This window comes from Cornus florida, unplaced genomic scaffold (genome assembly GCF_030987335.1).
Source record: "Cornus florida cultivar Cherokee Brave unplaced genomic scaffold, ASM3098733v1 CherokeeBrave_3.0.0_Hap2_Chr01, whole genome shotgun sequence".
NCBI lineage: Eukaryota > Viridiplantae > Streptophyta > Magnoliopsida > Cornales > Cornaceae > Cornus > Cornus florida.
Window position 1 is genome coordinate 41,837,271 of NW_026775571.1, and position 72,089 is coordinate 41,909,359.

General features: G+C 37.0%; 6 protein-coding genes across 6 annotated transcripts; 5 read left to right on the forward strand and 1 right to left on the reverse strand.

The window, feature by feature from the left end:
* Positions 1–6,582: 6,582 nt before the first annotated feature.
* On the forward strand, positions 6,583–7,804 carry LOC132294979 (non-specific lipid transfer protein GPI-anchored 20). Its single transcript, XM_059793072.1, has 4 exons — positions 6,583–6,961; positions 7,075–7,101; positions 7,176–7,229; positions 7,478–7,804. Exons 1-4 carry the CDS (start codon positions 6,619–6,621, stop codon positions 7,678–7,680), a joined length of 627 nt encoding a protein of 208 aa, XP_059649055.1. The 5' UTR covers positions 6,583–6,618; the 3' UTR covers positions 7,681–7,804.
* A 1,135-nt stretch (positions 7,805–8,939) lies between these two features.
* On the forward strand, positions 8,940–9,612 carry LOC132271221 (classical arabinogalactan protein 9-like). The gene is made up of 2 exons (XM_059772543.1): positions 8,940–9,177; positions 9,260–9,612. Exons 1-2 carry the CDS (start codon positions 8,940–8,942, stop codon positions 9,610–9,612), a joined length of 591 nt encoding a protein of 196 aa, XP_059628526.1.
* Positions 9,613–10,402: 790 nt separating this feature from the next.
* On the forward strand, positions 10,403–10,783 carry LOC132271228 (non-specific lipid transfer protein GPI-anchored 25). Its single transcript, XM_059772554.1, has one exon. The coding sequence runs from the start codon at positions 10,403–10,405 to the stop codon at positions 10,781–10,783; it is 381 nt and encodes a 126-aa protein (XP_059628537.1).
* A 15,197-nt stretch (positions 10,784–25,980) lies between these two features.
* On the forward strand, positions 25,981–28,473 carry LOC132295357 (uncharacterized). Its single transcript, XM_059793592.1, has 3 exons — positions 25,981–26,729; positions 26,914–27,063; positions 27,887–28,473. The coding sequence occupies exons 1-3, from the start codon at positions 26,070–26,072 to the stop codon at positions 28,178–28,180; spliced, it is 1,104 nt and encodes a 367-aa protein (XP_059649575.1). The 5' UTR covers positions 25,981–26,069; the 3' UTR covers positions 28,181–28,473.
* An 11,869-nt stretch (positions 28,474–40,342) lies between these two features.
* LOC132271240 (uncharacterized) lies at positions 40,343–41,014 on the forward strand. Its single transcript, XM_059772570.1, has one exon. The coding sequence runs from the start codon at positions 40,343–40,345 to the stop codon at positions 41,012–41,014; it is 672 nt and encodes a 223-aa protein (XP_059628553.1).
* A 2,039-nt stretch (positions 41,015–43,053) lies between these two features.
* Positions 43,054–56,293, reverse strand: LOC132271250 (uncharacterized). The gene is made up of 6 exons (XM_059772578.1): positions 56,275–56,293; positions 55,476–55,886; positions 47,235–47,800; positions 47,051–47,114; positions 43,827–44,440; positions 43,054–43,752 (listed from the first exon to the last, which is right to left on the reverse strand). The coding sequence occupies exons 1-6, from the start codon at positions 56,291–56,293 to the stop codon at positions 43,150–43,152; spliced, it is 2,277 nt and encodes a 758-aa protein (XP_059628561.1). The 3' UTR covers positions 43,054–43,149.
* Between the last annotated feature and the right edge of the window lie 15,796 nt (positions 56,294–72,089).

Here is a 72,089-nt window from a genome sequence, read left to right on the forward strand (position 1 = left end):
GACATAACATGTCATATGCTATATAGACTTAAATTCTAGGACATGGTTTATATGGATTCAACCTTACTTGTGCATGGAATGTGGTAACTTGCATTTGATTTTGTATAAGTTTTGAACTTATTGATTTTGGAAAGCTTGTGAGGACATAATTTATGTGATGGCTAGGGTTTGGCTCTAGTACATGGACAAGTATCCTTTAAGTCATAAGTGTGCACTAGGTGGTACCTTATGGGTCATAATTACCTGAAAATACTTGCTTGGTCTAGCGACCGCATGTCCTAGTCTTTCCACTATTTGATTTTGCGTTTAATTTCAAATTGTTAATCATGAATTACTTGTAACTTGAGAATTGATACTTGCTTTGGGTATTTGCATCTTGTTTAGTATACTTGAACTTGTATACTTGTTCCATAAGTTTAAATAGCATTTAGTATACTTGTGTTGTGTATTTGATATACGAGATTTCACATTAAATGTATACTTGTGTGAATATACTTAGACATTGCATGAGTTGTCTTAATATGGTTTAGTATACTTGGAAATGTATGCTTATATGTTGTATATCGTGTTTTAGCATCGTTTTGTATACCTGAATATGTATACTTGTATGCCGTTATTCGTTTCAATTGCACGAGTAGCTTAGGATGATCCCTAAGTCTCACTTATGACATAGACGTTAGGTAGCATGATCTTTGAATTGCTTCATGTAAATGTAATAACCTTATAAAATGCTAGGTCTATGCATACTCATTTCCTACGAGTAACTTTATATTGTTCACTCCGAAGTTACTGAGGATTTGTTTCAAGTATGAAGACTTGGTTCGTCATACTCATCATTCCTTGGATGACTTGTAGCTTTCAAGTTTCCATTTCATGCAAATGTTAGCATGAAATATCATTTTGTAACCTTATACGTCAAAACTTGTATTTTTTGATTCCATACATATAATGTGTACATGAGCACACTCTTTATAATATATTTGACATGTATAAGATGAGGCCATAGGCCAATGGTATCTAGTTTGTATCCTATGTAACTTTCAACTTTATGAAATATTATGAAAATATTGAAAAATAACAAGTCTTTGCTTCACTATGTTTGCATCGGGTGTGGGAATTCCATTTTTATTCTTTCATAGGGTCTCGTTAATCATGTATGAAGTGTGGCCAAGGGCCAAACGGTAATTTGAAATCATTTGTTAATTTTGGTTTTCAAATTTCCCATTTCTCATTCATTTTCGCCTTTTTGACCGTCGGGGGGTCGAATTTTGCATCGGCGGTATTTTTAAGCTGCGGACCATTGTACCATGTCCTATTAGGTAAGTTACGTTTGCGTGCATGATCTTTTTCAAGTTTAGAGTCATTTTTGACAAAATGAGTACTCTATGGATTTACTTTTGAGTTTTTAAACCTCTACTGATCTAGGGGCATTTTGGCCATTTCACAGTATTTTTTTTTTTTTTTCATTTTCCCACATTCCTGGGTAGAAAATTTGATTTCAGGAGGGGTTTCTTTTTCGTGTTTTTCTAAAAAAATTCGTTTGATAACCCGTTTCTGCTTTCAGATCAGGACAGTTACTGTAGTAACTTTTTGCCCTCTTGACCTCTTCTGATCTAGGGGTATTTTGGGGATTTCTCAGTGTGTTTTTTTCGTTTCCTTCCTCATTGTCAGGTAGAAAACTCAATTTTAGGGGGAGTTTCTTCTTCGTATTTTCCAAAAAAAATCGTTTCGGCCTTCGTTTCAAACCTCAATTCTGGAAAATCTGCTTTGGACCCTTGCTATCAGCATGTGCATGCCATTGGGCGCGGTATGTGGCACCGGTGGGCGCGCACATGGGCGCCGCACGCGCATGGGTCTGCCATGGCCTTCGTCGGGCCGCCGCGATGTCTCAACTTCAAACCATCGTTTCTCCCTCGTCCGGACTCCAAATTGAGTGAACTTTTTTTTGAACTTGACTAATTTTTTGCTCTCTTTCCAACGGTGTACTCGATTGCACCCGGATCTCCCTGGATAATTATCAGTTTACCATTTTAGCCTTAGGTGCTCGTTTTTCTTCGTCTTGCCGTTTCTCCTTCGTCCGGACTCCGAATCATGCGATTCTTGAATCCATCTTGATTAATTTTTTGTTGTCTTTCCAGCAGTGTGCTTGGTAGCACCCTAATCCATAGTTTCAGAAATGACTATTTTGCCCCTAAGGGCTTAATTGTTATTTTTTTTTTTTTATCTTAGCTTCCGTATTTGATTCTTTTGAGTTCTATGACCTCATGGAAGGTCATCAAAGTGTCTTAGAGGTGTGTTGTGCCTTGGGAAACCGTTGTTTTGTTTCTTGCTTCCGCATCTGGATCCGCTATCGGGTCAATCTTCGGTTTATCACAAGATGCACTGGCTTGAAAAACCAGGGTTGTCACAATATTACTCAAAATACGTATATAATTTATCTCTTATAAAGCTTGTTATTTTACTTAGTAGAGGATTATTTTGCTAGTGATTCCATTGAGATGTAATTGTGGTATCTATATATTATTCTTGCTAATTAAATTATTATAAGCTTGTGTAGCATTATGTTGTTGTTTAATTTAATGTTTAAGGCTTACAATACTAGCATGATTTGATTCCTTATATTGTTTTTAGAATATTAGTGTAAGCTTATTCATATTGTGGACTTGTTAATATTAAGTCATATTAGTCTTGAAGGCTTAGGACATGGAATGTGTGGTTTCCAACCTTAATTGTGCATGGAAGATGAATTATATGCATTGTATACATATGTATATGTTGTTGAAATTATTGTTGATTTTTGAATACTTGGGGCATTATTACTTTGACATAGCTAGAGTTTGGCTCTAATACGGGAGGTATGAGTTCTCCCCAATTATAGTGGCCACTTGGGTAGTTCCCGGCGGGTTAGTAGCCCGAAATAACTAGTTTTGTCTTGGTTGTGTTACATAACCGGATTTGATCTCCAAGATATTCCTATTATGTGATTTCATAATTCAATTCCAAGTTGACTATCATATGTAGTTGTAGCTTCTAGTTTTAGTTTTGGATATTCCATTTTGGCTTAGTATGCTCTTGTGTTGTGGATTATGATTAAAATGCTTCAAAGTTAGTTTTAGGATGATTCCTTAGCTTCACCTTGAGACTAGACACTAGGAGACATAATCCACATGTTATTATCTATATTACATTTGCAATACCATTGAAGCCTTAGGTTATCCGCATATGTATTTTCCTATGGAGTAATTTAAATTACTCACCCTAGTTGATCATTCTTTTTCATGCAAGGATGTACCCTTCTTGGATGCACATCATCCTGAGCTCGGGGTTTATACTCACATGAAAAGTGTTTAGCATGTTGTATACATCTTTTGGGATATTGATGGTTGTATGTAATATGTTATGTATTATATCTCTTTTGAAGGTGGAAATGGAATTGGGACTAGCTAGTAGACTTCTTGGTTGAGTCCCAAGGTCATTTGTACCTTAGTTCATCCTTTTGTGTAATTTGGAAGGCCATGTAATGAAGTCAAGGGCCACTTCTTTTTAAATGCATGTTAATGTACTTTTTGTATCAAATGTATAATTATGGTATCTTATAAGCCCCTCAATGTAAATGGCAAAATCGGGAGAAGTTCTCGAACCTAGAAATCGTTCCAACTTCCGAAAATTTCTAAAATTAATCTCGTCGCCTCTAATTGACTTAAAATAATTAAAATGTACTTTTAAAATTATTGGCTCAAGAACATGATCCAAACGGCCCTCGAGACCTGCGTGGCACGCAAAATGAGGCACAAAAAATAAATAAAATAAAATAATCCAAAAAAATCCTAGGATATTACAGGTCAGGCCCAAACATTATATGGGCTAAAATTTTGAAACCAAAACACCAAAATCAATATCAAACCACATGCCAAACGGGCCCTAAAACACTAGCTAATATCACATAGGTCCACGAAAAACATATTCAAAACTCAAAAGTAGATAAAATTTAGATTAATATTTTAAATTAAACACGTCACCTTAGATATCATTTTTCTTTATTTTTTTGACAAGTCATTCAAACTTTGAATTATCATGCTTGTTCATATTTAGCTTAATTATGATTGAAACATATTAACAAGTATAGGCTAGGTGTTACAAGGGGAGACTTCCCACATCGGATCCAGATGGAAAGTGAATGGGGTATAATTGGGTAGGTATGTAATACCTGTTGGGATTTATATTTCCTAGCATAACAAATTTCTATTTGGATTAAAGTGACATATGTTCTTAACATATCTAAAATATTTATGCTTTATACAATTGGTGAATTCAATATATTATATTTCGATTCATTATGGAATTGATAGTGTCCACTTGATTACAAGAGATATTTATATATGTATGTGATGTCGATCAATACATGAACACAAATAGTAATCATAAATAATTCATAGTCGGTAATTATGGATGGACTCATTATTAACTAAGACTTGAACTGGATCCGCGTTAGCTAGGTTGAGATATATTGCGAGAGGTATTGTATGAAATTACTTCCTATCACTGTCATGACATTTGACTCTTAAGCATGAGAGAAGTATAGACTCTTTTATTAATTAGTAATTATTTTGATTTGTTCGACAGAATCTTCGGAATCCATAGACTGGTATTTTGGGTAATTATATAATTAATAGTTAGAAGGTTATATTTTCAATATTTACATCATTATTATTTGTATTTATTATGGTTGATCACAAAGTAAATTCAAAGGCCTTCGTGTGTTTTTAGACAAAATGATTTTCTATATATTTATTTATTTAAATTATTATTTTTGCCAAACAAATGTTTTATTGTGATCAAGCCGGAAATAATCAAAGGTACCAAAATAAATATATTAATTTAGTAATCGGATTGGTGACTTTATTTATCCGATAACTAATTATGTATAGAGGGATCAAAGTGCAACATTGACTTAGAGGTTATTTATTACTTTATTAGAGTTCAATTAATTTCTTTTAGTAGAATAGAAATTAATTTATGAAATAATTGAATTGGTTCCATGGATCGGGCCAATTATTAATTTATTGTAGCCAAGAAAATAATAAGTTTAAAGGATTCTCACTCATAACCCAACTTGATATTGGAATCCCATTAGATTTGAGATATTACGTTAATTTTAGAGATTAAGAAAACTATATTGTCTTTAATTATTATTTTTATTTTGCCTATATATATATATATGGAGTCCATGTATATTTTAGATTATGCCTTAATTTGTGAAATAATTTTGGAAGACAAGAAATTATTTTCTCTCTCTAAGATTTTAGGGTTAGTATTCTCATCTAATGGAGGTTCCCACAAGCTTAGCTCTCCAAGGTCATTCATGGAAGTTATGGGTTATTCATAAAGGCAAGACCATTACCAAGAAGATGGAGATTTAAGGAGAAAGCATCTAGCAAATTAAGGGATCTACAATAAGTGAGAACATTTACGTTAGAGGAGAGATATAAGATTTACTCAAACCTTGATGTAAGTTTTCAATCTCTAATTGAATGGATCATCATATTCTTCATGCATAAAGCTTGTCTCTACACATGAATCAAGATTTTTATTTGAAAATCTCTCATAAAGTTTTAAAAACTTCCGATTCCCCATCAGTACCAACTTAAGCTTTTGCAAAACATGGGCAAACGCTTACCCGTTACAATTGATATCAGAGCTAAACCCAATCTTTGATCAGGTGTCACGTCAAATGCCCAGCTTGGAAGGCGTCCGGGTGTTTCACCCGGGTAGGAGGTGGCCCGATCACAACGAGGGCATTGCGAGTTTGGATGGGGGAGAATGTTACATGGGGAGACTTCCCACATCGAATTCGAAAGAAAAGTGAAATGAGTATAGATTGGTGAGTATGCAGCACTACTTAATAATTTAAATTTTTAAAAAATTAGAAAAACGTCCACCCATTACACTTAGTGACAACAAAGGTTCACCAACTCGTAACCCGAGATATGACTCAAGAATTGCGCGCACTTCAAATTGTGAATAAAATTATAATAGTGTCACAACGTGGAATGCACAATTAAGTGTCCTCTCACCGTTTTCTCTCTCTAAGTTGTTTCCTCCCTCTCTCTCTCTCTTTCTCTCTCTCTCTCTGACTTGTCTAATTCAATTCCCATATATTGAATTATTACTCTTGTAATCTCATATACAAGTAATCCTGGTAATTTTGGCTATAAATTTAGCCTCTTCTCATTAATTAATTACCCCTTATCAATTGTGTATATATAGAAGATGATCGAAGCAATCTGTGTACACCTACTAATATGTGTCTGCGTGTCTAAAGTGTCTGTTATTATATTTGATTGGAGCGTGACACAGATGGAGAAAATGGTCACAAGCAGCCAATTAACCCACCTAAACTCTCTTATCTTTCACAAAGTTAGTTAAGGTAGTTGAGCCCCATAACAACTCTAACCTATGTGTTGGTCCCATTAATTCAAACTCCCCATCTATAAATTCCCTCCTCCTCCTCGTCTCTCTCACCAACTTAAACACCAAATTTTCCATTCCCTTCATACCTTCACCTAAAAAAGAAAATACATCTACGTTCTACTCTCAAAGCCAGAAAGTACGTCAGACATGGAAGCTTTCATGCCTTCTTGTTCACGCCTAGTTCCGTGCTTGGTGATAGCTTTGATGGCTTCGATTATGCCAGTCTATGGCCAGACCACATCCCCTTGCACTACTTCCATGATTACCAGCTTCACTCCCTGCATGAATTTCGTCACGAATAGCAGTTCCAACGGAACTTCGCCAACACCTGACTGCTGCAATTCGCTCAAGGCCCTCACCAGCAATGGCACAGACTGTCTGTGCCTCATTGCGACCGGAAGTGTCCCCTTCCAAATACCCATCAACAGAACCCTAGCCATCTCCCTGCCACGAGCTTGTAACATGCCCGGTGTTCCTCTCCAGTGCAAAGGTCACCTCTTTTAACACATGCTTATATATATATAATTCTTCAAGTCTTACTCCAGATACGTGTCGGAACTCATCATTGATCATTTTTCTTTTTTTTTTTCTTTTTCAATGCAGCCTCTGCTGCCCCAATTCCAGCTCCAGGTACAATAAATTTTAAATTCTTTCAATTATAAATCAGCATTAAATAAATTTAACAAACTTTGCTTTATATATAGGTCCTATCGCGCTTGGGCCAAGTATATCTCCCGGAACATCTCAGAGTCCTACAGGTATGTATGTGTTTTTCTAGTAAATTATGGTGTGAAATTTGATTTGTCGCTTAAAAAACAATTTTCAAAAACTTAAAAAATAGAATCGGTTTTTTTTTTAATCAAGTTTTCATAAAAAAGTTTCCAAGTAGATTTTTATACAGTTTTTTAATTTTCAGTTCCCATGAAAACCGAAAATTGAACCCAGCAAAATCTTAGTGTTAGATGTTGCCAAAGCATTGTTATTAACACTTCATTTTGATTCGCAGCTTCTACTGTTCCTAAACCAGTGTCACCGGCTCTGGCACCGGAAGCAAATACAACTCCAGATGTCACTCCAACCGTGGGATCGGAAGCTCCAGCCACAAATACAGGGAGTAGGCCAGTTCTGACCCCATCAGCTGCTCACACTTTTTCACCATCTCTTCTGCTAGCTTTGTTAGGGGCTGTAACTTTGAAGCACTACTATTAGTTTTACTGTTTGTTTTTCCCTCTCCCTCCATCTCTCTCTGGTGTGAGGAATTACTATTGTTTTGTTTCGTATAAATTGATGAGTTCTTTTATTAAATGAAATTTGTAACATTCACGTAATAGACTAATAGTGGAATAAAATATTATTTTTTGTTGAATTATATTCCTATTTCATGGTTAGCGCTAATCCTCGGAATGTTTAGTATAACATTCAATAAGGAAGACAATGAATTAACATGGAAATTTCTCAGTTTCACGGTTGGGATTGTGGAATACAAAGCAATCTTCAGAATTATCAAGTTCGTGGACATTTTAATTAATATATGATCGAGTTCTATCGTAATGCATGCATGACGACTAAACAGGAGACTATAAAAACTAGTTTGGCAATTCAGGCTCTTTATTTTGGGGGCCTATATGGGCTCCCGGGGTTGGGATGTAAGAAAAATTAGCAACTTGACACGAGATTCTCGAACAAGAAAAATGATTCAATAATTTCTAAAAAATCGTTTGCGGTGAAAATCTCATGTACCACTCAATTTCAAGTGAAGAAAGCTCATGCTTCATTTGTGCTTGTTATCAGTCACCAAGAAAGCTATCTAGCTTCCAAGTTGGTTAAGAAAATGTTATTCTTGCTTTCCATCAGTTGAAAGAGTCTCCAACTCACGCCTTATTCTTTTTTTTTTTTTTCTTCCTAATTGGTACTTACACACACTTGTCTTTTCTGAGATTTGAACCCCTGACTTCCATTTGATCCTCGCACCTTATTCAAAATTACCAACTCAATTTGTATGAGTTAAAGAATCCTATATATGAACATTGTGACCAAACAAGTGTATGAATATTGCTACCTTAAGGATTTTTATTCATTATTTATTTATTTTTATTTATCCCGGCAAATTAGGGAAAGGGAGACTCGAACATGGGCACACCTTCTCAGAGAACTATGCGCTTTACCAACAAGACCGCTGGGTAATGCCCTTACCTTAAGGATTTAAGGACCCTAGCTATATTATTGAAAAAATATAACATGTGAGCACTTGATGAATGATGTGATTAGGTAATAAACATGCAAAACCACCACTTTGGACCAGTCATGCGTATGTGCGTGTGTGGTGTGTGTGTATATAACTTGGAGGGCTGAAGACATATGTCAATATACATATACTCTTATTATACATTTGAGTTGCAGTGATGGTCAAATTCACTTGGGTTTTGGCAATTCTACTGTGTTTTTTACCTTCACTAGTAAAAACCCAAATGCAAGATTGCTCCACCTCCATTCAGGGAATAGGGCTTGAACAGTGTTTGGATCAAGGTAATAGCAACTCCAACACCATTGACAATTGCTGCACAGCCCTCCAACACGCACTTGAAATTGGATTCAACTGCTTGTGCTTCCTACTAGCATCCACCACTCCTCTCCTCACCACACCACTTGTATTGCCCTTGTCCAAATACTGTTACGTAACGCTACCTCCATTAACTAAGTGTCGAGGTAATCCTGCATCCATCTTAGTCTTAATTAATTTCTCGCAATCTTTTATTTATATATATTTGTGTTTTATAATTATTTATAGGTCTTGTACGTCCGGTGCCACCACTAAAGCCACCGGCAAGTCCAATGCCAATGCCAATGCCAGTACTACTTCCACCAGATATTGTGAAGGATGATCAGCCGCAAACTTCTGCTCCGACTGGTTTGGTTGTGCCCACGCCACCACGAGAGGTCCAGATTCCGGTGAATTCCCCGACTCCATCACATGAAAATTCTACCATGGTTCCATGGCAGCCACATCTAAGCGCCAATTCTGTTCCTGATTTGAGCAGTGTGTTCACGAGTGGGAATGTGACATCACATGGAGGACACAACACTAAGATTTTGTTACATTTGAGCTTCTTCCTCGCAGGAATGTACTTTTTATGCTTGTAGTACTATTAATATTATAAGACAATAATTTTCTTCATTTTCCTAAATATGCACTACTTTCATTTTTTATCACTCAAAAAAATAAATAAATATAATTAATTATTTATTTATTTAAAGAAAGATGTAATCATAAAGGCTGCCCAGTGATGCTAGGGGTGGGTTGAACTCCTCGACATACATGGACTGACGGACTCAGAAAAGTATGTAAGGGCTGTCCAGTGAGCAACCAAAGTTTTTTTTTTTTTTTTTTTTAAATTTCAGTGGGACAAATTTAAAATTTTATGCATATATAATTCAAAAATAAAAAAAGACCTTTCGGTAACAGGTCCAGCTTATGTGGCATAGTCCTTTTTATCTTTTTTTAGTTAAAAGTGGCATAGTTCTTATCTAAACTCGGAACGAACTCGAGAGCGAAAGCGTGATAGTAGTAGAATTAAGTCATAAATAGTGAGAATTTGAGGAATAGCTCGCAGAACATGAGAGTAGGAGTGCACTCGAAACGTGAAAGCAACATTTATTAAGAAGGATTTTGTAACTTAAGTTCTTATTCAATTGTTGGGTTGCTTGAAAAAAATTAATAATAATAAAATTTCTGGGTTGCAATGTTAGACAAGAACACGGAGGGCATTATTGGAACACACTACAATACACACACTCTTTCCCGCCATTCGTTTCGTTACAGGGCCTTCAACTTCTTCATAACAGAACAGAAAAATCGTCCAGCTCATATTCTCTCTCCTCCCGAAGCAGCAACCAAACGCAGCTTTACAAAACCTTACTCAGCTAACCGTCCATGGCGCCGAACAATCTGACCCTCTTCTTCCCGGCAATGATCGCACTCCTCCTCACGCCGCCACTTCTTGCTGTGGCCTCTACCGCGCCGCCACCAGCGAAAGGCTGTTCTGACGAAATCGTATCATTTTCGCCATGCCTTCCCTACGTCTCCTCTTCCCCAAACAACAGTTCGTCCTCCCCTTCGATTCAGTGCTGCGATGTCTTCTCATCGGCTTTCGACACTGGCGACGCCGACTGCCTCTGTTACCTCAGCCGTCGGCCTCTGCTCCTCGGTTTCCCTGTGAACTCGACTAGACTCTTCTCTCTCTCTTCTCTCTGTCCTCCAAAGAATGCCGAATCTCAGACTCGTGGCTCCCTCCAATCCATCTGCTCAGGTTAGGTTTTGATCTTCGTATTTTAATTGAATTTCATAATTAATTTGTACCGATCTTCGAAGTGAGTGACGAAATTGAAGAGCGATATACACTCATTTATGTATCTATGTGTGTTTGCATCGATCGCTCGGCTCTGGATTTACATATTTTGATTCAATTCATGCTTTCAGAATTTAAATTTCATTCGAATTTGTTGTTAATTTTGAACATTTCGAATTTGGTGCGCATCTTCGTCTTCAAGTGAAATCAAAGAGCGGTACACACATATATACGGAGTATATATGTATGTGTTTGTGCCTGTTTGTTCGTGTGTGTGTATATATATATATATATATATATAGGTGTGTATGTATATATTTATGTGTGTGTTATTATGTGAAAAAATATCTTTATAGGTTTTGCCTTCCCCTGATTTAGGCGTAGGATAACAATCTAACAATTCATGCGCACGTTAGCTCTTCAGAGCTCTGTGCTGCAGATGAACTCGTGTCCACTCAACCTAAATGTCAAATTTGTATAGGATGAAGAAACCCCGAAGCTTAGAAGCATGAAGGTGTTTGAATTAGAGAGGTGTAAATAATTAATCTCAATTAACCATGATAATCACTAGCAGTACAAAAAAAAAAATAAAAAAACAATATTTAAACAAAATTACACACTCTGGTTGTAGCATGAACCTTTCATTAATTTGGAATTGTATATCTAATGTGGCTTTCTTATTAATAATTCAAGCACCTATGAACCATATTCACATATGCTTACAGATATGTGCATATTATAACATAGCCGTGCATAAGTGGAAGGTAAAAGAAAAAATATGACAACCCTGATCTTCCTTGTGAATGAATGTACTTAGTGTTGAAAATAAACTTGATTTTAGTATTTAGTATTTTCAAGTATTTTTGTATCCATGATGCATGTGTTAATTTAGCATGTTAGTGGATAGTAAATTGTCTTAGTGGGAGTTAAGGTTATGTAAAATAAAGAGTCATGAGAGTTAAACCTAACAAATACTATGTTAGTGGGAGTTATGCATATTGAAGATTATGTTAGTGGGAGATAGGAGAGTTATGGACATTTAAATGTAATGGTTACACATACATATGTGAGGCCTATATATTCATGTACTCTAGTCAAATAATAGATAAAAGTGAAATAAAAAGTATTTTCCTCCATTTCTATTCTCTTCCAAATAGTATAGTGTTGTGTGTGTAACTAGGCCACTATTTCCAACAAAGTAGTATCAGAGCCTAGACGATCCTGAAGGCCAGACGAAGTTGATCCTAGAAGGTTCAACATTTGAGAGAAACATGTTTCTCCTTGATGATGATGAAGGGGAGAAAATGTATTTTCTTAGTGAAAAGATAATGTTCTCTAATTACAAGAGAATGAGAATCATCATGACTTCATACCTCAAAGCATGCGATTTGTGGGATATTGTTGGAGAAGAGCCAAAGAATGGTATATCCAACAAGCTTCATGAAAAGAAAGAAGATAAGGCATTTGTAGTGTTGCAAAAGGCAATACATCAAGAAATTTGGGAGTATTTTGGAGAGTCCAAAACTCCAAGTTGTATTTGGAAGATGCTAGAGACCATCGTTTCCAATCATAGAGGTGAATCACTACCCATGGAGTATTGGGTACAATGCTTTGAGAATGATGAGTTTACGAAAGATGATTATGAAAGTCTTGAAGACAAAGTTGTGGAGAATGAAGAGGTGTATCGTGCAAAAGAAGTTGAAGATTTTGGAGATTCAAAAGTTGAAGGAGAATTTGAAATGGTGAATAAGGAAGAGGTAAGAAAAGGTGTTAAAGAAGAGATTGAAAAAGTGAAGGAGGATGAAGTGAAAATAGAAGATTTAGAAGAAGGAAGTGCTAAAGAAGAGGCAAAAGTTCAAGTTGGTGAATTAACATCTTCAGGTATGGTTATAAATTCCACCTTGAAAGAAGTTATATTTGACTTATTTGATGAAATTATTATTTCTTCATATTCATCAAATAATGCTTATTTTGTGGAGAATGATGAACTTCTCTTAAAGAAAGTTGTTCCAAAGAAGTATGAGATTGAAGTCCAGGATGATAAGAAATTCTCATATTATTTTTTAAAAAATAGTTTGGAGAATTTTATAATTGATACAGGTTAAGTGAATATGAAATTATTTTTTGACTCTAAAGAAGAAGTATATGTGAAGTTGAAGATTCATAAAAAATTTAAGAAGAAAAAAGATCAATGATGTGCTTGTATAAAGAGGATGATATATGATTATGTGAAGACATCAAACAAGCATTTGAAGAAGTTTCACAAGCCCTACACATCAATGGAAATGGCCAAGAAGATTGAAGCTATTGAAGGAGGTGGAATTGAAGATCGACTATCGAACTTTTGATCAAGCCCCCAAGATTAATAAGAAGGTTTTTCAAGTTACAAAATCAAGTTTAAAGGGGGGTGTTGAAAATAAACTTGATTTTAGTATTTAGTATTTTCAAGTATTTTTGTATCCATGATACATGTGTTAATTTAGCATGTTAGTGGATAGTAAATTGTCTTAGTGGGAGTTAAGGTTATGTAAAATAAAGAGTCATGAGAGTTAAACCTAACAAATACTATGTTAGTGGGAGTTATGCATATTGAAGATTATGTTAGTGGGAGATAGGAGAGTTATGGACATTTAAATGTAATGGTTACACATACATATGTGAGGCCTATATATTCATATACTCTAGTCAAATAATAGATAAAAGTGAAATAAAAAGTATTTTCCTCCATTTCTATTCTCTTCCAAATAGTATAGTGTGGTGTGTGTAACTAGGCCACTATTTCCAACACTTAGTCAAAAAAGTTGATGGCTCTAGCTTTTTTCAAGTGACTCCATTAAATTATATATAGTTTGGGATAAAAGATCTCAAGTTTTCATGTTATGCTTCACACATTCAATAAAATATATTCCCATTGAGAATAATCAGGATGCAAATTCAACCCCTTTTCTTTTCTTTCAATAATAACTAGATGCATGTTCTCCAGAAAGTTTATTTATACTTGTATGTGTTTGTGTGTGTGTTCATATCGTATGTATATGTATGTCTGTATGTATATATGTAGACAGATGTATGTATATATATATATATATATATATATATATGAATGTGTGTGTTATTGTGTGAAGTAATATATTTCTAGGTTTTGGCTTCCCCTAATTTAGGCGTAGGTTAACAATCTAATCAATTCATGCGCGAGTTAGCCCTTCACAGTGGTCTGTGCTGCAGATGAACTCGTGTCCACTCAACCTGATTAAGTGTCAAATTTGTATAGAATGAAGAAACCGCAAAGCTTTACAAGCATCAAAGGGTTTGAATTAGAGACTGTAAATAATTCATCTCAATTAACCATGATAATCCCTAGTTGTACAAAAAAATAAACACGAGTAAATTAAAACAATATTTAAACAAAATTACATACTCTGCTTGTAACATGAACCTGCCATTAGTTCTAAATTGTATGTCTTAACAACTCAAGCACTTATGAATCATATTCATATATATATACAGATAAGTGTATTTGTAAATAAAAAATAAATACAGATATATGCATATTAATATAACATAACTGTGCATAAGTGGACATGCAATTAGTGATGCCTTTTTTTTTAGTAGTATTTACATACATATGCTTGGTTGATAATTAAATAAAGATACAATAAGAAAGGTAAAAGAAAAAATATGACAACTCTGATCTTCCTTGTGAATGAATGTATTTTGAGACTCTAATACAAAAAATTTAGATTATTAGTTTGGCTTTGAGCATTCTTGATAAAAGTTGATGACTCTAGCTTTTTTCAAGTGATTCCATTAATTTATATATAGTTTGGCTTTGAGCATTCTTGGTACAAGTTCTCAAGTTTTCATGTTATGCTTCACACATTCATTAAAATTTATTCTAAATTGAGAATAATCCGATTGCAAATTCAACCTTTTTTTCTTTTCTTTCAATAATAATCAGATGCATATTTTCCGGAAAGTTTAATTATTACTTCATGTCTCATTCTATTTTTTTCAATTTATTGTGCATCAGGATCACTAAAGCTGCCTCCTCTCCTTAGCATAATTGGTATGTTAATTTTATTTTTATTTCTCTAATTCCCCAGAAATCATGGAATTACTCATGGTGTGAATTTATCTAGCAGGTCCCGGAATTCCAAGACATCATGATTCTGGTAATCTCAATTAGTAAATCACTTTTTCATTATATTTTCTACAACTTTTTCGTCCTCTACAGTTATTTATTGGATTACAAATTTGGGATAATTTTTTTTTATTTTTTTTATGCTTCATGTTTTTTTAATACATTTTGTCTCAGAATTACTCATCTTTGAAACTTCTACATTTAGAAACCAAATTTAGTTTGTAGACAAAATAATGCCTAGGTAAGCTATCTGGGGAGGTCTCCTGTAATTAGTACTGAAACTTGAGCTCATTTACCTTACCATATGATAAAAAAAAAATTAACCATGGAAATGATAGTCACACAATAATTTGGAAGAAACCTTGGATAACATACAGAATGTGAAACATCAGCAACTGTAATAACATGGTCTGAAACACTATATTTGTATCACTAAATTTGGGAATTCTTTTTTTTTTTTTTTCGTGTTTTTAATGTGTCAAGTTGTCTGAGAGATACTTTTTTTTTTCTAATTGGCACTCACACACATGTCTCCACCGAAATTCGAACCCCTTACCTCCCTTTGAAAAGCCTGAGACATGCTCATCTTTGCCACTTCCGCATTTAGAGACCAAATTTAGTTTATAGACAAAATAGTGCCAAGGTAAGCTAGCTTTGGAGGTCTCCTATGATAAAAATAACGATGGAAATGATATTGACATAGTAACTTTGGAAGAAACCTTGGATAACATACCGAATTGAAAAATCAGCAACTGTAATAACATGGTCTGAAACTACTACCATTTGTGACACTATTTTGCAGGTCGCGATAATTCCACGCCACCTTCTATGACCTCACCGCCACCACAATCTGCTGATACTTCTTCACCCACGAAACCAAGCTCGTCGCCAGCCCCTGCCTCGTCTTCTTCATCTGCAGCAAAACGGATTAACAACCGCTACAGCTGGATTTCACTCGGACTGATGGTTTTGCTTCTTCCCATCTTCACTTCACATTAGTGCTACACACCCATCACACATTTTCACCCATAATCGTACCTACTTTTGGCTTTGTCAGCACAAACTGCTCTATTGGCATGTAATAAGTGTAAATCAATGGAATCTGCATAGTCTAGGTCTCAATAAGAAGTTCATGTTCATGAATATAGTCATGCTCAAAGAAATTTCCTCCTAATATTTTGGATAGCATGTAATTTAGTGACAGGTTTGCTATTGCCAGGAAAGTTCACTCAAATTTCTGGTTCCTTTAATATTTGTAAGGTGAGATTTTCTGCAGCGAACTAACTGGCCATATATCACCTCATACAACTAGAAAAGGAAAACATTTTAGCTATGTTTGGATGTATGGAATTTGAGCTTTTGAATTGAAATCAGTGGAATTGGAGAAAAGTTTGTTTCAAAATCACGGAAAATTGAACTAAAATTTTCTCCAATTTCAATTCCAAAACTCCAATTCTTTGTAGCCGAATAAATAAAAAATAAAAAATAAATGAGAGTAGATTGGAAGAATGTGTGAAATTACAACTTTTGAAAATTGCAAGAAACAATGTGTGAAGGCATTTTAAGAATAATGACTTTGAAAAGTTTCTAGCACACACCCACCCCTAAAAATGATGGCTTGGAGTTCAAAACAAGAGTTTTTTAGGACACTGCAATAGTTATGGAGCTTGGAGTTTTAAAATTATGGCTATGAAGCCATCCTGCTCAAAGTTTTGAAAACGTGTAAGAAGTGAAAATGAGGTTGTAAAAACCATGAGATAGTGAAAACAAATTTGTTTCTATTTTATTTCATCAATGAATGCAAACGAGCAATAATAAAGTGGGTGTGCATAATATAAACCTAACAAGGGAAATTAGGGTTTTAAAGTGCAAAGGAACTCGTTCTCACTTCAATCACTACAAAGATGTAGTTTAGAAAAGTTTCCACATACAAGACTACATATTAAGGTGATGACAAGTGGTTCATGCACACAAAAAGATGAGGCTTATGCAAAGAAGGGGAAAAGAAGAGACATGCAAAATTAGGGTTAGAAAGTACTTCCTGACTGCCTTTTACCTTAAGAAGCATGGATATCAATTGTGGTCACAAATAGGATACAACATCAATACGTCGACATGTCAAATTATAAAAAATTAGAATACGAAAAAAAAAATTATAAATTTTCATTTATATATTTATTGAATGATATAATTGCAGAACTTCAATTAATTTATAAATTCTATATTGAAATTAAAAAAGTTAGAGAATAACGTTTTTCAAATAACAGAAATAATATGTTATATTATATATATATATATATATATATATATATATATATTATTATCCTAACTTATCATGATGGTTATGTTTTTATTTTTTAGAGGCTTTGATATATGTTCATAATATTATTTTCAAGACTATCATGTGTCTGTTTTATGTAAGACAAATAGTGTAGGATGTGTCAGTCAATTGTCCGAAACGCGTTGACCAATTGTCTAAGATATATCGACCAAGTGTTGTGTAAGCCAAGTATCCGAATTTTGTTTTTAAAAAAAGAAAGAAAAAAAAATCTTTTTAGATAATGAACATGGTTTTAAAGTGTCAGACACATGTCTAAGAGTGTCCATAGAGTGTCTGTGTCAGATATGGATACGGCACATCATAGAAGTGCCTATGCTTCTTAGCTTTTACCTCTTGTGATACCCTTAGATCTCCGGATGCGGGTTGGCCAGGCCCACACCCGATTACCCGAGGATATCAAATCAATTAGCAATTAACGAACACAGAATAAAAAATATAATTAACAAGAATGATTAAAAACGCTGAAAGAACTAAAACAATAAACCAAAAATTGAAACCTTAAAATAAAAATTTTCATTGATAAATAAAACTATTCTGATACAACTGATCCTCCACGAATACAAATCGTTCTCCAATTTATACAACTCGGGAATCCATCTAGTGGACCCCTAAAAATATCCCACTGAACTCAAAAGACTGGAAATAAAACTCAAGTCCACAACATGAAATAAAATCCTATGTCATCGGTGGAGTGAATAACTGTATCTGCTCAATACGATCCAGCTCTAGGCCTGGAACTGACAAACACCTGTAAAAATAAGAGTGGGTCAGGCTCACATGCAAATTCTTCTCTAACTGCAATCCAAACAGTGACCTGATACGCAGATACACCCTAGATATCTCAACAATATCTATATAGTCCGTAATAGATAAATATATATCCACACTACAGGACTCTCACTAAACTATGCTGAAGGTCTCAACCTGCAATACGCACCTGAGTGAGCATGACTACCTAAGCCTAACAGAGTATACCTCAACCAACATAGCTAGTTACGCATCCTACTGCATATACGCACCCTAACCAACGAGTCTGAGACTCAAGCTCATCTCGTGGTACCATAAAAATATATTTAAAATCCATTCATATCCATCCATAGGAAATCCCATAAATCGTTCGGCTTATTCAACCGCACAGACTTATATAAGAGATCCAATAAGTCGTTCAGCTTATTCAACTGCACAGACTTAAATAAGAGATCCAATAAGTCGTTTAACTTATTCAACTGCACAGACTTAAATATAAGGAGAATTATATTTTTATAATTCGTACCCTTATTCCAAAATAGGTAGGACTGAGTATTTTGAATCAGTCTGTCCCTAGTATGCCACTGTCTCATACCAGTGTATACAATCCACAAAATCCATATAATTGATTGAACAGTTAAAATTGTTCACCAATTAAAATCCATAAGGTAGGAATTAGCGTTTTGAGCTAAACCATACCTAGTATGTCACCGTCCCATACCGATGCATACAATCCTCCATATTCATGTAAATTACAACATATAAATAATAAGCAAGTAATTTACAGTCCAAAACCATTCCAAATAATTGCAGAAGAGTATTTAGTATTTCAAAAATTTAAATCCAAAACCATGTAAATTACAACCGATACATAACAGTTTAGCAATTTACAATCCAAAACCAAAATCCAAATAATTGCAGAAGAGTATTTAGTATTTCAGCAATTTAAATCCAAGAGTTAACCCATGTATTGTTTAACAGTTTATCAACTAGCATCCAGAGTATGAATAGATCAGTTTTAGTAAATCAACAACTCTATCATGCAATTTAAAAAGTTTTAAAATCATAATTTTGTCCAAGAATTTGCTAAACTTAATTCTAAATTACTTCTAGCAATTCAGTTCCTTTTATCCGTCAAAAGCAAGCTAGGTTGCATACTTGTATACTGTTTTATTGTTCTTGCACCGAGCCATAAACTATGCTATGAGTCCAATTTGTTAATTAAAAGACTCCCTCATGCATCTAAAATTTAATTTAGAATCATGTTATAGCACCCTAAATTGTCAAATTAAAATTAGACAATTTATTTCCTTCCAGCTGTTAACCGTAGGCAAAATTGTTAATTAGCGCACTTTTAATTCTATTAAAACAAAGGGGTATTTTATGCAATTCAAGACCTTGATTACATGTTAAAATAATGTTTTGAAAACCCCATTAAAGTTTTAAAACTGTTTAGAAACCCCAAGTGCCCAAAAAGTTACTTAAAAAGTCACAGTACGCATTAAATTGGGTAGAGCCTGCTCTTGGAAAATTAGAGCAGGCACTAATCAGCCTAGAGCCGGCTCAGAGGAGTTTAGAGCCTGCTCTTGTTGAGGTAGAGCCTGCTCTACTCTTTCTAGAGCTGGCTCTACTCATGGGAAAGCCGAATTCCTCCCCCTCTGAGAGCTTCAGTCCCTTTCTGCTTCATTTCAGTCCGTTTGCTCTCTCTGGACCATTCCTACCACTCTGTTGATTTCTAAAACTCATCTTAAGAGTCTTATAACACCCTAGTAACATTCCCATGATTCGTTTACAGAAGTTGAAATCAAATTAAAACTAAATTTGTTACCGAAACAAAACATGCTTTAGGAACAAAACTGAAACTATTTTGCAATATCAGTTCCATTCCAATCCCCTCTGTTCCTCCTCACTACTGAACTTAGGAGTCTTATCTAATCCCAGTAGCATCCCAATCATTCGTTTATAGTTGTTGAAAGAAAACACAGTAACTAAAATTCCAACAGAATTTACACACTTTAAGAAAACAAAACTAAAACAGACTTGCACGAATTGTAACAGATTTAATTTCAACAACAAACAGACCATCAATATAGCATATATTAACCATGTAAATTCTAGTTCTTGATTAATTAAACCCTATAGACTATCTAGCTGCACAGAACATAAGCTAAAGGGAAGGAGGAAGAAAAGAACTTGCCTTTCGGTTTCGGTTTGAAACCTTTCAACGTCGTCTTCTTCCTAAACTTTCCGGCGATCGTGACCGCCGTCAAGGATTCCTCTGCTCCGGTTCTAACCCTCAAACAGCCCTCAAGCTTCCTCCTTAGTCCGGCTTACAATCCTTGGCTCAAACCCTACCTTCCTCTCCTTCAGTTTTTCCCTTAAACTCTCTGTTTCACTCTCTGTATTTTCACTATTCGTGAATAAGGTTTGTGCTTACAACCCTAAGCAGACCCTTATTGTTTTATTTATAGGCTTAGGAAAAGATATTAACCCTAATTCTACTTTAATCGTAGAAACGGAAATCAACAATTCCTTACATCTCTAAGGCGGCTTAATTAAACAAGGCGACTTTATTCAAACGTGACGGTAAAGAGACAAAACCCTAATAATTTAACCTATTTAATTAAATAAAATAAAATAAAACCAATTAACCAATCAATTAAAACCACAATTAAATTACATAAAATAATTAACCAACAAAACAATTCAAAAACAACCCAAATGACAATTAAATCAATTAAAGACTAAACAATTAAATCAAATAAAGAACGATCAAATAATTTAATCAATTAAACCTAAACACATATCCACATAAACACATAAAACACTTAAAATAAATAGTAAAACACTAGAAGGCTGTTTTGAGTGATTAGGTTTGTCCTCCTTGCTAGGAGAGTGATTACGGTTGCTACATTGATGAAAATATTGTGTTTTGGGAGGCCTAAGGGCATTTTTATATAGAAAAACTACTCGTTGGGCACGAAATGGAAAATATGAAAAAATTGGAGGTGATTTCTGGAGTTGCCAGACGTGGAAGGACAAATATGAAAACTATAGGGTATCACACATGTGCTATGAAGCATGGACAAAGACACGATAAAAATACGCTATGGATAGAATACGACAAATCTATAAAAATAAAAAAATAAAAAAAAAAAAAAAAAAAAAAGGATACGGGCACGAGATAGGACAATTTTATATATATTACATTAATTAAAATACATTTTTTTTTTTTATCAATTTCCTATATTAATATTATGAATTTAAATGCAATAATTAACAGTCATATATAAAGAAGATAGGGCTAGTTTGGTGTGCAAGAATGAAATAGAGTGGGAATGGAATGAAACTGAGAATGGAACAGGAATGAGAATGGAATGGAATGAAGCTGGGTTTGGTTGTGTTGTGGTCTTGTATATATGTTCTACCATTGAGAAAGGAGGAGATGATGATGGCGACGAAGCAAGACGGTTGGATTATGGAGAAAAGTATAACAGATCTGATATTGGGGACGAAGATTGTAGCAATGTTAAAGGAGTTGAAGATGTGATCCAGACTTCCAAGGTCTCTGATCTCAACGGTGTTTCTGGATTGTCCGATCGCTTCCTGGCCTCCTTTGTCGTCGCCATGGTTCTAAGTCGTGGAAGGAACTCCAATGTCGATGGATTGGAAAAGAATAGAGATGGTTTTAGAAAATAGATGATGACCAAGTCCGATCGCTTCCTGGCCACCTTTGTCATTATCGTGGTTCTCAGTCGTGGAAGGAACTCCAATGTTAATGGGTTGAAAGAGAACAGAGATGGATTTAGAAAAGAGATGATGAACAGGTTTTTTGGTCATAATTTTTTTAATCCTATTCCATGCGGGAATGGAATGACCATTCCATTGATCAAGAGAATGAATGATTTTGGTGGAATGATCATTCACAGAGAATGGTGAAGAATGATGATTCCATCTTTAAAAGCCCACACCAAACACAAGAATGAAAAGAAAAGTATTTTATTCCCTCTCATTTGATTCCATTCACCCATACCAAACATGCCCTAGGTAAATAAAACACAAGATTTCATTTCACAACACATTAAATATCAAATAAACTTAAAGCCTTAAAATTAGGGGGAAAAAAAATAGCTGATTTGCATAATTTAAAAAAAAAAAAAAAAAAAAAAAAAAAAAAAAAAAAAAAAAAAGAAGAAGAAGAAGAAGAAGAAAACCTCTTTGAAAAGTATCATCGGCGTATCCCAACCGAATCCAAAAAGTATTCCAGCATATCCTTAGTGTTTCCCAACCGTATCTGAAAATTAAAAATTTATTTTAAAAAATTGAATACTTCTCCGGAGTATCGGATACGTGTCTGGATGTATCCTAAGCGTATCAAGACTGAAAACGTGGTCGATACCACCACGGCACTTTCGGAAAAGTATCCGTGCTTCCTTGCACATGTGCTATGCAGTGCCCACTAACGTCATCGCGATGACTTCACTCTTTGTGGGAAAAGTTCAAAATTAGGATTTGGAAGGGTCACAATGGTCCCCAAGTTGTGTCTAGATTGTTCCTTTGAAGGTGAAATGTGACTGCTTTGTCCCTACGCGGAGGGGCTTGCTAATTGACTACTTGGAGTGGGATTAAATCCCTTCGGGTACTCTTAAGATTTTTGGATGCTCCAGACGCAATAACGGATTTGTCAACAATTAGATCCTTGTAATTTTATTGGGGGGCAAAATGGGATGTTAACAAAACCGACATGATACTATCTCCGTCCCAAATCACGGTTCTCAAAACAGGACACTTAATTTGAAACAAAAAGAGTACATTCTTTTAGATAAAATGCCCAAATTCTATCACTAAATGCAAACAATATTCTTGATAATGTACTTGGGATGAAACATCACCGTTAAAAGAATGTAACATGTTAGTTTTGTTACAATAGTTGTAAGATAATAATAATACTATCCGGATCAAATGCCCCTTATTTATTTATTTATTTATTTATTTATTTTCATGTGAAAGAATTTTTGTCCAAAGCTCGTAAAAATTTAGGACATTAGGGTTGCCATCTCTAAATAGTTATTGAAACTGATCTCAAGGGTTTTATTATATGCATGTAACTAGAATGGTGGTAGATGTAATAATTCAAAACACAAGGGAGATAAGTGTAATTTATTCTGGTAATGGATAAGAATACATTCAAATGAAACATCTCAAATAAAATTCAAATCCATTCCAACTCAAATTTGTGATGGATTTTTATGTTTTTTTTGTCTTAGTTGGTACTACACACGCATGCCACCGCTAAGATTCGATTTGACCTTTCTTTGGCAAATAGGGGTTTGATATCGTTAAGCCACAAGCCTGTTAGTGTGATAGATCTTTTAACAGAGATCTATATTGGCTTTGAATTTGGATGCATAGTTAAAATCCTAACCCTTTAAAATATGAATAATTTCTAAAAAATTGGAATTATACATGTTTTATGTCAAAATGATAGAGTCAAAATCAACTTTTCCAATATAATGGAATTTTATAAATGTACGTCTTGATTACCAAATTGTCCTTCTTCTCTGTTCACGTACCATTTCTCTCTCTTTTATCTCTCTTTCAGGAAAACAATTATACCATTAACAGAGCTAAATGTCACGGGCCTAGAGATTTGGCACAGCGGCACGGCCCGTGCGGCACCAAGGCGTTGCTTCAGCTCGCGCAAGCGCCCTGGTCAGCCACCACGACCTGCCCTCCCGAAGATACATGCTGACTGATTTCGGCCTGCCATGGCCTCGTCAGGGGAACGGCACCAGCTCCCGACTAGTTTGCGCAGGGATGGCCAACTCCCTTCTTCATAGTCAAGTCCACAACTAGCGACAAGCACCTCGAACTGAACCGAGTCGACCTGCCTGAACTCTGAAGAGGTAGTATCCTGTGGTCCTGCACGCCCCTTCCTTGGAACCATTCCCAGTCAATAAATGTTCTTAGCCAACCAGCATGCGTGTCTTCTATGCTCATGCGTCGTTAGGAATCGGATCGTGACATTCTCCCCCACCCAAATCCTGCGACGCCCTCGTCGCAGTGCGGCGCTGACTCCGCTGCGTCCAACATTCCAAAGTCTCTCTCCTCCAAGTGGTATGCTCGCCTGCCCACCATCGCTTCCTTGTATAACCCCTGGCTGCACTCGCCCAATGATAGGGTTTCGGGCTAAAGGGACGCCCACTTCTTCGGGACGCAACCCCACGTTATGCCGCCTCCGCGACACCCCGAGCAAACAAGCGCCCTCCGACTGACTTGATACCCGCCCTTCACAACGGTTTGCACACCTCTTGAACTTGCAAGAACTTTGGTGCGCGCGGCCCTCCGGCCATCCGATGCGCGCGGCCCTCCGGCTTCAAAGGACGCGTCTTCATGGGGAGATGGAGGCTCTCCTCCAACAGCGTTGATTGCCCAGCGACGCTTTAGTGCACCGTCTTCATTCTCAAGACCCCCGGATCGACAAGGGGGCACACCTCTGTGCTTTTCCTCAAGTCCTGCTTTGATACCATTTGTCACGGGCCTAGAGATTTGGCGCAGCGGCACGGCCCGTGCGGCACCAAGGCGTTGCTTCAGCTCACGCAAGCGCCCTGGTCAGCCACCACGACCTGCCCTCCCGAGGATACATGCTGACTGGTTTCGGCCTACCATGGCCTTGTCAGGGGAACGGCTCCAGCTCCCGACCAGTTTGTGCAGGGATGGCCAACTCCCTTCTTCATAGTCAAGTCCACGACTAGCGACAAGCACCTCGAACTGAACCGAGTCGACCTGCCTGAACTCTGAAGAGGTAGCATCCTGTGGTCCTGCACGCCCCTTCCCTGGAACCATTCCCAGTCAATAAATGTTCTTAGCCAACCAGCATGCGTGTCTTCTATGCTCATGGCGTCGTTAGGAATCGGATCGTGACATAAAGGTAAGTACAGTCCCTCAAGAGTCCTCCTAGCTCCTGCGGATTGTCCTTTCTCATCATCGTCACTACTAGTTCAGAGCTTCATCAATTTCAGTTGCCCCTCCTAGATAGGATCCCAATGGGATCGAGAAGGTCCACAAGTGCGCCGACGACTGCTCCGGTGGTTGTGGGTGTATGTGTATATAAATTAGAAGGCGTAACTATATTGTGAGAGAGACTCTGATTCAATAAATATTTGTAAGTTATTGAAATAATATATTGGATACCAATCAAATGGAATTAATTGAATGTTTGCATTTATTACATATATGTGGATACAATTGGGTCTTTGAGGAAGGCAACATCAATCAAATTTTATTACTTATGCAAAATATATACACATGTATATATATGTGTGTGTGTGTACATGTATATATATGTGTGTGTGTACATGTTTTATATATTTATGGTCTTTAGTGGTGGTGGCTGGAGACTATGGTGGAGAGAAAAGAAAGAATCGTAAAGAGGGAAAACAGAGTGGAGAGAGCAACGGTAGAGAGATAGAAGATGAAGAGAGAGGGTGTTGTGGCGGTTGTTGGCAACGGTATTACTTTTGGAGAATATAATACTAGTTTATGTATATCTTGATAAAACAATGAACAGTTTCGAAATAAAAAGATAATGTACCATAAAAAAAAATTTCTTGGTCAAATTTTGATAAAAACTCCATCATTTAAAAAAGAGATATAATTGACTTCATCATTTTGGCACAAGTACTTCATAATTCCTTCAAAGTATATCTGCTATGAATTTCCGTGAAACCCACTCCATTTCAAGCCCAAAAAGGTGAGCGTGTACATGTTATACACGTTTGTTTTTACATCATGTATTTTTCACAAAAACAGAGGCTATTTCAGTCATTTTAAAAAATAGACCACCTGTGCTAGTTAGTAAATGCGAATCCTCCTCCATATGACTCCTTCCCATATGACCGTTATAATTCAAATTTCAAAACCATACCATCTTAACCCGTACTAAATTCTTCAACTTCAAGAAAGCGACCACCAAGCAGCCACACAGAGAGAGAGAATTGTCGGTCCAAAAATCCAAGAAACCATGAAAACAATAGTTGTATCAGCATCAACAACATCATCCTCTGTAAAATCAAGCACCACCATCAACACCAACATGGAAGACGATCAATCTGGAACCCCCCGAGACAGCTGTTACTTCCCGGGATGCCGAAAAGACGCCAATTGCAACTGCGACATCTGCTTGGCCAGCATCAACGCCACACTCGACCTCATGCCCAAGAGCATCCAGAGAAGCTCTCACACCAACCGCTCTGCTTCCAAACCCCCAGTTCCCCGGAGCCCCGTTTCGTTCAGTCCGTCCACTACTACGTCGACGCCGCCTGGACCGCCGGGTATCCACCGCCGGGCCATGGTGTCTCCGCCACTTAATTCCACGGCAAGAACGAGTTTTCACGAGAAGATGAAGAGAGAGAAGAGAGAGATGGGATTCGGGTCTTTGCTGATGAGATTGATTGTGGGGCTGAGCTTGATTTTGGCGGCCGAACATGGGTGTTCTTGGGTGGTTTCGGAGTTTTTGCAGCCCCAATTGTCGCCGGATATGGTGAGGAATGTGGGTGAGAAATCATGGGTTTTTCAAGATTTGAATCAAAGATTGGAATTCTTGAAGAAAGAACTACAGGGTGTGGTTGAAGGGGAGGTTTCAAGCTGTAGATCAATTGATTCTTTTTGGGAAATCAATAAGGTGCTTTTATTTAAACCCTTTTTTTTTTTTTTTTTTTTTTTGATAAGTAGTACTCTTATTTTAACCTGGATTGATTACTTGCTTTTAAATTTTTGTAGCCATCTTTTTTTTTTTTTTTTTCAGATTAATTATTAACAAATATATATATGTGTGTGTGTGTGTGTGTGTGTGTGTGGATTTGTAGGATGGTTTGCTCCTAAATTCGCAGTGTACATTATACAAATCTGCAGTGGAGGAGGTGAGCATTTGGGGATGGCCTCTGCAGACTGCAGGATTGCTCACAGCTGAATTCTCTTCAAGATCATTCACTATCTTAACAGGAAGAATTACAGAGGTAAAAACACTAAATTTGTGTCTTCTGATTAATCCAACTAGTTGATTAAGTTCAGCTAATCAATGGTGTTTTTTTTTTTTGAATAAAAAAATAAAATATATCATATTTAATATGGTTAAGCTCATTTCATGTACTGTCTTGCTTAAATTGATGGTTTTGATTTGACAGTGGTCTAAATTTGTGTTCCTGGTTAATCCAACGAGTTGATTAAGTTCAGCTGATCAATGGGTTTTTTTTTTTTTTTTTAATAAATTATATCATATGTAATATGGTTAAGCTCATTTCATGTACTGTCTTGCTTTAATTGATGGTTTTGATTTGATAGTGGTCTAAATTTGTGTGTTCTGCTTAATCCAACTAGTTGATCAAGTTCAGCTGATCATTGGTTTTTTTTTTTTTTAATAAAATATATCATATGTAATATGGTTAAGGTCATTTCATGTATTGTCTTGCTTAAATTGATGGTTTTGATTTGACAGTGGTCTAAATTTGTTTCTTTTGATTAATCCAACTAGTTGATTAAGTTCAGCTGATCAATGGTTTTTAAAAAATAAAATAAAATAAAATATATCATATTAAATATGGTGTTAAGCTCATTTCATGGACTGTCTTGCTTAATTGATGGTTTTGATTTGACAGTGGGCTAAATTTGTGTCTTCTGATTAATCCAACTAGTTGATTAAGTTCAGCTCATCAATGGTGTGTTCTTTTTTTTTTTTTTTTTTTTTTTTTTTTTTTTTTTTTAATAAAATATATCATGTGTGATATGGTTAAGCTCATTTCATGCACGGTCTTGCTTAAATTGCTGGTTTTGATTTGGCAGTGGTCTGAAGGGAAGGTCCGATATTCGGTCCGAAGGGGGAACAGTTCTTGGGCACAAGGAAGATGGAGTGCATCTGTTGTGCAGTTGAATCCTAACACATGGGTGCTCGAATATCGGCGCAGTTCGATAATGGAGAATTCAAGATTGGTTTCAGCAGCACTGGAGTTTGTCAAGTGCAGGTTGTCAAGAGAGTTCAAGAAATTAAAGCAGGAGTTCTGGCTCTTGTCTGCTTTTGGGGGAAGCAGCAGCCAGTACAGTGATTTTTCAGATGACACTATCAGAATCCCAACTTGAAGAACATCCCGTCCATGGATTGATGTTCAGTTTTTTCTTTCTTCACCTTCTCTTAGGAATATATGTAATTCTCATTCCTTGTGAGAAGTTTCTGATACTATTTTTTAACTGGTGCGTACTATAGTGTAGCTCTAAAGTTTCTGATACTAATGTTGGTTTTGAATTGTTAAGACTGAATTAATTGTACATGTTGATTTGAATTGATGTAGCAATTCATTGATGAGTTTTGTTGTGCTCTTGCTGTGGCTTTGTGCAGCTAAGCAAATTCTGAATCTGCCCCAACTAATAGAGTTACTAATAAGCAGCTTTTGTTTGTGCGCGCCTGTGTGTATGACTCGGACAATTGGCGAATTATAAGGTATTACCCAACATTATTCAGTGACCTAGTTGGTATAAAGCGTCCAACTCCCCCGAGTGGGTGTGCGAGCTCATGTTCGAGTCCACCTCCCCCTAATTTGACAGGAAAAACGAAAAAATTGGGGAATTCTAACTGTGATTGAATAAATTAAATACTCCTTACAAGAATAGATGCAATCAATCCCTGTGATGCTAGCTGAAACATAGTCTATTTGTTGTGTGCGTCTGTGTGTGTAGATGTCATTTTTGAGCTAGTCCTGCTGCTACATAATGGCTTAGTGTTTTTGGCTCTGTTTGATGGAAAAACTTGAGGGAATTACTTGCATAGTATTAATTAATGAAACATGTGTCTCCACAATCCACTGAGGAAAAATTGCACTAAAATAATAGTAAGTCCTGTTCGACTTTTCAATCTAGCATAGTACAGACAAGGCCATCACGCAATGTATTCTGTGATGTATGACAACTTTGGACTACTGGCACACGCCGTTTACATGAATGTTACAACATACAAGTAAATGCTTAAAAGGCATAATATGCCACTCAACTACAAAATTTGATACAAACAGCCAATGGATACAGATTAGTGAATGCGGATTCTTGTCACGGTTCATTTTCTAAACCGAAATGTTCCTTTAGAATATCTTTGGGAGTTTTTCCAAATCCCTTCGCCACTTTTTCCATATCCTTGAGTTTCACGACCTCACGTTTTATCTGATTCACCCTTTTCAGGACCACATCAAGTAAGGAATCCGGGTCAGCTGATGATGTGCGGCTGGAAAGTTCAGATCTCTCCTTTTCGAGCTGCTGATACAGATTTAGAAGATATTTTTTTTGGGCACAAAGCCTTTCCTCTGCAATTTTATATTCGGACTGCTGGGACTTTCTCAGTGCATGAAGAACGCAATCAACCTCATCCTCCAGTAGTAGAGATTCCATTTGATGGTCAAAATTTCCAGATAAAATCTGTGGAGAGCCATTTCTGAGATCTAGAGGTTCCTTGTAATCTGTGAATCTCTGTGCATCATTTCCATGAGGAGACACCCCACCTGTTATCAAATGAAATTACTAATGCAAAACCAAGGCTTTGAAAGAAATACTGTGTTTAAATGATGACCTGTGAGATTTATCCAAAGGTACCAAGACAAAAAGGAAATTAAAACAAAAATCATTAGTAAATACTGTAATAGTCTTTGGAAAGAGTTGGCTACCGTAGTGTGAAAGCCGTCAAAGTTTGGTGAGAGAAAAAAGAATGATATATGAGAGAGATTTAAAAGACCATGTTGAATGTATTACTTGAATTTCTTTTACATTATTTGGTCTGCATTCATGAATGGGATTCTTTGATGACTATAATTACTGAGTAACATGAAAATTTTTGAGACTCAAATCATTATAATTAATTATTTAGTTCACTTTTACTTACAAGGAACTAAGTTGAAGTTCTTCTAGTGCTTGAAAAGTGAATTAATTTTTTTGAGACTTTCTATATTGATAAACTAAAATACTTTGATTCATATTAGTTGTGAAGTCGTGTGTTGCGGTCAGAGAGGATTTATATTATTCAATGATTTGACAATAAAAAAAAATTATTTCTCTCCTTAATTCTCTTTATCTTTTTGTCTAATCTGTAACAAACAAGGGGAGAAGTGGTTTATTATATTGGATGTTATATTAAGGAGAGATGTGAGAGATATTAGATATGTTTTGAGCCTTATTATATTATAAAGCCTCGATGTTTGTGCTTAATACTTTATTTTTTAGCTTTATATATCAAGTTTTTATTTATTTTGATGGAAAGTACTATGATTTGGTATGTGTGTTCTGTTAGTTATGCAGATTTTAGAAGCTTAATATGAAGTAATCAAGACAAAGTGATTGGGTAGATTTTGAGTTGTTTTATTCCTTTCTATGTACAAGTAAGGCTGATTGCCAATTGGGTTTTCGGTTGAATCAGTCTTTTTTACGTATGTTCTGTTTTAAGTTTTGTTTGAATTGTCAAAGGAGGAGATTATAAGGTATATGATTCATGTTTTGGCAATTTCCTACTCAAAACTTTGGTTGTAATGTGTGGAAGTGTCTTTGAGTCATATGAGTACAACCATCGAAGACAAGGCAAAAAAAGAATTGGAAAGAACGTGGTGATAAAGCTGTATTCCCAATCACATATCTAGGGCACAAGTAAATCGACCTTAGAAAGACCTTACTTAACCTAAATTGATCATGAAAGGCTCTATATTTTGTTTTTAATGAGTTTTTGCAAAATGACTTTTCAAAAACAATGGATTTCAGCTCATCTAAAAATTGAATAATAACTGAAATACAGTAGGTGCCGTGTAACTTCCAGATAGCATCGACAAGATGGTCGATTGATCGATGATTTTTGTAGAAAATTGTTTTTAAATCCAGTATGCCTTGACCGATAGGCCAATTGATTGAAGCTCATCCAATGGTGCTCGATCAAAGTCTCAATAGATCAAACCCTTCAGACCTATATTTTTGGAAACACTGTCAAAACATAATTCTACAAGAATTAAACTTACTAAATCGTAGGGCTACCTATATTGACTATAAATATGGTCAGTCTAGGTAATGATTTGAAGCCTTTAATCATTTAAATAGAGAAAATCCTTAAGCGAAAAAAGAATTTTCAATGAATTGTCATCAAGTGTTTATCAATAGAGGCATGCATCATGTCTATGAAACAATTTAGATCAACCAATCAGAATGCTGAGCAGAAGAGTGTACAAACATTAGAGAAGCAGATTCGCAAGGAGCGCGAACAGAAAACCTAAAGACTTGACCGATCAAATCTCTGAGAAGAAGAATGTACAACCGTTAGAGAATCGGATTCGTGAGGAGCGCAAACAGAAGACTTGAATGAAAAGTTTGATGCCAGTCTGTGTCAAGAACTAACTATGGGCTCTAGGGTACGAGATCTGTTAACTAAGTTGTAACTTTTTCCTCCTGATTGGACTAAGTCCCATGGTTTTTCCCTGTTTAGGATTTTTCACATAAAAATATTGGCTCTGCTCTTATTTACTTTTTAAGGAGGCATGATTGTGAATGCATTGAATGAATTTGAAACCTAATGGATGTAAACAATAATTCAAATTAAAATCATCATAACTAACTAAGGCCCTATTTGGCAACCACTTCTGCTTCGTGCTTTTTTGCTTCAGACAGTGTATTGCAGCGTAGCAAAACACGGAAGCGTGTTTGGCAATGTTTGCTGCGATTTGAATACTACTGAAACGTTTCCTCAAAAGAGGCCAAAACCGGAAGCACCAAATAGGTGTTTCCAGTTGCTTCCATAGTGTAGCAAAAGCACTATAGCAATGAATTGTACCCAAATACAATAAAATAATAATTATAATTATAATAATAATAATATCTTAAAATACCAATTTTTTTTTTTTTTTTTTTTTTTGATTAGTAATAATTGAATAAAAGGCGTTCAAAAGGAGAACGCGTCCCTTATACAAAAGTGGAACCGAGATCTAAGGACCCAAAGAATCCAAAACAATCATTAAGTCATCAGAAGAAGAGCAAGAACTCCTCTACACGTAACTAAAAATAGAGCAAATAATATGAAGTTTCAGCGTCGTCATGGACGACTTCCCTTCGAACATTCTGTTATTCCTCTCCTTCCAAATGCACCACCACACGCAATGTGGAACTGTCCTCCAATAGTCGCGTACACTGCTTCTCACAAGACATCCCCTCCATGCATTAATCAGTCCCTTAGATGATCGGGGCATTACCCAGAGCATACCAAATAAGCCGAATATAAGGTTCCAGCCATTTTAAAATACATTTTTAATTAGCCATTTTATTTTTCAAACTTGCAACACTTTTTACCAAACATGTTTTCATATTTTTGCTTCCAAAATTCTTACAACAAATATAACATTACCAAACATGCTTCCGAATAGTATTGAACACACTCCAAAGAAGAAAAGTTATTTCTGCTTCGGGTCAAAACAAAAGCACGAAGCAAAAGGGTTGCCAAACAGGCCCTGAAATTTGAACAAGGATTAATGGTAATTCAAAAAGTTAGTTGCTTGCAAAATAATATCCATAAAACCTACACACTCCCCTCTAGGTCTTAGTCTGCTCACACAATATTAGAGCCTTGGGGTACTGATCTCTTGCACCAACAATTGGTATCAGAGCATATCGACTATAGAATCAATAGAAAGGAGCAACAAATTAAGGAAATCTTCCTATTAAAAATGGAAGATGGAGAACAACGAGTGAAAATGATTGGAGAGCCCTAATCATTGATTTACTAATAAACTCAACCTCAAAGTGCAGGCAAAATGTTAAAAGCACTAAGCCATCAAATACATCTTGTTAGATGAAGTGTTCTATCAGAAAAGCATGGCTGATTTGCTTTTGAAACGCATCAGGAAATTAGAAGCCGTGAAAGTGATGGTTCAGTTGAATGAAGAGTTTTGTGGAGCCCACCAAGCAGGGACCAAAATGAAATGATTAATTAGGCGGTACACTTATTCTTGGCCTGAAAATGTTGAAAGATTGCACGATTTACGCAAAAAGGGTGCCTAACTTATCAAAGATGCACGGACAGGTTCAAAGGGTCCCTGCCATAGAGTTATATTCAATTGATAAACCACAATCACATAGAGGATGGGTCATGGATCTAACTGGCAAACCTTTTCTCTAAGAAGCACAGATACTTCTATGGAGGTGCCAATGTCCGTGCCAGACACCATTCGGGACACTAACACAGGACTTGTCCGACACTTCATGGACATGTTCATAATTTGAAAATAATTTATATTATTTTAAACACTTGGCCGACACATCTAGGATACTTGATCATCACATTCCAGACAAACAATCAAAACATCACACTCTGTTCATTTTATATAAAACTGTTAGCATTTATGATACCACGATTTATGGTATAACTTACCATAATAGCCGAGATATGATAGGCCCAAATCATGGGATGTGATTTACCATATTATCTGTGAGATATGATAGCCACTAATCATGTATTTGACTTTATTTACGCATATGTCTAGGCATAGAATATGCAATGATTTGATTTTTGTTTCTTTTCTTGTAATATGAGCATGTGCTCATTTTATCTATAAATACTAGAACTGTGAATGGGTAATTCACCTCATTCAAGCCTTTACGCAATTCTCTCTTTTCTCTTCTTTTTATATTTCTACTTGGTATCAAAGCCAACACCTTTCCACACCTTTCAGCAGCCTTGCTACTTGTGCGACAGCTACTTGGGCTGTTTGTGACATCGTGTGACGTTGCCTACACATGTTTTTCTGTGTTGCTGTTTTATGATCGAAAACAGGTATTTTTAAGTTTTACAATTTCTTTTTCACTCTTCTAGGGTTGGGTAAATTGGGATAGTTGGTTTCCAACACCTAGAAGGGCTTGGGTAAAAAAAAAATTAGTTTACAAAGAGGTTCCGAATATTAAGAAGGAGGCTGTCTGGCTATATGTAAGCGGGCAGCGCTCCTTAAAAAAAGGTATGTATTTGGATTTTTTGGGAATGGTCTGAGGAGACATTGTTTATGATCTGAGGAAACCCTTTGATTTATTAACAGAATTTGTGGTGTTTTTGGAGTTCTTTTTATTGTCGTGTGACAGATTATGGCAGATTCAGGGTCCTCGACTGTTAATTCTCTTGGCTCACGTTCTGTGGGTGGTGGTGCCATTTTTCCCACCAACTCATCAGAAAATCCAGGACTTCAAATCACCACAGTGAAGTTGGATGGTTCCAACTATTTGATTTGAGCACAGTCTGCCAAGATGTTCGTTGGTGGCAAAGGCAAGATTGGCTATATTATTGGTTCTGAGAAAGAGCCAGCTGAGTCAGAGAAGGCATATCCACAGTGGTTTGCAGATAACGCTATAGTTATGTCTTGGCTAGTCAATTCGATGTAACCAAACATAGCTGTTGGCTATATGTTTATGAAGACTGCTAAGCAGATTTGGGATTCAGTTCAACGCACTTATTCTCAGAGACAGAATAATGCACGAATTTTCCAGCTGGGGCGAGATATCACCAGGATTTCTCAGGGTGACTTGACAGTTTCAGGTTACATCGCCAAGCTTCGTGCTATTTGGGAGGAGACGTCATATTATGATTCCTTCCACTCTTGGAAGGATCCAGATGATGCAGTTTTATATGCAGGAATTGTGGAGAAGAATCGAGTGTTTCAGTTTCTTGCCGGGTTGAACAACGAGTTTGAGTATGCTCGTGTTCATTTATTGGGCTTATCTTCATTCCCTACTCTTGAGGATGCATATTCCTATGTGTTGTCAGATGAGAGCCGCCGGACTCATCCATTAGGTGTTGCTTCTGTTGATCATTTTGCTATGGCAGTTCGGATTCCCAACCTTTCAAGAACTTTACCATCCCAGTCAGTTCAGAGCACTACCACCGGTCCTCCTCTGGGACGACAACGTGGACGGTGTGACCATTGCGGAAAAATTGGTCACATCAAATCTCGTTGTTATGCTCTACATGGACGTCCACCGCAACAGAAACAACAGTCTCGATCCTCTGCACATTTTGTTACACAACCAGTCTCGTTGTCAACTCCTGACAACCCTGCCTCTACATCTTCTGCCACAGTTACCTTGACTCAAGCTGATTTGGACAAGTTCAAGCAATTCTTCAACCAAATGGAGGCATCATCTCAGCCAACCTCCACTTATGCCCACTCAGGTACTATTGCGTCTGCACATAGCATATCTACATCTTCAACACCATGGATCATTGATTCTGGTGCTTCAGACAATATGACTGGTATGTCCTCACTTTTCCAATCTTATAGTATCTGCTCTGGCCAACGCAAGGTCCGCCTTGCGGATGACTCTCTATCTTCCATTGCTGGGAAGGGTCACATATCAGTTACTCCTTCATTAACTTTGTCAAATACACTTCATGTTCCAAAGTTGACTACAAATCTTATTTCTGTTAGTAGCGTTACCAAACAATAAAATTGTAGTGTAACGTTCTTTCCCTCTCATTGTATTTTTCAGGATCTGGTGTCGAAACGGACAATTGGCAGTGGGCGTGAAGTGGACGGTTTATACCTGTTGGATACTCCTTTGTCACCGCAAGCACATTCAGCTTCATTTTCTAATATTGTTTCATCTAATAAAGCCCAGCTTATGCGTAGGCACATGCGTTTAGGACATATTTCTTTTGGTTATTTGAAACATTTATTTCCTTCCTTATTTTGTAATGTGACAGTGTCAGATTTATCCTGTGAAACATGTCATATGGCTAAACATGTTCGTTCTAATTATCCTGCTAGTAGTAATAAATCTGCTTTAACACCTTTTGATCTTGTTCATTCAGATGTGTGGAGTCCTTGCCCAGTTACTTCTAGTCTTGGATTTCGATATTTCGTGTTGTTCATTGATGATCATAGTCGTGTTACTTGGGTTTATCTTATGAAAACCAAAAATGAGGTATACACCATTTTTAAAAATTTTATGACAATGGTTCAGACTCAATTTGGTCGTACCATTAAAAAATTCCGATCTGACCAGGGTACAGAGTACACTTATGGGGAGGTACAACGGTTATGTACAGAATTTGGGATTGCGCATCAGCTGGCTAATGTTAAAACTCCTCAACAGAATGGTCATTCTGAGAGAAAGAATTGCCACATCCTTAACTTAGCCAGAGCAATCTGCATTGGCATGAATGTTCCCCAGTCATTTTGGGGAGATGCAGTTCTTACCGCTGTTTACATCGTTAATAGGACTCCTTCTAGGATTCTTAACTTTGCAGCCCCACTCTCAATCTTACATCCCAATTCATCTCTATTTTTTATTCCTCCACGAGTCTTCGGGTGTGTGTGCTTTGTTCAGCAGTTGGAGCAAACTCGTACAAAGCTTGACCCCAAGGCTTTGAAGTGTGTGTTTTTGGGCTATTCTCACTCTCAAAAAGGTTATAGGTGTTACCATCCTCCCAGTCGTCGGCGGTTTATATCCATGGATGTTTCTTTCTTTGAGCATACACCATACTATAGTGGTTCAGTTGGTTCTCAGAGTGAATGGTTCCCATTGAATATAATGGATGATCACCTTCTTCCGTCTTCAACTCCTCTACCATTACCTGTTTCTTCTTCTATAATTCCTCCTTGTGATAACCCTCCAGCAGGGGAAATTGTTCCTTTTTCACAAGTTTATAATCGGAGACAACAGGTACAAGCTTCTACTCCCACGATCGACTGCCCTGTTCCTTCGGCACCAGCTCCGCCTTCTCAAGGTATTGTTTCGCTTGATGATCGCCCCATTGCTCTTCGAAAGGATAAACGTTCTTGTACTTACCCTATTTCTAATTTTGTTTCTGATTATGCTCTCTCACCCTCCTATCAAAGTTTTCTTGTTTCTGTTGCCTCGATTCCTGTTCCTTTCAGTGTTGCAGATGCGCTAGCACAACCTCAATGGCGTGATGCTATGACAAAAGAACTACAAGCACTTGAGAAAAATCAAACTTGGGACATGGTTCCGCTTCCTATTGGACGAAAGGCTGTGGGTTGTCTTTGGGTGTTTACAGTCAAGCATAATCCAGATGGGTCAGTTGCTCGTTACAAGGTCCGATTGGTTGCCAAGGGTTATGCTCAAACTTATGGCATAGATTATCAAGAGATTTTTGCCCCTATTGCCAAGATGAATACCATCCGTGTATTATTTTCCGTTGCTGCAATTCGATCTTGGCCTCTATTTCAGTTAGATGTCAAGAATGCCTTTCTTAATGGTGATTTGCAGGAGGAGGTGTACATGGTTCCTCCTCCGGGCTTTCGTTCTCCTGCTCATTCTGGTATGGTATGTCGTCTTCGTCGTTCTTTATATGGTCTCAAGCAATCTCCTCGAGCTTGGTCTGATCGCTTTGGCACTGCTATGCTCAAGTTTAGTTTCCATCAAAGTGCAGCTGATCATACCTTGTTTTTACATCATTCAGGCGGTAAGACAGTTGCTCTCATTGTGTATGTCGATGATATTATTCTTACCGGCGATGATACTACCAGAATTAATGAGGTTAAGAGCTATCTTGGCCGTCAGTTTGAGATTAAGGATCTTGGTCCCCTACGATACTTCTTGGGCATTGAGGTGGCTCGCTCCAAGACTGGCATTTTCATCTCTCAACGCAAGTATGTTCTTGACTTGCTTTCTGCTTCTGGTCAGCTTGGCGCTCGTCCTGCTGATACTCCGATTGAGCAGAATCATCGGTTGGCTGATTCTGAGGGGGAGTTGTTGTCAAATATTGGTCAGTATCAACGACTTGTGGGGAAGCTCATCTATTTATCCATGACTCGACCTGACATTGCTTATGCCGTGAGTGTCGTGAGTCAATTCATGTACTCTCCTCGTGCCCCACACCTTGATGCAGCTATTCAAATTCTTCGCTACTTAAAAGGGTATCCAGGCCGTGGTATTTTGTTTGCTAATCATGGCCACTTACGTGTTGAGGCTTGGACAAATGCTGATTATGCAGGATCAATTTCAGATAGTAGGTCTACTTTAGGTTATTGTACCACTATTGGTGGTAACTTGGTTACTTGGCGCAGTAAGAAGCAGGATGTTGTCTCTCGATCTAGTGCAGAGGCAGAGTATAGGGCTATGGCTCTTGGAGTAGGTGAGTTGCTTTGGCTGAAAACCTTGATGACAGACGTATGCCTTCCAGTGTCGCTTTCATTCTCACTCTACTGTGACAACAAGTCTGCCATTAGCATAGCAGCAAATCCCGTTCAGCATGACAGGACTAAGCCTATAGAGGTGGACCGTCACTTTATTCGAGAGAAGATCATCTCTGGTCAAATTTGCACTCCATTTGTCACAAGCTCTCAGCAGCTTGCAGACATTCTTACAAAGAGCGTCAGCAAGATTGTGTTTGAGAATGCATTGTCCAAGTTGGGCGTTTCAGATATCCACGCACCAACTTGAGGGGGAGTGTTAGCATTTATGATACCACAATTTATGGTATAACTTACCATAATAGCCGAGATATGATAGGCCCAAATCATGGGATGTGATTTACAATATTATCTGTGAGATATGATAGCCACTAATCATGTATTTGACTTTATTTACGCATATGTCTAGGCATAGAATATGCAATGATTTGATTTTTGTTTCCTTTCTTGTAATATGAGCATGTGCTCATTTTATCTATAAATACTAGAGCTGTGAATGGGTAATTCACCTCATTCAAGCCTTTACGCAATTCTCTCTTTTCTCTTCTTTTTATATTTCTACTAAAACAAACACATGACATCCTGGAAACAGACACTTGGCAGACAGATCTCGGATACTTGGTCATCACATTTCAGGCACTCAACCAAAACATCCCACACTAGTCGTCTTATATGAAACTGTTAGAATGTATAAAAGCATATTTGTTATTTCTTAGAAGGGCATGCTGGTCATTTTCCTTGTAATAAAAATTGTTATATAAAATAAGTGAGAGAAGGCCTACTAGGTGACTCTCCTAACAATATTTTCAGATCCGATACACTGTTTCTTCTTCTTTGTAAATCCTAAAATCAACATGGTATCAGAGAGTGTCTGAGGTGTGGTTATCATTGGTGACATCATCGTCGTCGTTATTATTGGTGCTGATTGTGATCTTCGTCTAGTGATCACGTTCCCATGCGTTAGCAATGGTCTCTGTAGATTGCCATTGTTGTTGGTCTTTGTGGCTGCCTCCATGTAATGGTGGTGGTGGTTTTGTGTCTGCCATCATGAAGTGGTTGTGATTGGTTGCAGATGCCGTCGTCATTGGAGAAGAATTGCAGCGGTTAGGGTTGTCAGCATGTAACAGAATAGAGAGAGGAAAAAAGATGGGCCAAATTGATGTGACCAGACCCAACAGAATCAACCACATTTATTAACCCGAATCAGGTCAGCAACTCAATTTTTCGTCTCTCTTCCCAGCAGTTCAGTTTTCGGCCAGCAAACAAGTTCCGGCCAGTCAATTTCCGGTGAAAAATTTCCGGCCACTCAAAGTTCCTGGATTATTGATTCGGAGCATCAAACAATATGATTGGTTGCTCCCATATTTTATCTGATTTTCATCATGTCGCCCCTTCTAAAAGTGTCACTCTTGCTAATGGTTCATCATCTAAAGTTTCAAGTGTTGGAATGACTCAACTTAATTCTTCCTTATCTTTGTCATCTGTTTTACGTGTTCCTCAATTTCCCTTTAACTTGATGTCTATTAGTAAGCTTACAAATCCCTTCATCGTTCTGTTACATTTTATCCCGCTTATTGTGTTTTCCAGAATCTCAAGACAAAGAAGAAGATTGGTACAGGGCATGAAGCTGGTGGCTTATACTATTTTTACTTTGAGCCTCATCCCATGGTTTGTCATTCTTCTCTATCTCCATTTTAGTGGCACAGTCATCTTGGTCACCTATCGCTTCCAGTTTTACAACTTTAAGTCCCAAGTCTTGTTTGTATGTCGTCTTTGTCATGTGAAGCTTATCAACTTAGTAAGCATCATTGTGCGTCCTTCAAGTCTAGGATTGATAATCGTGTGTCTAGTCCTTTTCGGTTAATTCATTCAAAATAATACATAAATCTATTAATGGATTTCGTTAGGATGTTTTGAATGGAGTTATTTCAGAATCTCAAACTGCTTTCATTGGGGGTCGGCAGATCCTGGATTCAATGCTCATTGCTAGTGAGTGTGTGGATTCTAGGTTGAATAGTGGTCTTCCGGGAGTTCTGTGTAAGCATCATATTGAGAAAGCTTACGATCACGTTAGTTGGAGTTTTTGCTTTATATGATGGGGAGGCTGGGTTTTGGGGTGAAATGCATTTCGTCAGTGAGATTCTGGATGTTGGTGAATGGGGCTACGTCTGGCTTCTTTGGCAGTTCTCGGGGATTGAGACAAGGGGATCATCTTTCTCCTTTTTTGTTCACTATTGTTATGGAGGCTCTTAGCAAGTTGATGAGGAGGGCTATGGATTTGGGATTCATTAGGGGCTTCAGGGTGGGCAGAGACTCTTATGAGATAGAGGTTTCCCATTTGTTATTTGCGGATGATACATTAGTCTTATGTGATGCTGATGTGTCCCAAATAAGATATTTGAGATGTCTTTTAGTTTGCTTTCAGGCTGTTTCGGGTCTAAAAGTGATAAGGAAGAGTTCGTTAGTCCCTGTGGGGGAGGTGCATAACATTGATGAGCTTGCAGCGGTGCTTGGGTGTGGGATCTCCTCTTTCCCCATTTCTTATTTGGACTTGCCTCTGGGTTCACCGTCAAGAAGGGTGGGAGGTTGGGACCCTGTGGTTGAGAGGTATGAGAAGAGACTTGCTGAGTGGAAGAAGCAGTATCTTTCGACGGGCGGGAAGGTCACCCTCATGAAGAGCACATTGGCGAGTCTTCCCACATACTTTCTCTCTCTTTTTCAGATCCCAGCCACCATGGCTGAAAGGATTGAAAGGCTAATTGCGTAACAGCAGTTGCATAACAGTTACAATAAGCTTCAAAAGCTTTGTAGTAGGCAATTGGGTGCTGAAGCAAGAAACGGGACATGTGAAGAAATTGCAACCCAATTGGACCGGACCCTACAGAGTCATAGAAGTGGTAGGGAAAGGAGCTTACCGGCCAGCCGAAGCCGATGGGCGAGTAATCACGCGCCCATGAAATGCCAACCTATGGCCCATTTAATAAAATTACTTATTACATCTTATGTTGAAAGTATGTGGTGACCCAAGTGATAGAGAGCGTGAAATTTCTTATCTTTACATCATAAAATTTCTTATTGACTACGTCCTCTCAACATCCACGGTCTTCACTACACTAACAAATAGCCAATCCTCATGAGTGCGTTGATATTTGTGGTCGCTTTTTGTACACACATATTGACACTCGTGGCTACTCTTTTATTCGCTGAAGGATACTATGTCACTTGCATATTCTTTGTCTTTTTCTTTTTTTTTTCGTAAGAGGGGGCAAGACTAGTACCCTAATAGGTGTAATATTACGAAACGAAAGACACAAGTATTGGTTATTTTTCAATATTTTTCAATTTTTAATTTTCGAGACAAGTATTGGTTATATTTCAATATTTTTCAATTTTTTATTTTCAACCTGCAAATTGGTTATTTTTCAAACTTTTTTAGCTATTTATTTTTGGAAATAACTTCCAATAGGGATTTACAAAAGCTACTGTGTTTTTGTCTCACATCGGTAAAAAGATATTTGAGTAACCCTCTTTAAATAGGGAAATATTTAATCATATAAGCAATTGCAAATGGGGCCCACTGGATATTGGGGTGGCCCACGAGCTCTTATCAAGCCCCATGTCCAGAGGGCACTCTTTGCAATTATTCACCCCGCTTTTTACAAAAAGCCCAATATTTAGCCCTAAATCCATACCCATCTTTCTCCCACATCAAATAGAAATAAAAAGTAAGGATGGTTAATATAACCAAATTTTACTACAAGCAAATGCCAAGGAAGGGGTGTCTGTGAAATGAAGAACCCCAACCAAACGCTTGCAAATCTGGCTAGGTCACTGTCACTCTTTTCCTTGGCCTTCTCTCACTTTTGAATCCTCGAACCCACGAGTCCAAAGATATCAACAAAGTTCCTCTAAGGCATGAAGCCGAGGATATTACATGCTGCGGACCCCAAGAGTTCGAAAGTACTACTTAACTCCTTTAAAGCACATAGCCAAGAAACTACGCTCCTCGGACCCTAAGAGTCTGAAGATATCATTGCTACGAATACTTGGTAAATCCTTCTAAAGCGTAAAGCCGAGGATATTTCCTGCTGAGGACCTCAAGAGTCCGACAGTACTCATAAATTCCTCTAAGGCGCACAGCCAAGGAATCACAAGCCTTGGACCTCAAGAGTTCGAGGAAATCAATAAAATTCCTCTAAGGCGCACAGCCAAGGAATCACAAGCCTCGGACCTCAAGAGTCCGAGGGCATCAATAAAATTCCTCTAAGGCACATGCAGAGGCCGAGGAGACACACACTCCGGACCTCAAGAGTCCGAAGATACCAGTCAAACACATACCTCAAATCTCAAGAGTCCGAAGACATCAAAAAATTCCTCTAAGACAAGGAACCTCACGCTTCAGACGCTAGGAGTCTGAGTACAAGCAAATGGAACAAAACCCAGATAAGCCAGCCAAAACCTAAGTGGAGGTTGATATATTTCTTGACATTCTATTCTCAAACTCAATGTATTTGGTCAAGGCAGTTACTAAGTCAATCAAGTAATCTGTCCCACATCGAAATAGTATAAGACAAAAACGAGTATTGATATACCCACTCCATATAAATCAATGGCAAGAAGGGTTCCCTTGACGGTTAGATCACTAGATGGTAAAACAATCCTCAGATAGTGACCGAACTATCATAGGAATTCCCTTCTTAATATCCTTTATGTTTTTGCTTCGGACAACAAGGAGTCCGAAGTCCCCAGATAGTGAATTTCTCTCAAAGGCATGAAAAAACTACTCAGCAATTATATGCAACTCAAAAGCATTCAAGGATATGCAAATTGTCCCAAAATAAGTTTAACAATTACAATCCATTAGCAAGAAATACATTGTTTCAAAATAAATATTACACAACTCTACTTCCTTTTTGGATCAAAAGGAGCAGAGTCAAAAACATCAACTACATTTGGGTTCGAAGCTGTGTCTGGAGGGGTTGAAGGGTTTGAGGCTGAAGGAACTAAGGGGCTTGGAGCCGGTGGAACTGAGGAAGTCGAAGTTGGAGGATCCCCTTGATGAGACTTCACCATCTCAGCGAACAACACCTCAGCTTCTTGGGCTTTCGGACCCTCAGCATAAGGGAAGGACACCTCCATATCCACGTCAAAAGCATCTGGGTCCTTCAATTTATCGCCTGAGCCTTGGTTAAAGCCGAACCGGAAGGCCCTCGCACTTGATAGGCGCACTAAGGAGGAGTAGCGCCCCTGCATCTGCTTTCCAGCGGTTGTGCAAGTATTCACCGCATCCCTCCACCGAAGGTTCTCAGCCTCCAGCTCCTTCACCTTAGCCTCAGCAGATGCAAGTCGACTTTTATATACATCTCTGGCATCATAAGCCATCTTCACATCCGTGAGCGCATGGGAGAGTTTCTTCTCAGCAGCATCCAGTTCCTTCTCCATTTTCCGGATGAAAATTGACTGAGCTTCAGCAGTGGCACACAGGGCCATGGTGTGGTACATGTTCTGCACAATCAACAATAGTGTAATAGTGTGAAAGGAAAGTTAAGTGAATATCAAAGAAAAGGGAAAGTATAAACCTCCATAGCGTGAACGGGGGCAGAAGGAAGCAGCTGGTCCAGCCCCATGTTGCCAATAATTTCCTCATCTTTGGGTAGCCACATCCCCCGAGCTATTGCCAAAGCAGCAGAGGGGTCAGTGACTACAGAGTCTCCGGAATGAAGAACCGACTTATCAGCTCTGGAGAAAGTGGGTCTCCAAGGTTCTCTAGCCTCTGCTAGGACGTAAGCCCTAATCTCTTCCTCGGGGTCGTCTTCATTAGCTTTCTTCCCCTTGCTTTTTGAGGGGTTAACACCCTTGCCCTTACTTGTTGAAGAAGGGATTTGTTTAACTTTCTTCTTCAGAGGGGGTTCTTCAACATCCTTCTCTTGCTCAGTAAAACGACTAACTGCAAGGGGCTGATCCTCTGTTGCTTTCCTTTTGAGAGCTTCAGCTCTCTTTTTCTCCTCGTCGGTCAAAGGAAAACTGTCAAATGAAGGGAGTGACAAATCCATGAGATCAGCAGCTGCAGCGCTGGAGGCGATTTCCTTAAGATTGGATGAAGAGAGCAGGTCCTCAACTAAAAGGGGATCACTCCAAACTTGTTCTTCGAGAAAAGTAAGCCTTTTCTTAGCTGCAGAGGAGGGCAATGTTGCTGAAAAAACACCAAGAAATTTGTAAGTGTGACGAAAAAGTAAAACTTAACATGGGAAGCAACCAGAGCACTTTTTATGAAGGAAGGGAAAATATTCTATACCTAACTTCCCAAATTTGCGAGGAATGGGGAGTTTATTCGATTAAGACACAGACCAGTTCCCCTTAACAATAATCATTCTCTCTTTCCATCTCTTCTCGGAGGAAGGGAGGTCCGTACATATCCTTTGATGAAGAGAGGAAGTAAAATAAAAACGGCTAGGCTCGGTCCCATGTCTAGAGATAGTGTAAGTAATCAATAGGTCAGCGAGAGTCAAGTCAAGACTCTCTAGCCTTCGGCGAACAAGAAGAGCCGAGACTATTCGAAGAAAGTTAGGGTTGACTTGAAGAGGGGTAATGCGTAACCTATTAAAAACCAAATGATAGAAAAGGTGAAGAGGAAAGCGAAGAGCGTGAAGATGCCCAACCGACAAAAGTAACTCATTCTCCTCGACACCTTCACCTGAAGTGAAATTAGCTTTCTTAGGGTATTCAGCAATTTCCACCCCCTTAGGGATTTCAAATTCCTCCATTACAAATTCGATGGTGAACTTAATACGCCGGACGGACAGGATCATTTCTCTCTCCTTTTCTGAGAAAATACTATTTGATCCGCCGAAAGTAGATACTTCTGCTTGGGGTAAAGAATCACCCATTCGCACGGTCGAATCGTTTGTAGATTCAGGAGGGTTAGAAACCCTAGAAGGAGGAACCATAATAAGATTAGGGGAAGACGAGCGCGTGGACTCGGAGTCTACAATCTCTATGTGGTCGTGAGAGGGTGAGATGCTCATGGTGTGAAATCAAAGAAATAGGTGAGGAACTACCCTGGTGTCACGACGAAGCAAAGATCGTAGTGAGTGCAATGAACGCAGCGAGGGCAAAAGCAAGTTTTGAGGAAGCTCTTTGGTCAGAATCGCAATGGACACTTCTTGAACCGCCTTTTGCAAAGTTGGCAACTATGCAACTTCAATTTCCTTTTAATTAGGAGCCGTAGTCCAATTAAAGAGGGAATTGGGGGCAAAGTGTAGAGGGAAAAATCCCCCTCCAATAAGAGTCATCCACGTAACCACAATAGAGAGTTGCACTTTTAATCTTTCGATGGGTTGCAGAAGCCCAGCCCTGTTCAAGCCCAAGTAAAGGCACTATCAGCCCAAGGTCGCCAATGTTGACCTTCCAACCCGTTAACAAGATCAGCCGGTCCAAGTTGTATTCGGCGCAAATTCATTAAGATGGAACTAGTCCTGCTAATCAAAGGATCCTACATAAAAGGAAAGTTCTATACAAGAAAAGTCTGGCATGGAAAGAATTATGAACGAGTCCTACCATAATTCCACCACCTTTTTGTATATAAATAGAGGCTTAGTCCTCCAATAAAGATCATCGAGCAATATACGCTTTTCTCTAAATAATTCTTGTTATTAGTTATTTTTCTTGAGTGAGTTGTATTATTTCTTTAATTCCTTTTGTGAAGAGAAATTTTGCACCTACAGCAAACATTATTCTTTTTAGAATTTGACGTGTCGACATATCCGTGTCGTATCATATTCATGCCCATGCTTCTTCGCTTTTTCCTGCTTCAAGTAAGCATTATTTCCTTACAATCGTGGTGACAGATTATTTCACTAGATGAGTGAAAGCAAACCCTATGAAATCGCTCTCTCTAATTAAAGTAACTAGGTTCATTAAGCAATAAAATATTCATAGGATTGGCATTCCACAATCTATAAGGACCTGATCAATGTTTGGTATTTGTTGAGGGCAAGTGCAAGCTTTTGCAGAGAAATATGGAATCCAACTCTATAATTTGACCCCTCATTATGCAGAAAGTAATGGTCATGCCGAATCCTCTAATAAACTAATTAATATAGTCATCGAAAGAATGATTGAGAAAATCCAAAAGTATGGCATACTTATCAAAAAAATAAAAATCCGAAAGTTGGCACAGTACCTATCAGAAGCTCCCTCGGCCAATAGAACTTACCAGAGGTCGAATACTGTGATTACGCCTATTGCATTAACTTATGGGTTTGATGTCGTATAACCCATGAAAACTACAGTATGGTCTATCTACCATAATTGTCAATTATTATTTGCTTCAGCTTTTGGTTGCAGCTGGTTGTTTATCACCTGCCTCAAAATTCAACAGTTTGGTCTCATTTTTCCATTTATTAGTAGCATTGTTGTATTTTACTTTCCAGAAGTTTTGTTTTGCTCTTCAATGGAGTTACCTATAGGATAAATGGTGTTTATTTAATTGCATAGAATTGATTATTTAAAGAAACACTTTATCTTTTCATGTCAGAAATTAACTCGGACAGCAGATTCCTCTTCAGTAGGGTAGTAACAACCTTACAGAAAGAGTATTCATTGGAAAATTTTACTTCCTACGTGCAATCTGAAGTCCATTTTAGTGCAGTAGCAGTAATGACCTTAAAGAAAGGGGATTGCCTACTTTCCAAGGTTGCCTGACTGATTCTTGGCCAAATTGGTATATAAAAAATTAGTTGGCTATCATATTGAAGCATTAAGGTTTTCCCTAACACACATCTTGGTCATCATATTAAGTTACCTGCAGTAACAGCAGTGATGTCTTCCATTTTCCAAAGATCTTCAAGATGCATCCCTCTCTTAAGCTGCATAAATATCAGGCTGGTCAGGTAACTGCTTTTAGAGACCTTAAGAAAAAAGACAAGGATAAACTTCATGGAGGTCAAAAAAAAAAAAGCAGTTATACACCAACAAATCAGCTATACCTTAGCCATGGCCAATTCAATCCGATGCAGCAACATCATTGCACTTGTTTTCTGTGATCCACGCAAAATGCAAACTCCGATACTTAGTATTTTCTCGATTTCATCCCGAGATTCAATAGATTGACAGGTCTGTAAAAGCTTTGAAACATGTGAAACCAGATCTGTTCTCGTATCACACCGCCGGCAATAATACTCAGCATCCAAACCAATGCTTCCTCCTACTGTTCCAGCCATATAAGACCGGAGACCACATTCTATGTGCGCAATGTGTCCACAAATAAAGCCTTCACCTATCATTCCCTCACATTTAATGAAACTGTAACCTCCATAGTCCCAATTAATAGTCCTAGAACAGAGAATACAACAACAATCGCGACAAAATCCAGGTTCACTGCAGCAAATATTGCAGACCATGACTTCTGACGAGGGATTCCCCAATTCTACAAGACTGCTGCACATTTTGTTACCAGCCTTACAACCCCCAGTTCCGAACTGAGAATCTGAACCAGAATGTTCTGTTATCTTCTCGGAAAGTACTTTGACAGTTCCAAGCTCATCTTCATTACCTACACTATTGATTATCAAGTTAAAAATAAATTTCAAAAGGAATCCATGAGCAGAAGCGAGATCTATGCTCAAAAGTAACAGCCTCCAAAGACTAGAGAGGAGCATGTTAAATAGCTCGAAAGGAGTGTTCAAAATCTGCAGTCTAAAGACAGAATGATAATCGTACAATAAATCTAATGCCCCGAAAACCTAAGGGTTGCTCCTCAAGGTTCATCCACGGAGGGTGAATCAAGGCCTATATCAGTTCTTGAATTTGCTGTTCTATAAGGTCCGTAAGACCCCGCAAGGTTTGGACACTCCAACAAGTACCCTATCATGTGTGAACGGTGCATTGGTTGTACAATTCATCTAAAATATGGGCAACAGTCCATAATTATACATTTAGACAAGGGTTAACCTGAACATGCCCAAATTATCCATTTACAAGACAATAAGCAAAAGCTTAGATATGACTACCAAAGTTTATTTACATAGATGGGCAGGAACTTAGCCCACACACAAGGACACAACCTGATATACACAGAGGAGAGTACAACTCTCACCTTGAACATGTTAAACAAACACATCAACACCATAGCATGCTTTATATATTAAGTCATTTATATACAATAAGAACAGAAATAAATCAAAATAAGGCATGCTGTCATCTTCAAATCGTCAAGTTAAGCATGAAGCTTCATCAAAAAGTGTCCAGCACAAAACAAGCTCAAGGGTCGCAGCTAGCATTCTCATGTTCACCACTCTGGGTGATAGCAGCTGAAATGTACAAGGAGTGAGTCAACGCTAGTAGGAAAGACCCTAACATATGTCTCCAAGGGGTTTTTTTATGCACATAGCTGGAATTCCAGACAACCATACTTATATATATACTTTGAAAAACTATTAATGCATAATTTCAATATAATCATGTTTTATTCCAATACCAAATAACCAATTTTGAGTTCAACTACAAGATCCAATAAAGTTCCGCAGCTGTTCACTCCTTCTTCGAATCAGTGTGGAAATCAACTCCAAACCCCCAGTGACATGGGTCCCTCACTTGAGTAGCGGAACTTTTGCCCACAGGTAACTCGTACCCTTTTCAATCGGGTATTACCCTCCTAGCCCCATTCTAAATTAAAACTGTCCCAAAACTAATTTAGAGTCAAACTCAAAGTGTAAATCATGTGGAACTTGTACAAAGTGCGGTGTTTGGAATGCTGGATTTGATGGGATTTGGATTTGGAAATAGGATTTACAGTGTTTGGAATCATCGGATTGTGAATGGGATTTTAAAGTTATGGGATTTCAAATGTGTTTCAAATCCTGTCTAAAATGGCAGGATTTGACAGGATTTGGAAGATAAATACGAAATTATCTTAATTAACCTTGTACAATATCTACTTAAAACTATTTCAATCTCCAACAGTCTTCTTCTCATTTAACCCTACCCTATTAAATATATACGAGCATATCTCGATCTCCAACGTTATTTAACTAACTCCATACTACTCTCTCTTATGACTGTTCACCAACGTTATTTTACTTTTTAGTAATTTTTTTTAAAGTATGTTGGTGATGGCAGTTTAATAAGTTAGTTTTTTAATTAAAAAATAATTGCTCTTTGTTTACGTGATCTGTTAAATAAATAAATTTTATATTTCAGTTATATCATGTAGTCCTTCTCGTTGTTTGTCTATTTCATGCAAATTTGGAGCATATTTAACAATAAAATAAATATTTCATTTATCATTTAAACAAGGGCAAAAATGGTATAATATTATTTTTATTCCAAATCCCATTTTAAATCCAACTTTAAATTCAATTTGTTCCAAACATAGAAATGGAATTTCTTTTTAGTTCCAATTCCTTTTCTAATTCCGATTCCTTTTCCAAATCCAGCTAGTGAACGTTTTACAAATTTCAGTACAACAAATAGAAAAGCCAAGTTACAGCAACCCATATTTATCAACACATATAATTGATCTTTCAGGATTGAATCAAACCGTAGAATCTGTCTCATATCAAAATCTGTACCAAAACCATTTTTAATCAAATTCAAGATGTACAAAGCATGAAAAACTTAGACAAGAGCACTTTAGAAACATCCAGCATATGCAACAACAGTTTTTAAGAAAATAAAATGGCAAACCTACAAGAAAATTAGGCCTACTAACACATGCAGTTTGAATTCCAAAATAGAATCAGACCATAAGATGTTTTAAACAGAAAGTATACCAATTCAAGAATTTAAACAAAAACAGGACGGCAAACATGAAATTGAGATGAAAACCAACTCAAGGCCACAAATGTTGAGAAATCCCTACCAAACATATCCAAATGAAAGATGAAGATGAGATGGTGGTGATGAGATGGTCTAAATTTTCTCATTCCCCTTTCTCAATAGTAGCCGAAACCCCTCCTCTCTCTCTATCTCTCTTCTCTTGGTCTGCCTTCCCTTCTAACTTTCTTCCTCTCCTTTAGTTTTCTTCTGTTGCATGAAACGAAAAATGGAGGACACAACAAATGTAAAGGACTACCGAGCGTGTCCTTTCCTTTATGCGTATAAATGACACATGGATCCCAATTATATCCAACTCTTGTAATTCAAAAAATTCCCACCCTCTATTGCTTCCACTTTCCTCCACGACTAACTCAAATATAACCCAAAAGCCCCATATATGGCCCCACGCGCATTTTTAATGTCAAATATGCACAACATAACCAAATAATAACACAATTGCCCCATATTTCTATTTTTGACATTAAGCACCAAAAAGGCATAGTTGATGGACAACAGGTGAATATTCCATTACTACACTTGTTGGTCCCAAGGAGTTGATGAGGCTAGGTTAGCTGAAAGATGGTCATCGGTTCAATGCCTCGAGCAATATTTGAGTACTAGGCGCTACGATGCAGATGTAACCCAAGCCATACTCCGAGGAAAAGCTCGAACAACCTTAACAAAAGGGTACTTGTACCTGAAACCAACACAAGTAGGTAGTAGAGAATACCTATGAGTGGGAGACAACCCTCTAAGGAACTCGTCAAAATGGCCCTATAACTTTGGGAGTAAGGGGTGCCCACTCACAAGGGGGTTGAAATGACTAGCCCGGGCGACTGTTTACCAAAAGCACAAGTCTCCGCAAAGTCGTAGATGAATTTTCAAAATATAAATGGGTATAAAAAATAGGAAATTCATGTTGCATAATTTGAAAGAATAATAAACCCATATTAGAAAAGAGGAAGGTAAACAGAGTGGAAGAAGGAAGAAGAAATATATCTCACATAGACAATTGGGAATTTTACATTTTTCACAAAAAAAGGGGGCTAGCCTAGTGCACGAGGCTCCCGCCACTGCGGGAGTCTGAAGAGGATTTGATGTACATAGCCTTACCTCCGGAAGTGGAGAAATTGTTTCCTGTTTCAAACCCATGACCTCCTAGTCATAATGGAGCAACCTTACCGTTGCGCCAAAGCCCGCCCTCAACGATTTCTTTTAACTAACTATAAAAAAATCAACCAGAGTATTAAGAAAGAAATTTGTGTAAAATAAATGTATCCCATCGCATGGTTCTCATTGTTGTTAAATGCGGTTAATTAACCAATATTAGTCTATAGGACTAAATTGGCAAAATTCGTAGATCAAAACATGTTCAATGTAATTTTAGTTTATTTTTAGTTAGTTAGTTTTGTCCCAGTGAGTTAAGTGAGAATTGCCTCCATGATGAAGAACGAACTACTAAAAGGTTAAAATGTCAACTTCATCAACAATGGGTAAAAAGGTAAATTCACACTATGATGCACTCTCACTAATTGGGCCCATGCATTCATATTTATATTTCTAAATCTCAAAGTTTTTCTAAACTTATTTGAATTTCAAAATATAGTTTTCATAATGTATGGATTTTTAAAAACAAGACTATGTCCAACAAATTTTCCAAGTATCAGGTTACTGCAAGTGACGATCCATCAAGATATCGATCAGAGACCATAGTTGTTAAAGGCGAGCCTAGGCTCCAAAAAAGCCCCAGGCTTGTCAAGGCTCAGCTAAAGCGCCTCAACCTACTACAGGCCAGGCTCCTTCAATCAGGCTCACATTAAGCCCTCATGCTCACACTTTTTAGTAGGCTCCAGGCTCAAAAAAGGCGCGCCTTGTATTTTTCAATCATCTAATAGTATCAATTTCTTTTTTACTTAATGACTACTAAATTAAAAGGTTCTATATTATATATCGTATTATTTAATCTTATGAAATATTTGACAAAATTCATAAATTTATGGTTCACTACTAACATTAACTGCAATTATTGCTTGATTATGAATATATATAATATTATATGTTTAAATATGAATTATTATATACATGCACCTTACTTCGATCAGGCTCGCGCCTTATACTGTGCCTTGCACTTAGGCTCCAGAAGGCCTTGAGCCTTTAACAATTGTGTCAGAGACTTACTTTTGTAGCTTCAATCGAAAGAGGTATCGATGGAGAGCTACTGGATTTACCTCAATTGATCAACCAGGTCAGTTCTTAGATTCCTCTTAGGACTAAACACTGAGTTTTGACCTGATTCTATTACTTTTCTAGGGTGATTATAAATATATATGATCTCAAAAAACCCTAGAAATAGATAAGTAGATAGATTGATGCAAGTAGAGAGCTTTTCTATATATTTGTGTTTTTATTTCTTTTCACACAAGATCAAAACTCATATTTTGCAAATCATTTTCATCCTTTTGAGAGATTTCTCATGAGAGAAAAAGTGCATCAATTTATTTTTCAACATTCATCACACATTTTAGTACCGGTGACTAATTGTTATTTGGTGTTGATACATCCGTTGCTGAACCATTCAAGATCACTAATACTATTGGAGCAATCAACCAGATTCTCAGGAGGACTTACTAGTGGCAGAGAATTAATCAGTAAAGAAGCAGATTTGCGGAATGAATGTTGTAGACAGATCAGTGACAACATAGAGATCTTCAACTGTACTGAAGATTTGGTGTCAGCCTATGTCTAGAGATCACAGTTAATAAAATGTCATCACCACTTCATGCGGTACTCCAAATGTGTTCTGAGGCAGTGTTCTATGGGAGCATTATCTTGGTAAGTACATATTCAACTTGGTTTTATTGGATACGATTCATTTGTAACATCTTATAGAGGCTATATATATACAAAACCTTCAACTGCATTTTTGAGAACCATCATATTATTGGAAAAAATTGAGCCTAAAGTATGAAACATTCTAATACTCCATAATATATATCATCCCTAATAAAGATTGTTTCATGACAGAAAAATTGGGTACAGTTACCACTAGCTGTCTAGCACTCTAGCTCAATTTGTTTCTCCTACTTCCTCAAGGAAGCGTAACGTTCAATTCCTGGTAGGATTGAAATTGGAATTTATGGGTAAGGGGAGGGCTACACCCTCTTTGGTAGCAGTGAACCAAATACCTGCGTATCATGGGCAAATCACATACAAAGGAATAAATCTATTACCACCTATTTAGCAAAAAATTGATTATATTTAAATGGACAAAGGCAACTGGAGAGAACTTTACTTTGAATTAGTAGAAACATGGAGCTGTAAGGTTCCAACCCATCAATTAACAATATCTAAAAAGGAATAAGTGTTTTCATTCCTCGTCTAATTATAAATTCCTGCTGTAAAAATTTCATCACAATATAAATCTAGGGGTTTCAACATGGCAAAGATACCCCCTCCAGTCTTTGCATTTATGCCCTAGACTAAGGAAGTCTATCCAACCACCCCAGCCACAATTTTCTTTTTCTTTTTTCTTTTTTTCTTTTTTTGGAGCTCAAAGTGGATAGAAAATCCAGATATAAAAGTAACTCGCAAAAGAAACAGCTTCAAATTACTGATAGATTGCCAAACCAGGCAACAAAATTGTAACTGAAAATTTACAAAAATATAAAATCAAATGACTAGCTTATATGTCTTCTTTTTTTTTTTTTTGAAAATGACTAGCTTATATGTCTTAATCCACAACAGATCTCTATAGCATATTTTCAACCATTTCAAAAGCCCGATAAGACCCATCTCCAACATAGTTATGGAAAATGTCTTAGTAAGGCCAAAACATTCCATTTCAGACAAAAACAAAAAGGGTAGCCTTTATTTCATAATAATTTCATTCCAGGTCATTTTGTTTATTTCTGTGGCCTTGGGCCATTTCATTCATTTTTAAGCATGTCAGGTTCATTCCATAGGTATCCAAGTGCGCTCCTTATCTGGGCTTCTTGTAGTTTCTTTTACTTTTCTGCTTTATATCTAGATCCAAAAAAACTCATATTAATTCTTAATTTAATTTTGTTATATTCATACTTTAATAGAATTAACTCTTTTGATCATAATTAAGTATGGGGCATTGTGTATTGTGTATAGTTATATATAGCAATAAATCCCAAAAGGAAAACCAGATTAATTCAAATAGCAAAACTAAAAATGTTGGACGAAACAGAATTTATAATTATAAGCTCCAATCCTTAGCCGACCAAAATAACCACACCAAGGGTCACAACCAGGGAAAAATACCAAAGTGCGCGAATGTACATTTGAGCCTAACGGCAGTTACTCCGTGCAGGTAATGCTAAATGTATGTCTGTACCTAGTCCGTCCCTCTCAGCATGCTCAATACGAAAACCATAATATCATCTAGTAACACAAGTTGGAAATAGATAATGCATTTAATCATCTTGTTTTATGGAGCATAAGCAAGTAGTTTGAATTACAAGTTGCATATGAGCACCATTCGCATTCCTACATCATCTGAGCTGTTGAAATAATTCAAGAATGGTTGTTCTTTGAAATTTATAAAAACTGGTCCTCATCAGCTCAAAGTTTTGCTCGGACGCACCTTTCTGACAAGAAAAAAGTCATGTTTGAGCATCTGTTATTTCCCATTGCATCAATAAATCTCAACCCATTGTCCTATCACTTGCACCTCCTCATAGATGAAAATATGATTGTCATGTAAGAAAGAATAACATAATCGTAGAAGGTTGAGGGTTCAAGGCCCATAGGGTCAAAGAGGGTGTGCTAGTTTCAAATTTCGCCCCGCACAGGCACCCCCGGGCGGTGGCTGGGGGCGGGGCTTACACATGCAAATATAGAAGTTTTTAAAAACCTTTTATTAGAATTTTGACACCTTATTAATTGTAACAATTTCCGAAAACTGACATCAGCAAATCATTCAGATATAGGAGTCAATCTTGCAAAATTGGCTTAATCACTAAAAGCTTTGATCAAGTATGCAGCTACAGATTCGGACAGTACACCCTACTGCTTCGCCACTTATGTCTGGTAGACATGTGAAGCACTCATCATCATACAAGCCGTAGCCAAGTCCTTAGACATCACCGTTCATACTAAAACTACCAAATACTTAACCATTTCAAAAAAAATACCATAGAGGAGGTATGGATTTCCCTATTCATGATATAGCACATGAATAACAGGGATATCAAACACCACCTCACCATGTAAGTACCGTTCACAAAAACTAAACCAAAGGAATGTTATTCACACACACGCATACAAGATAATAATAATAATAATAATAATAATAATAATAATAATAATTTTTTTTTTTTTTTGGATAAGTAATAATAATAATAATAATAATAATTGAAAACAGAACAATCTAAAATAATGCTGACCTTTTATCTCTGACGGTTTTTTCGAGGGGATCTTCCAACTGAATGATGCGAAAAATGCATCTATGTCTGCACCAGGGAATTCGGCACGGATATATTGTTCAACCGAAAGCTTGCTTGCAAAACCGCTTCTCTTACGTGATGTCTGCTGAAAACGGCTGGGAAGATAAAGGTATCTATCCAAAAAGTATCCAGAAACTGCAACCCTCTTTCCCACCCTCCAACTCCAGTTATCACCAGGATTAGGCCAATCAATGGGAGCATATGGCAAACCTTCACCTGAGTCATGAACAGAAACTGGATAAAGATGAAACCCATTTTCCTTTATCCCTGTGCCACTTTCATTACTTTCATCAGGAATGTCAATCTCCATGGGTTTCTTTTTTTGTGTTGACCAGTGATAGGATTGGTGAACTGTCAAAATGACATTTTGATATCATTAGTCATCAATAAAGTAAGATCAGCAATGCATACTACAATTTCTGAAGAATAAAAAAATTGTTCGTTATTCAAGTGGCAATATAACAGATATCTTTGTAACATTGACTGGTATGTGTATAATAAGTTGCGGGTGTGTGTCCAAGTGTTGGACCCCCTTGAATCCCAAATATTTTATTCAGGACTTGCCTTGAAATATGTTCAATGGTTGGGTGGTTACATAACACGTTCTGCATATTTAAATACACTATATATATATTTTCTTTAAGTATACACCCAATTAGAATTTAAATTAAATAAGACGTAGTAAAGTAAGAATAAACATCTATCATAAAGTGAAACCTCATCTGTTATCGAATCTGACCTTCTTCTTCTTCTACCATCACAGATAGAGGATCAGAGTACCAATTTGGACTTGTGTGATAGCACTCTGTGTCTATGTGTTGGCAAATTTCGTGGTCAAAACCTCATTGAGTTACAAATTTGTATTTTATTTTGAATCATGTTCCAAGTAAAGCTCCAAAGTCAACAAGACTGTTGCCAAAGTGTTAAAAGAAATCATGAAAGATCATCGTGGACACCTAGGACGGGTAAATGAGTCTTGAGAGGACACCATAAAATGATTCGGAAACTATATTTTTGTTTTAAGTTGCTTCAAAAACAAGGACATTTCTTTTTTTATTAAAAAGTTTCAAAATTTCCAATATTTGCATGATGCACTAGTACATGTATTTCAAATGCACAGGTACAATGCAGTCTTAAGAGTTATGCACCTCTATATAGGTGCATACATGTACTCCAGAGACTTAAAGTATCGATGCATCAATTTTACAAGTACCAATATATTATTGTGCAAACTCAATTTAAAGAATTTTTAGTATTTAAACATGTCCTAGTCGTTCAAACTACATGAAACATTTCCAAATTGATTTCTAACTCTAATAAGACTTGAATTTGGTTTATGAACTTTATATAAACAAGTTTAAGGATTGTTCAAGCCTCTTGATATGTTTCTAACTATTTCCTTCTCTTGAAAGGAATTCAATACAAAGCACTTCTTGCTTTCTCTCAAGCTTCCACACACACATTTTGCAAACTTTTTGTTTGTGAATTAACACTCAAGTGTTAGCTTCTAAGTGATAATCGATCATTCGAGAAACCGAGGTCTATATGGTGATCAAGAAAGGCTAGTAATTCCACCTATATTCATCAACTTTCCTTGAGGAGATCATAGTGCAGTCTCCATTATGGAAAACGCATTAGACTCGTTGCAATTAACGTAATACTGAGGCACATAGCAACTAGGCTGATAAAAGACGAATGAGAATTAGTATGACTCTGCAACGTCAGCAACTACTGTGTCTATTACCCATGCACATACCCATATTGTGAATCCATTGGGAAGCTTCTGTGTGTGTAATCAAATGCATATGAGATACCCATGCTCATATTGTATCGCATTGGCATGGATATTTTGAGAGGAACAGGAGAATTCTTGTAACACAAGCGAATATATTATCATTGGATCATATAATATTATATCGAATGCCCTTAATTGGGCAACATGAGCACAGAAAATAGAAAGGCATTTAGATCCGATAACAACGTTATAGTAAGCTAAAAAATACTCAATGGAAAGGTGTTATAGATCGAACAACAATGAAAAAGACTTCCTCCTCTAAGAACAAAATGTTTACATCAAAGAGGGAATTAAGTTGCAAATTGCAATTAACAATTCTAATAAAAAGTCCTGGAGCATGTTTTTCCCTAATTTTTTTATTTTATTTTTGGCTGGAGGGAGGGGTTTAAAAGATATACATCCTACTGGAGTTTTGATGTTCTAATTTTTGTACATGGCCATGGAATCCAGCTCCTACTGATGCAAGACGGCCTATATTTCTTCACTGGTGGCTCTGGTTGCAACTGGGCTAGTGTTGACTAGAGCAGAGTCATTGGTGGAGCACCCAGATACATGAATGTCTGGCAAATGATGCAAACTCCGCAGTATCTATTTCTCAGTTTCCTGGATAACAAGGAAGTATGAAGGAGCTGATTATCCATTAAGGAGTGAAAGGATGCTGATTTCGAGGGTGTATCAGTTCTGACTAGTTGGAGTTGAAGGGAAACTGCTACTGATTATATAACCATTAGTACACGTGCCAACAGCTGGAAACCATTAATTGCGCTATGTGCGCCATGTGTCCTTTCGCACATCTCCGGTAGAGCCCAGATAGAGTGGGAAGAGTGAGCCGCACTACGACATTACACGTTCACCTCAACAAGTCCCTAACACAGGCCACCATGCCTCAACGACCCAAGTTCGAACCATACCTCTACAGCCCTGTGGTCAAAACATGGCCACGATGACATTGCATGCAAAACACCATACTGTAATACCCCTAGATACAAGTGGATTACCTTTTAATACTCCTTCTCACCCTGATATTCTGCGGGTCATTTGGAAGACAAGTAAGGAGTGATGGGAGAGGCTGCGGACTCCTGGATCAACATGAACTGCTCCAGTCATGTGGTCACATGGAACACTTTCAATTGCGCCCAGAGAGGAGATACCACAACCCCTCTAGTGGATCACACTGTGATGGACTTTATGCAACACGAAACAACTGCGTATTCCTTCCCTAAACCAGCCTCTTATTAGGGAAACTTTACTTATCTTATTTTCCCATGCTTACACTTTCTTTCTTTTTTTCACTAGCCTTGTTTTTCCACACTTGCATAAATTTATGAAAAGCAATTCTGTGTGGATTTAGAAAGAAGATTTTAAAAACTTTGTCAATATAGCTTTAGGTTCCTGGGATATTAAAATCCTAAGAAATCTATTGGAAATGTTTCTTCATAAAGGACCAAAAGCTAATCTTAGGTGAACAAAGAAAGTGACACTTGAAACCAAAGACTAAAAACAATGTAAGAAAAAAGATAAAATTTTGAGATTAACGTATAGGACACATAATCGTTTAGAGATTTGATTGAATTTTTTTTTTTTTTTTTGTAAGATTTTATTAAAGAGCGCTCAAAAGGGGAGTGTCTCCCACATACAACTGCATAAAAAGTCAAAAAGGCCCACTATTCTCTCAAACCATCCAGAAATTCCTCCACAGATTTACAATTACACTCATGAACCCAAAAATAAAAGCAAATGCAGAATAGAGAATTTTGAAATCCAAATGGGAACTACCTCTTCATCAAAAGACCTCCTATTTCTCTCTCACCACAAGCCCCACCACAAGCAAAGGAAGGCTACCCTTCAGGCATCTCGGGCTTTGTCCCCTACCATACATCCTCTCCAAGCCTCAAGCACACACTTCGCGGAATTCGGCATGCTCCAATGAATACCAAAAAAAGTAAAAAGTATGGCTCAACCGTCCCTAGCCATACAATAAATAAAAAAAATCAAAAAAGACGAAGATTCACCAACTCCTCATCATTTTTCCAAATACAACGCCAATTAAGTATAATCTAGCGCTCCAACTCCAAATCAAGGTGCCGCAGCTGCAGCTCAAGCTGCACATCCCATGTCACCCTTCTGCTATCAAGACGATAACAATCAGTGACCGAAATATGTTCATCCACCGCAATCAAGAAAAGGCTCAGAAGAGTGCATGGCACGCTAAAGACCTATCACCACACCAAGTATCAAATCGAAACCCGAACAAGTCTTGCGCTCCTCACCTTGAATCGAATGTGATCTGAAAACTCATTCTAACCCCTTATAAATGAATTTCCATACTCTCACCCCTAATAGAGACCTCGGCTCCCTAAAACTCCAACCACCCCAATCCTCCCCAGATTTACATGCACTGATTCTCCTCCACAATTTGTATCTATCAACCCCAAATCTCCATAGCTATTTTCCCAACAAAGCTTTATTGAACAAATTAAATCTCCTAATACCCAAACCCCCCACTAAATAGGTTTGCATACCTCCTCCCAATTAACCAAGTGAAACTTAAATTCATCACCCGAATGGGGTCAGCAATATGAATTCTCTCTCGCCAAACTTTTACATTTCGTGCCAATTCACCTACTATATTTAACTTTTTAACATCATTTTAAATAACCTCATCCCATGCAATTTTTGGTCACCCTCTCCGCCTCTTTCCTTCTATTACAATTAGTCTTCCCCGTTTGACTGGCGCATCAATAGGTCTCCGATGCATATGTCCAACCCATCAAAGTCTACTCAATGGGTCCTACCCCTAATATCTCCTCACGCTTTCATTAGTGACCCCTATCTCCTCTAGTCACTCCATTCATCCATCTTAACATTCTCATTTCCGCTTCATGAAGACGTTCTTGTTTCTTTTTTAAGTCCATGCACTCCACTACATTCAACATAGTTGATCTATTAATGGTCCTCTAGGATTTTTTTCCTTTTAGCCTAAGTGCTATTCTTTTATCAAACAAAATCCCACTAGCTTACCTCCATTTTGTCCAATCCACTCCAATTTTACTAATTACATCATTATCTCTCTCCCCTTCCTTTTGTATTATCAATCCTAGATACCGAAAGTGGTTGTTTTGAGCAATCCATTGGTTTTGAAGTGCTACAATTATATTATCACTATTCAAATATTTATTAAATTTGCACTCCATATACTTGGTTATAGTTCAACTAATTCTCAATCCTTTTGATTCTAAAGCATTTCTCCATGGTTCTAATTTTATTGCCAAGTTCTCTTTAGAGATATCCAAAAGCGCAATATCATCGGCAAACTTCATGCACCATAGAATCTCATTTTGAAATTCTCTTGTTATTTCATCTAAAATTAATGTTCATTATTGTTATGGAGGCCCTGAATAGGTTAATTGGGAGGCGGAGGTGTCCCAGATAAGGTATTTGAGGTCAGTGTTGGTTTGTTTTCAGGTAGCTTCAGGCTTGAAAGTGAATGTAGGGAAGAGTGCTTTGATTCCAGTGGGGAAGGTGCATAATATAGGTGAGTTAGCCTCTGTTCTTGGATGTGGAATTAGTAGTTTTCCAATTACATACTTGGGGTTACCTTTGGGAGTTTCTTCGAGGACTGTAGGTGCTTGGGATCCGGTGGTTGGGAGGGTTCAGAGGAGACTGGCAGGGTGGAAGAAGTAGTACTTATCGAAAGGTGGGAAGGTCACTCTTTTGAAAAGTACGCTTTCAAGCCTTCCTACATATTTTCTATCCCTCTTCCAGATTCCATCCATGGTTGCTGCTTCGATTGAGAGGCTTCAGCAGAACTTTCTCTGGGGTGGTTTACAAGGCGAATTTAAGTATCACCTTGTCCGTTGGGAGCAGTTTTGTAGGTTGCTTCAGGCGGGAGGCTTAGGGATAAGGAGGTTGGTGCCATTTAACATGGCTCTCCTTGGTAAGTGGCTGTGGAGGTTTGGAGTGGAACGCCATAGGCTGTGGAGGAGGGTTATTTTGTGCAATTCAGGGAAGAGGGGGGGTGGTGTTCGTGTTTGGTGAGGATTCCTGGTGGTGTTGGCGTTTGGAAATCCATTAGAAAAGGATGGAATGAGTTCTCAAAACACATCAGATTCAGAGTTTAGGATGGTAGGGACGTGTGCTTTTGGGAGAATTTTTGGTGTGGTGATTGTTTTTGGCCTATTCTTTTCCTAGATTGTTTAGGATTGCTGTTGACAAGCATGCCTCGGTTGCTAACTGCTATCGGCTTAATAGCGGGAGGTTGACTTGGGATGTGCGGTTTGTGAGAGCTTTCCAGGATTGGGAGTTAGACGACATTTGCGGGTTGTTAGAGCGCCTGTATCAGCATGAGACCCGTGGCAGAGGTGGAGATTCGCTTGTCTGGGTGCCTTCTGCTCAGAGAAGGTTTGAAGTGAGTTCATTTCTCCGTTGTCTCTCAGACTCTACAGGGATTACGTTTCCGTGGAAAACTATGTGGAAAGCTAAGGTGCCACTCAAAGTGGCTTTCTTTACTTGGACAGTGGTGTGGCGCAAGATATTGACGCTTGACAATTTGAGGAGGCGAAGACAAATCACAGTTAACTGTTGTTGTATGTGCAAATGTAATGGAGAATCGATGGATAATCTTCTTTTGCACTGTCCAGTGGCTTTTGACTGTTGGTGTCTTTTGTTAGGCATGTTTGGGGGTGATGCCTAGGCATGTTCATGGGTGATGCCTAGATATGCGAGAGGACTGATGGAGGCTTGGAGAGGATGCTTTGTGGGAGGTCATGCTTGTAGGTTTTAAAGGATGGCGCTGTTGTGTTTATGATGGTGTTTGTGGAGGGAGCGGAATAATAGATCCTTTGAAGGAGAGGAATCCTCGATTGTTGTTCTTAAGTCAACTTTTATTACATCTTTATGCTTTTGGGGTTTGGGCAGGCATTGTTCCTCACCGAGGAGACAATTGACTTTATTTCTTCCTTGGGTCCCCTTTTGTTGTTTATGGGATGCGTTCCCCTTTTGAACGTCTTTTATTGAATTTGCTTAATTATCAAAAATAAATAAAATTAATGTGAATATATATGGGCTTAACACTAATCCTTGGAGCAATCCTACGTTTATAGAAAACTCACTAGTGTCACCACAAATGGTATGAACTTTAATTTTGTATTCATACACATATCTTAGACAGTTTTTATGAATTGTAAGGTAATTTGTTTTCTTTGTAGGGCCCACTAAATTACATATCTTGGGACCCCATCCCTTTTTCCAAACCTATAAAAACCATATGTAGATCTTGTTGCTTACTCCTACATTCTTCAACTAATTGTCTAAGTAAATATATAGCTTCCATTGTAGATCTCCCCAGAATAAATCCGAACTGGTTATCAGATACTGTGGATTCTTTCCTTAGTCTTTGTTATATTAACCTTTCCCATATTTTTATTGTATGACTCATTAATTTAATTCCCCTATAGTTGCCACAATTTTGTATATTCCCTTTATTTTTGTAAATTGGATTACTTTTTCTCCACTCAATTGGCATCATGCATTGTTTTTAGGATGTTGTCAAATAACTTTGTTAACCATTCAATCCCTACATTTCCTAATGTTCTCCAAGCCTCTATGGGTATATTATTCGGGCTTACCGCTTTATTATTCCTCATTTTCTTAAGTGTGTCCTCTACCTCCTTGTTGATGATTTTATTTATCATTCCTATGTTAAGTTCATTTTCTTCTACTTCTTCTCTAGAGTATTCCTCAATTAATAGATTCTGAAAATAATTCATCCATCTAGTTAATATATCACTTTGTTTGACTAATATTGTGTAATCTATGTCCTTAATAAATCAATTTAGTTTAAGTCTTTATTTAATCTATCTCGATTCTTTGCTAATTTATAAATATTTTTTCTCGCCCTCTTTTGTGCCTAGTTTTCCATATAAGACATTTAGTGAGCTTTGTTTAGCTTTACTTACTATCTTTGTTTCACATTTAAGTTTATTATATGTGTCTATGTCTTCTTGTAATTTACTTTTTTGCCATATTTTAAAGCTCTTTCTCTTTCGTTTAATTATTTGTTGCACTTCCTCACTCCACACCATGTCTCTTTCTTAATAAACTTCTCCCCTTTAGTTTCACCCAAAATTTCTTTCGCCTTATTCTTAATATAATTTTTTTTTTCTTAGTTGGCAATCACACACACATGCCTCCACTGAGGCTTGAATCCTGACCTCCCTTTGGGAAGTAAGAGCCTGATACCGCTAGGCCACTGGCTCATTGGTTTATTCTTAATATAATTTTCCATTATAAGCCACAAGTTATTTACATCATCATTCCAATTTCATTGATTTTCCTTTTAGACTTGTTCTTTAAACGTGATCGCTTTACTGCTTTTAATTCTTTCCACTTAATATTTTTATGCCCCTTATTGCTTTTTTATACTTAAACCTTTAATTAATATGTCTATAACTAGTAAGCGATCTTGGTTTGTGAGGCTCTCCCTGGGAATTACTTTACAATCTTGACATGAGGCCAGTTTCAGACTTGGTATAACCCAACATCATCACTCCCTTTGGTTAGCACAATCAAAAAATTATTTTGAGGATCTCCAAGAAGATCAAAAAAGACAAGATTGTATTAAGAATTATGTACAAAAGAATATGCGTATCCTCTGGCGTCGAGGTAATTGCACGTGTAGAATGCCCTTCTTCTATACAATCAATAATCAATTTGTGTTTTACTTATTCCACTTTTAAATGTTATTAGGTGCTTTTCTTTTTTTTTAAAGAAAGTGTTAGCTATCGCTAAGTCATATGTTTTTGCAAAGTCTAAAAGTGATTCTTGCTAAGTCATAAAAAGGATTTGCTTTTATTTACTTTTTTCTGTTTAAAAAAGTAATAGTGATTAGATGACACGTGTTGCATGTTTCGAACCCATGTTGGACCCACTTCATTCAAGGGTTTGGTAGTCATGATAGTTACAAGTTTCATAGTAGACCTCTTCAACAAAAAAACTTCTGTGCTTCCATATATCAGTCTATTAAACATCAAATTTTTAAGATAATAAATAGGATTCATCTACACATTACTTAGAATAGCGAGGAAGCGGGGGGTGGGTTGGACAAAGCATAATAGTTCATTCATTACCAATACAAACAGATACATAAGATCAACAACCAAAAAAAAATTCTCATTTCTACAGTAAACAAAATGCAACAGCAATTGTTGCCTATTTTAGTCCAAACCAACTTAAATTAGAAGATGGTTATTTGCATAATGTTTGAATAGTAATCCCTATGGTATAGTAAATACTGTTGGCATTCAATGACTATGAGTGGAAAATAACTTATAAGGAAGCCCAACTTTGACGTTCCTCTACCAATTGTGCTATTATAACAAATTAACAGATTTTTTTTCAGTAAATACAAATTAACAGACTTGTGGGCCAAGTTTCCGACATTTTGAAAGTAACGGTTATCCCTTACTCTAGCTAAATGACAATCTTTGAATTACCTTCTACTTTAATATGTTTGACGCCTATTGTCACCATATTATTGTTATGCTTCCTTTTGGAGGTGTTAAATGAATTCAATATGAAGATAATAAGTCTCAAGCTACATTAATTGGACAAAGCATAATTGTTCATGCATTACCAATACAGCCAAATATATAAGATCAACAAACCAACAATATTTTCCCATTTCTACTGTAATCGAAATGCAACAGTAGTTGCTGTCTATTTTAGTCCAAACCAACTTCAATTTTAAGATGGATATTTGGAAAATTGTTTGCATAGTAATCCCATGGTATAGTAAATACTATTGGCATTCAATGACTATGACTGGGATATAACTTATAAGGAAGCCCAGCTTTGACTTACCTCTAATGATTGCGCTATTATAACAAATTAACAGACTTGTAGGCCAAGTTTCCGATATTTTGAAAGTAAATGGGTATCCCACACTCTAGTTAAATGACAACCTTTGAATTACCTTCACTTTAATATGTTTGATGCCTATAGTCACCATATTGTTGTTCTCTTTTCTTTCGGGGGTGTTAAATGAAGTCAATATGAAGATAATAAATCTCAAGCTACGGTAACACGATCTATCAACAATGGACATAAACTGATGGCAATCCATTACTCAACCAAATAAAAGACATTTTTTTTTTTTTGATAAGTAAAAGTTTATTAGAAAAGCGTTCAAAAGGGGATCGCGTCCCTAATACACAAAACGAAAGCTGAACCTAAGGAGCAAGCGCTACCTCTCACTCAACCAAATAAAAGACATGTAAGACCACAATATCTACATCTATCCATTTAGAAAAACAGAGAAAAAAAAAAAAAACATAGCGAAAAAGAATAAGCATTGTTGACAAAGTCATAGCAAACCCTATATTTCAAAATTTAGGGAAAATAATTATATACAAAAAACTCACAGTGAGCAGATAAGAGATCCAAAAATTAGTGCAGTCCCCAGAACCTGCGAAAGAGAGACACACAAGAAAATAAGCGAAGTTAATTTGACAAGCATGTGCTCCAAAGGATTAACAATTGTGCTCATGAGTTCTGATGTAATCATGTAATATATAATGACAGACCATCCCATGAGTTGCATTTTTCACGACAATACATTCTAAACTAAGGGGTTTTCCATCACGGAAAAATTAGATCAAAAATGAACAGACAGAATCATCAAATACAATAAAAATTGCACAAAAGGTCTAATAAAGGTTCGAAAGCATAAGGCTTATACTGATTCTAACATGCATGAATATCTTGATTCTAAATCTTGCAAAGTATGGGAAGCAAAAGCATTACATGTAAGAACCCATAAATTGTTTTTGATTTTATTACTGATAATAATAATAATCAAATTAACACGAACATCCCAACCCTATCACCATCTGGACCATCTTGCCAGGACCACAAGGACGAACCTACCCTATTGGTCACAAAAACTTCCAACCAAAACCATTGTCCTCGATCCTCAATGCTACCACTGAGCAATAAGAGTGTGCTTATAGTTTTCAAAAAAGAAAATGAAAAAGGAAATAATAGTAATTCCAAACACAACAGCCAACAGAACCGTAGCTCAAAATCCACTGTGAATCGTTACCGCCAGCATTAACTATCTGATTTTCATAGCTTAGTTCTCAACGGGATAAGAAATTCACAGCTGAAATTAATTTGGACATTTCTAAAATTTCAGCAAAGAAAAAATTCGCAAAGATGAATTCCGATGAAGAAGAAGACAGACAGAGGATTGTCAGAGCTTACCAGAGAGCTCTGTTCGGAAGGATTTAAAATTCTGGGAAAACAAGACAATGAAGGAGAGGGTTTTCAGATACAACATACATATATATATATATATATATATATATAGAAAGAGAGAGAGACTGAAAAATAAAAAAATTTAACATAGTATGTGTGTGTGAATATACCTTCTAATTCAAATGAAAATTGAAAGAATATAAATAGAAGATATATATACCTGTTAATACATGACAAAGACCAATGGAGCTTCCGATCAGCTAAATTGGTGAGGCGGGGTAGGCTTTGGTTGGGTGCAGCTGGAATTAGGGATTCCTCTACTAAATTGGCGACGCTGAACAGCCAGCAGTCATCGGCAATGGAGAAAGATTAAAAACTGATTGCGATGCAAGAGGAATGCGGAGTGAAATGTGAGGAAGTGTGCATGTTCTCCTTGATGACAGATGGACGAAGGTGATTTTTTTTTTTTTTTTATTGACAAGAAACTCACAATTTTCTTTCAAATTTAACCTCAACTTCCACCTTGGAATTTTTTTAAAATTTTTTTCTTTTTTTTCACAAGAAACTTTTTAAATTCCCTCACTGTCCATGCTGGGAGAAGATAAATTTCATCTCCAAGTTGGTGACTGAAATAAGTGTCAAGCCCTAAGGATGTGTTTGGATAGACAGGGGTGAAAAGAAAAGAAAGGGAGAAAAGAAAAAAAAAATAAAGGATAGTAATAATTTCTATTTAGTGTTTAGATAGATAACACAGAAAAGAAATGAAATGATACTTATTCTTGTTTGGATAAGATAGAGGGGAGAAAAGAAAATAAAGGATAGTAAACAAATTACTTTTTAACCTTTTCATAACCATAGGACTTGAATGGAATAATAAATCTGTATATTGATTTGTGGAGGCTAATTTTGGTATTATCAAAATACTACTTAAAATCACTATGCTTTCGCTCCCTATCTTCTCAAAATTGAAGGGAAAGCAAATAATAGATAAGGAGAGATAGCTATCCCTCCCTATCTCTCTATATCCCTCCCTATCACTCCACTTAACTTATCCAAACACAAACTTACACTATTCTCTCTTTTCTTTTCTCTCCCTATCCCTCCAAATCAACCCTACCAAACACACCCTAAGATGCATGGAAAATTTTAGAACATTTCAGGTACCATACCCTAGGTTTCAAGGAGGTTGAATGTGATAGTAGGACTCATTTGGTGGATAATTCAATGGCTATAATACACTTGGTATTTTTAAACTTCTTAAGATGCACAAGTCTCCGGGAGGTGGGACTCACCTCATGGATAATTCAATGGCTATAAGACACAAGGTATTGTATGCTGGGGTATTGTAGAACTTCTTAGGATGCATAAGTGTGAGAGCGCTCTGGCTTGTGAACATGAACTTGTATACCTTCGTATATGTTCGTGAACATAGCCACGGATTTTTTATGAGTACGTTCGTTAACATAAACTCATTAATATGTTCATGAAAGTAGGCTTGTGTGATACGGAGTACAAGTTAATGAATGGCCAAAGTGATCTTGAACACTACTAGTTCAAATTGAGCCCAGAAGATTTTTATTATTAAACAAGTCGAGCACGAGTAACTTTTTGAACTTGTCACAATCTCGAACTGAGCTGATAAACAAACAAGTCGAGCCTAAACATATTCAAGCTCGGCTTGACTTAGTTCATTTGCACCCCTAATTTTATTAGTTAAAAAATGTGTTTTTTTGGAGAAAAATGGTTTGATTTTTACAGGATCCATTAATATCCACTCCATTACTTTTTAGTTTGCACAATCCAATGATGGACGTGTAAAAGAAAAATGATACGGGTTTTGCTAGATGCATTAGATCCACTTCATTACTTTTTTAGTATGCACAACCACAACTAAATAATACTCCCTCCATCCCATTGTCCACTTTTCCTTTTCTAGTCCTCTCAAAATAATTATCCCATTTGAAAAGTCAAAAGAAGTTAAATGTATCTCTCTATATATACCTTTTAAGTTTTTAAAAAATTTCAAGTTGATAACATATACCTATTTAAACTTGAAATAATAATTTAGCCATTTTCAAAGGGACACTACATTAATTACATCTCTCCTTAAAAAGTCTCACTCCATAAAAGCGATATGGGACAGAGGGAATATAATAATTAAATTTTGTTTTTAAAATAAAATAATATTATTTTAAAATGATCAATAGAGTTGGTGTGTTTGTGAATCAATAAATCAAACATCATTGAGAAAAATAGATAAACATTAATGACAAGGATCTAATTTTTGGAGGGATTAATTGTCCACATTTTTGTTATACATTGAAAAGAAAAAATAAATAAATCCTATACTACAGTAATCGAGAGAATCAACCGAAGTTGGTGACCAAAATTATGTCAGTCGCGGGATACACGACTGACACTTTGGGTTCCACAATTATGCATCTCACGATTAGCACTCTTTCGATCACCCTCTCTGGTTGGTTCTCTCTATTTAAAAACACTCTTTAGAAAAAGAAAATTGATGATTTTTGCGGGATTCATTAAGATTCACTCCATTACTTTTTAGTTTGCATAATTTAATGATATACGTGTAAAAGAAAATCTTATGGGTTTTGCAGGATATATTAGATTTACTTCATAATATTACTTTTAGTATGCGCAATTCAATAATACAATAATAATGTAAGCGGGTTAATTTTTATTTTATTTTTAAAAATAAAATAATATTATTTAAAATAATTAACACATGTGAAACTTTATGGATCAATAAATCGAGCATAATTGAGGACAATAGATAAATATTTATTAAGAGAATCTAAATCTTTGGAAAGGTAAATTGCCCACGATTTGTCACCTTATAGGAATAAATATATGATACAACAATTTTGAGGAATTTTGGATTGTTTGGATGTTATTGTCATCATTCAATGTATCATACAATTATTTTGAGAAATTTTAGATTTTTTGAATGTTATCATCATTCATTATAATAATTTAAAAATTGGGGTTATTAGTTGCAACCAACAAAGAATTTCTCTCTTATTACATGTTTTTTTTCTTTATGGAATACCCTCACTTTACACATTAATAAGTTCATTATCTTATTTACCCACTAATAATAATTTGCATATGCGTCTATTTAAGGGCGTGCCAAGACTGTTGGTCGTACACCTGTTGCTCTCATCCGCGATTTCACTGGGTAGGTGATTGTTAGGGCCCAAGAAATTCTTGTGGCAATGGCTTCAGCCTCTTCCAGGAGATAGGAGTGAGCCGGTTATTTGGTCGCAGTTCGCTGTGGGAGCATCTATGTGGTGTGTTTCGTTATCTGACCTCAAGGTAATTGTGAAAAACAGGAAATAAGCCTCTCAAAGGTCCTTCGCGACCCCTAGCGACCACGACCTGTGGTCCAGTTGTAACTGTTGCTTTCTTTTTAGCATTTTTGGTTTATGTGGGGGTTAGAGAATAAATGAGCGAGAGTCGAAATGATAGGTCGGAGAAAGCAATTAGTAAATCACCGTCTTAGCAAAGTTGGCCAAAGGGACGTGCTGGTTTAGGAGCAACGAGACTGAGCACATCTTTACATCATGGATGCAACATGAAGACTAGTCTTACTATTTGGAGCAAGGTTCAGGGGCGACTTAGCAAGGAATGGTCCATCTTGGGCTCAAGCATGAACTTAGGTCTTACTTTCAAAGTAAGGGTTAGGGTGTGATTTAGCAATGAAAAGGTGGCACTCCAACAGTACTCAAGGCCCAAATAGAGCAGACAACGTTCGTGGTTTAAAATAAAAAAGAGAGGAAAAGTAATCTCAAATTCCAATCATTTAGTGGCTTACATAAGTCTAGTCATGACTACAATCCAACCCCCACCTTCATCGGATTGAAAACTCTGACATTGTTCCTTTAAAATGCTAATACATTAGCAAGTCACCCCAGAGGGAGAACATGGGCCTTGTTAAGCGAGGTCCCAAAATCTGCATACCCCGGGAGTAAATGGCTGGTACAATAAGTTTGAGATAAAAACTTCAAGCAAATGCCTTAAGGGCATTGCCACCTAAATAAAGCGTGGATAGACCACGAAATGTGTTTAGACAGAGGTGTTTTGTGTTTGGTGTTGGACCCTTATTTCGGTTATATATGGTCTTTATTTATAGTTGAGGTTTTGGTCACTTAGCTCTTGGATCACTTTAGACATAGACAGAAGAGATGGCTTCTCAATAACAACCACCATGAAGTTGACATGTGTCTTGGCCTTAGATTAGTCTGATTCTATTCCCTAGAGTATGTTTCTATGTGTCGCTTCTATGTGGAAGCTTTCTATTTTGGATACTTGAGTACTCCCAAAAAATATATAGAGTATGTTATTTTCAGCACGTGCTAGATTATAGCTTCTATGTGGTAGCTTTCTAGTTTGATACTTGAGTACTCCCAAAAAAATATATAGAGTATGTTATTTTCAACAACCACCATGAAGTTGACATGTGTCTTGGCCTTAGATTAGTCTGATTGTATTCCCTAGAGTATGGTTTCATGTGTCTCTTCTATGTGGTAGCTTTCTATTTTGGATACTTGAGTACTCCCAAAAAATATATAGAGTATGTTATTTTCAGCACGTGCTAGATTGTACAGAGCTATGATGTTGAGCTAACATGTCCTTATAAGCCCAATCAGTTTATTAAGCATAGCTGGCAGGGTTTTTAGGTGAAGTATGTGAGAACGAATTTATTATATTCATCCAAAGTTGTCACGCAGGCTCGATGTGGAGTCTTTTTCGTCTATCGGACATAACATTTTGCTCAACTGGTCTATGCTGAGCTAGGTGTTATTTTTCTGTGCAAATATATTACCCCCATTTTTGTCGATCCCTAGGCTATCACTAGGGGTAGATAAAAATCGTTCTCTTCGCCCAATTGTAGGTCAAAATAATAGCTACTGGTTGTAATTCGATTAAGGCTTTGCTATATGTTTGATCAATTGCTCATCTATCATAGTCTTAAAAGGTTATGCTTTCGTCGGAGTAGTTATCATTCCTTGATTTGGTAGGGCTCCGTAAATCGTGATAATTTTTCTGACATGTTGAAATTCTGGTATCTTTCAACCCACTTCAAAGCTTATCCATGAACTAATAAAATTCCTAGATTGCCTGATTTAGTAAGGACGCTACATTAATTATATATCCCCTTAAAAAGTCCCACTCCCTAAAAGGGATATTGGACAAAGGAAATACAATAATTAATTTTTTAAAATAAAATAATATTATTTAAAAAATAATCAATAGACCTAGCGTGTTTGTGAATCAAACATGATTGAGGAAAATTGATAAACATTAATAAAGAGAATCTAATTTTTGGGGGGAATAATTGTCCGCGTTTTTGTTATACATTAAAAAGAAAGAAATAAATAAATCCCACGCTATAGTAATCGAGAGAATTAATCAAAGTTGGTGACCAAAATTGTAATGACCAAGTCATTTTCCTTCCTTTCTTTTTCCGGCATTTTTCTTCT

What these genes read in the sequence shown, in the direction of transcription:
- LOC132271221 (XM_059772543.1), top strand. Translation starts at nt 8,940, where the DNA reads ATGCAAGATTGCTCCACCTCCATTCAGGGAATAGGGCTTGAACAGTGT. An exon ending in TCCATTAACTAAGTGTCGAG is followed by an intron (nt 9,178 to 9,259) that starts GTAATCCTGCAT and finishes AATTATTTATAG; the next exon opens with GTCTTGTACGTCCGGTGCCA.
- LOC132294979 (XM_059793072.1), top strand. Translation starts at nt 6,619, where the DNA reads ATGGAAGCTTTCATGCCTTCTTGTTCACGCCTAGTTCCGTGCTTGGTG. An exon ending in TGTTCCTCTCCAGTGCAAAG is followed by an intron (nt 6,962 to 7,074) that starts GTCACCTCTTTT and finishes TTTTCAATGCAG; the next exon opens with CCTCTGCTGCCCCAATTCCA. An exon ending in TGCCCCAATTCCAGCTCCAG is followed by an intron (nt 7,102 to 7,175) that starts GTACAATAAATT and finishes CTTTATATATAG; the next exon opens with GTCCTATCGCGCTTGGGCCA.
- LOC132271228 (XM_059772554.1), top strand. Translation starts at nt 10,403, where the DNA reads ATGGCGCCGAACAATCTGACCCTCTTCTTCCCGGCAATGATCGCACTC.
- LOC132271250 (XM_059772578.1), bottom strand. An exon ending in TTGAATTGGCCATGGCTAAG is followed by an intron (nt 47,115 to 47,234) that starts GTATAGCTGATT and finishes ATATTTATGCAG; the next exon opens with CTTAAGAGAGGGATGCATCT. An exon ending in CATCACTGCTGTTACTGCAG is followed by an intron (nt 44,441 to 47,050) that starts GTAACTTAATAT and finishes GTGTTTTTTCAG; the next exon opens with CAACATTGCCCTCCTCTGCA.
- LOC132271240 (XM_059772570.1), top strand. Translation starts at nt 40,343, where the DNA reads ATGGGGAGGCTGGGTTTTGGGGTGAAATGCATTTCGTCAGTGAGATTC.
- LOC132295357 (XM_059793592.1), top strand. Translation starts at nt 26,070, where the DNA reads ATGAAAACAATAGTTGTATCAGCATCAACAACATCATCCTCTGTAAAA. An exon ending in CTTTTTGGGAAATCAATAAG is followed by an intron (nt 26,730 to 26,913) that starts GTGCTTTTATTT and finishes GTGGATTTGTAG; the next exon opens with GATGGTTTGCTCCTAAATTC. An exon ending in TAACAGGAAGAATTACAGAG is followed by an intron (nt 27,064 to 27,886) that starts GTAAAAACACTA and finishes TTGATTTGGCAG; the next exon opens with TGGTCTGAAGGGAAGGTCCG.